The sequence below is a fragment of the Heptranchias perlo genome, unplaced genomic scaffold (assembly GCF_035084215.1).
Source record: "Heptranchias perlo isolate sHepPer1 unplaced genomic scaffold, sHepPer1.hap1 HAP1_SCAFFOLD_275, whole genome shotgun sequence".
In the NCBI taxonomy this organism is placed as follows: Eukaryota; Metazoa; Chordata; class Chondrichthyes; order Hexanchiformes; family Hexanchidae; genus Heptranchias; species Heptranchias perlo.
Window position 1 is genome coordinate 288,670 of NW_027139287.1, and position 64,549 is coordinate 353,218.

General features: G+C 45.1%; 1 long non-coding RNA gene, 7 other non-coding genes and 1 pseudogene across 8 annotated transcripts; 8 read left to right on the forward strand and 1 right to left on the reverse strand.

Moving 5' to 3' along the window:
• Nucleotides 1-1,554: 1,554 nt before the first annotated feature.
• On the forward strand, nucleotides 1,555-7,897 carry LOC137310788 (zinc finger protein 551-like; annotated as a pseudogene).
• Nucleotides 7,898-7,999: 102 nt separating this feature from the next.
• On the forward strand, nucleotides 8,000-12,518 carry LOC137310793 (uncharacterized). The gene is made up of 2 exons (XR_010960208.1): nucleotides 8,000-8,055; nucleotides 11,938-12,518. It is a non-coding gene; the product is annotated as an uncharacterized lncRNA (long non-coding RNA).
• A 2,853-nt stretch (nucleotides 12,519-15,371) lies between these two features.
• On the forward strand, nucleotides 15,372-15,443 carry trnaw-cca (transfer RNA tryptophan (anticodon CCA)). The gene has a single exon. It is a non-coding gene; the product is annotated as a tRNA-Trp (tRNA).
• Nucleotides 15,444-23,596: 8,153 nt separating this feature from the next.
• Nucleotides 23,597-23,669, forward strand: trnaf-gaa (transfer RNA phenylalanine (anticodon GAA)). The gene has a single exon. It is a non-coding gene; the product is annotated as a tRNA-Phe (tRNA).
• Nucleotides 23,670-27,999: 4,330 nt separating this feature from the next.
• Nucleotides 28,000-28,072, forward strand: trnaf-gaa (transfer RNA phenylalanine (anticodon GAA)). Its single transcript has one exon. It is a non-coding gene; the product is annotated as a tRNA-Phe (tRNA).
• Nucleotides 28,073-32,352: 4,280 nt separating this feature from the next.
• trnak-cuu (transfer RNA lysine (anticodon CUU)) lies at nucleotides 32,353-32,425 on the forward strand. The gene has a single exon. It is a non-coding gene; the product is annotated as a tRNA-Lys (tRNA).
• Nucleotides 32,426-43,328: 10,903 nt separating this feature from the next.
• trnaw-cca (transfer RNA tryptophan (anticodon CCA)) lies at nucleotides 43,329-43,400 on the reverse strand. The gene has a single exon. It is a non-coding gene; the product is annotated as a tRNA-Trp (tRNA).
• A 5,614-nt stretch (nucleotides 43,401-49,014) lies between these two features.
• On the forward strand, nucleotides 49,015-49,099 carry trnak-uuu (transfer RNA lysine (anticodon UUU)). The gene is given in 2 exon segments: nucleotides 49,015-49,051; nucleotides 49,064-49,099. It is a non-coding gene; the product is annotated as a tRNA-Lys (tRNA).
• A 10,933-nt stretch (nucleotides 49,100-60,032) lies between these two features.
• trnaa-ugc (transfer RNA alanine (anticodon UGC)) lies at nucleotides 60,033-60,104 on the forward strand. The gene has a single exon. It is a non-coding gene; the product is annotated as a tRNA-Ala (tRNA).
• The last annotated feature ends 4,445 nt before the right edge of the window (nucleotides 60,105-64,549 follow it).

A 64,549-nucleotide genomic window follows, 5' to 3' on the forward strand; every position in this document is an offset into this window, starting at 1 on the left:
TTGCTTTCCCCCTTTTCCCAGGTCTATCGGACCCCTCTCCCCCTACCCCGGCCCAGCATTGGTCCCTGAACCTGAGACAGTAACGACTTGAACACTATGAAATGGTCTGTATCAGGGACGATAGGATTGTTGGGACTGCTGGTTGAAAGACATACTTGCTCTCGAGGCAGTACAAAGAAGGTTCACTCGGTTAATCCCGGGGATGAGGGGGTGGACATATGAGGAGAGGTTGAGTAGATTGGGACTCTACTCATTGGAGTTCAGAAGAATGAGAGGCGATCTTATTGAAACATATAAGATTGTGAAGGGGCTTGATCGGGTGGATGCGGTAAGGATGTTCCCAAGGATGGGTGAAACTAGAACTCGGGGGCATAATCTTAGAATAAGGGGCTGCTCTTTCAAAACTGAGATGAGGAGAAACTTCTTCACTCAGAGGGTGGTAGGTCTGTGGAATTTGCTGCCCCAGGAAGCTGTGGAAGCTACATCATTAAATAAATTTAAAACAGAAATAGACAGTTTCCTCGAAGTAAAGGGAATTAGGGGTTACGGGGAGCGGACAGGAAATTGGACATGAATTTAAATTTGAGGTTAGGATCAGATCAGCCATGATCTTATTGAATGGCGGAGCAGGCTCGAGGGGCCGATTGGCCTACTCCTGCTCCTATTTCTTATGTTCTTAAAGCTGCTGACTCGGAGTTGGGATGGTGTAGGGATGGGTTTGGTACACACACAGGCTATATGGATGATAACCGAGGCGGGGTGGGTATGCGTTAGTTGTGATACCGGGGAGCGGAGGGCCATGTGCTGCCAAAACAATCAAGGGTTTTGGCATCCCTCCTGTACCCCCACCAGGGTTGAGTGTTAAGAATACGGAAAAATAGAGGAGCTTAACGGTCCTACCCCACCCAAGTGGAGTGCAAACCGGATGGGGGAGGGCTTCTGGGTCTGGTTCTGGTCATCCCAGTCCTGACCCCGGAGACTCGGGGGCGAGAGGTGTATCGGGTGCAGAATATTGGTGTAATAAAAGACGGCATGCATGGATCTCATCACAATGTGTTACCTTTTGCAGTGATAATAAACGAAAATTTGGTCGGAACCAAATTGGAAGGATGTGTCACTCGACATGCCATCATAGTCTGTCCACAGACGATCAGCCGAAGCCCACAAGCCCAATGCGGATTTAACAACACTGACCTGGAAATTAACTGCACCATGGAGGCACTGGACGCCGACACAAAACCCACTCAAGTGGCTTACACCGGAAAAGGCAAATATTGTGTGATGACTCATTTAAGCTCGTTCGAGTCGGCCTACTTAATGTGTGCCAGCCCCAGTCCGGAGTTTAGCTTCACCCCGGAAATTCCCGTACGAATTGGACACGAGGAGCTGGTGGACATACACCAGGACAACACGACCTTTCTTCAAGTGTCCGAAGACATTAGGAACGACGTATGGAACTACATCAACACGATTGGATATCCAATACCTCCATTGCCCGAACACCTGAGACAGTTACGAGAGAAGGTTGAACATTCCCAGCAGGTGTATTATACCATGGAACAGGGGAGCAAGGAGTTGAGGAAAGACATAGACGCGATCAAGGTGACCATGTGGTGGGATCACTTATGGGACTGGGAACTAAATGGATCCGACTAATTTCCCATGTTTTGGTCATGGTGCAGTTTATACTGGTCTTTATTCTGCTATGTGTTGCATGTAAGAAATGTAAACGGGCTGCGGCAAAACATCTGGCTGGACAGGTGGTTAAAACAGCTGGTGTATGCGCCCCTCCCCCACCCGTGATTCAGATGATTTCAGCCGCTTGTGGGAAAAATCAAGTGTGTGGGTGAGGAGAGCAGCAGGAGATTGAATCGGGAATGGTTTTAATGTCAATGACTAATTACCCTCTTTTGATGCAGACCCGGTGCCTCGACAGTCGGCCGCCTCGACAGGACTCATGTCGGATCACATGGGACCAATAAAGGATCCCCCTGGAATAGCCAGTGGGCTGGGGAGGGGAGAGGGGGAGTAAATTCGGTTGATTATTAGACAAAACCTCAGTCACTTGCGCTCTAGCTTTTCCCTGAATAATCCAATAATCCAATGTCCAACCCCACTGTAAAGGTGTTTTTCGGAGGTTGGAGGGGGGACTGTTGGACTGGAAAATAGGCTTGTGAACAGAAATCCAAAACCTCCAGCCCCTCCTCACCTAACCTGATATATATATATATATATATTAAAGAATGATTAGCCACTCCTATCCTCACACACACAAGTAGTTAAATCGCACATGTAGCATTTAGGTAGCAGCAAAGCATGATGGGATACTTGACCATTATGGGAGCAGCTTGTAACCCACACTGTAAAAGCTGACAAAGGCAGGTTTGTTGGATTTGTGTCCACCACCTCGCTTATCTCCAGAACACACCAGGGAATGTTTATTCAAGGCCGAAGCCGACATTGTTTATCCTAACCAGCTCACTTCGGATGATTAAGGGAGGAGCGGTGGATATCTCCGAGGTTACCCCAGCTCAAGAGGGAGTCAGATAGGAAGCAGCTGCTCAGGACTTTGTGAAGACCCTTTGTGTAGTTTCAATGTCTGGGACTTGTGTTTATTGATAAGGGTCCTCCTCAGAAATGTGAGATGTTTAATGTCATGGGACGACCCAAGGTAGCCCCTGACAAGGGAGTGGCAGGCTGTACCACCCAATGAAACCCTCTGTAGTTACGGAGACCTGTACCACATTCTACGGCAGGTGGGTGTTGCTTATTGAAAGGTATAAACATGCTTGTAGTGCTGACGTTCCTTTGAGAGTTAGTCACGAGCTTGAGGAAGCTGCCACTCTCCCTTTGTGCACAAGGTTTTCTAATAAACTTTAACTTGGTCAGCAGTTCCGTCTCCGTCTGGTTTTGCTCCAAAAATTCGAGTCTAATAAGGCTGAGGATTGATTTAATTGAGGTGTACAAAATTATGTGTGGCCGAGATAGGCTGGAAAGGAAGGACCGATTTCCCTGAGCAGAGAGGTCAATACACAAGGGGCAGGGCATAGATTTAAAGTGATTGGTAGAAGGATTATTGAGGAGCTGAGGAAAACATTTTTCATCCAGAGGGTGGTAGGTGTCTGGAACTCACTGCCTGAAAGGGTGGGAGAGGCAGAAACCCTCAACTCATTTAAAAGGTACCCGGATATGCACCTGAAGTGCCGTGACCTACAAGGCTATGGACCAAGTGCTGGAAAGTGGGATTAGGCTGGGTGGCTCATTTTCGGCTGGCGCGGACACGATGGGATGAATGGCCTCCTTCTGTGCTGTAAATTTTCTATGATTCTATGATTCCAATTAACAGCAAGCAGGGTAGTTCAGGGATCATGAGAACATTACTGAAGAAAAGTAACTGCTGGGAACCAAGCAATGTGTCCTTGTAAACCACAGATGAGGGAAGTTCCAGCTCCAGTGACAGAGATGGATCACAACAGGGTATAAAAGTGTGGGGATACTGAAGGAAGGGGCAGTTGGGACTGGAGACACCGGAGATCAAGCTCAGGGAGTCCGTGGTTCCATCCAGAGGGCTGATCTCGTCTGCACGGGGGATTTGCATGTTTAGTCTGGTATGGGAGAGGAAAGAGAATTTGCTCATATATTTCTTCATGAGGTATTAAAGTTGCTGACTCTCAGACTTGTTAATTAATAAGACAATGCATTATTTAGAACCTTCCATCCCTAAGTCTCTCTGCTGCTCTACTTTTAAACTTTCACCATTTAGTTTACATTTCATCTCATTTTTCTTCCTCTCAAAATGCATCACGTCACATTTCTCTGCATTAAATTTCACCTGGCCCATTTACTAACCCGTGGACGTCACAGTGAAGTCTCTGACACTCCTCTTCACAGTTGCCCCGGTGCCAATTTTGGCGTCATCTAGAAATTTTCACCTTGTGTCCCACATAACCAAGCTCAGATCATTCTCTATATTGAGGTTAGCAATGGTCCCAACACTGACCCTGGAGGACACCACTGTTTACATCCCTCCAGTCTGGAGAACATCCATTAACCACTACTTTCTGTTTTCTGCCCCTTGCACAACTACCTGTACACACTGCCTCATTCCTTTTAATACGGTAAGTATTAACGTTTATCAACAAGCCTCCTGTCCGGCATCTTACCAAACACCCTTTCACAATCAATGCAAACAACAACCACGACATTCCCTTTATCAGTGGACTTGAGTTATCTCAAATGATCCATGTTGGCTGTTCTTAGTTAATGTGTTTTTCTTACAAATGTTGAAATGTTTGCTCCACCTCATCTGGTGTGATCTGTTTCAAGACGCAACAGAAAGGTCATTTTTCATACAATGAGGGACATCTGGGCTTAGACCCGCCCATTCGGTGCCACAACTCCCACCCCTGACACACTCCGATTGGTTGGAGGACCAACTCACCCATCAGCCGCCCACCCCTCAAGTCAATTTCCGCTCCTCCTCTTGTTCCGGAACTCTCCTTAATCACCAGGACGGGATTAGTGTTGAGACTGACATCCTGAGGTGCAGTTCGAAAATAAACATTAATTGAACCCGTCCGTTGCAACATTTAATAAAACGAAATTAATAAAAGTTACCGTAAAAATATTTTCTGGAGGTCACCAAAGTGGGGGAGTGCCTGCGCTGTGTGTTTGTGCCGATTTAAATGACACGAAGAGCTGGTGTTTCAGTTTATTTTATTATCTTTGTTCCAAACGCGCTCTTCCTGCTTCCAATGTCTTTGTTTTTCGGCCTGATATTAAGAGCATCAATGGCGGCTGCATCACCCAGCATGCAGCGCGGTACAGATTGTGCCCTATCTGAATCAGTGGAGCCCAGTGCGCAGGCGCAGTAGTGACTCATGATCGGGCAGTGTGTCCTGAGCATGCGCGGCCAGTCGAGGCTGCGGGAGGAGCGCGTTCGGTGCAGGTCAGAGGATCGGAGCAAGAGGCTCAATAAACCCCGGGGCCCGGGTCCGGGCTCAGGCCCAGGCTCAGGCTTTACAAACCCCGAGTGCGGCCCCAGACCCGAATATAAAACAGTGAACATTATCCCCCCCTCACTACCCGCCGGGAAATGAAGGGGAAATGGGGATCGGTCAGGGAGCGTCTGTAAATGAAGGAGAAATGGTGATCGGTCAGGGAGCGTCTGTAAATGAAGGGGAAATGGTGATCGTTCGGGGGGCGTCTGTAAATGAAGGAGAAATGGTGATCGGTCAGGGAGCATCTGTCAATGAAGGAGAAATGGTGATCAGTCAGGGAGCGTCAGTAAATGAAGGTGAAATGGTGATCGGTCGGGGGGCGTCTGTAAATGAAGGAGAAATGGTGATCGGTCGGGGGGCGTCTGTAAATGAAGGAGAAATGGTGATCGTTCGGGGGGCGTCTGCAAATGAAGGAGAAATGGTGATCGGTCAGGGAGCATCTGTAAATGAAAGACAAATGGTAATCAGTCAGGGAGCGTCTGTAAATGAAGGGGAAATGGTGATCAGTCGGGGGGCGTCTGTCAATGAAGCAGAAATGGTGATCGGTCGGGGGGCGTCGGTAAATGATGGAGAAATGGTGATCGGTCAGGGAGTGTCTGTAAATGATGGAGAAATGGTGATGGGTCAGGGAGCGTCTGTAAATGAAGGAGATATGGTGATCGGTCAGGGAGCGTCTGTAAATGAAGGAGCAATGGTGATCTCTATATCTTCAGTCATCCAGGGAGCTCTAGCTTTGGATGCTGTTCCTTTCCTCCTCGTGGGAATCTGTCCACTCTGCACCCAAACCAACTCCTCCTTGAAGGCCTCCCACTGTTCAATTACTGTTCTGCCTGACAATTTTTGATACCAATCCACCTGGACAAGATCCCTTTTTAACTCACTGGAATTAGCCCTCCTCCAGTTAAGAATTTTCACATTTGACTGTCCCCTGTCCTTTTCCATAACTGTTCTAAACCTAATGAGATTATGATCACTGCTGCCCCACTGAAAGATGCTCCACCTGCCCCACTTCATTCTCCACACCGAGCCCACTGCTGTACTCACACTCTCACACTCACTCACACTCTCTCACACCCTTTCACTTATGGTTTAGGGCCACTGAAAGATGATGCGATGGATTTGGATTTCAGCACAGTGAGGTGGGAGAGTGTGTGGGACGGGGATTTACAGCTTTGAGTAATGAGAGAGGAAATAGTGTTCCATAGAAAGTAGAGTTATCTGATCTGAATTTCTATCCTGTAATTACAGTGATAACTTTTATAAACTCCTTTTACAGGGGAGGATTTACAGAGGGAAACTCAAACCAAAGATCACGTCAAGATCTGACAGAGTCACTGGATTCATCAGGACCTGAATATCATCGGCCTTTGAATGTGGAAGGAGAAATGTTTGTCTGTTCTGTCTGTGGGAGAAGATTTCAAACATCAGTGTGAGTGGAAAAGCACCGAGACACACACACCCGAGTGAGAGTGTTCCAGTGCACTGACTGTGGAAAGAGCTTTCCCCAATAACACAGCCAGAAAAAACATCGCACCATTCACAGCGGGGAGAAACCGTACACGTGTTCTGTGTGTGGACGAGGCTTCAACTGATCGTCCAACCTGGAGAGACACAAGGTCACCCGGACCATGGAGAAACCGTGGAAATGTGGGGATTGAGGGAAGGGATTCATTTCCCCTTCAGAGCTGGAAACTCATCGACGCCGTCACACGGGGGAGAGGCCGTTCTCCTGCTCCGTGTGTGGGAAGGGATTCACTCGGTCATCCAACCTCCTGACACACCAGCGAGCTCACTCTGATGAGAGACCTTTTAAATGTTCTGACTGTGAGAAGAGGTTTAAAAGCAAAAGTAATCTGATGTCACACCAACGCACTCACACTGCGGAGAGGTCGTTCACCTGCTCCGTGTGTGGGAAGGGATTCACTCAATCATCCATCCTGTTGACACACCAGCGAGTTCACACTGGGGAGAGACCTTTTAAATGTTCTGACTGTGAGAAAAGGTTTAAATGCAAAAGGAATCTGCAGACACACCAATGTACCCACACTGGGGAGAGACCGTTCACCTGCTCCGAGTGTGGAAAGGGATTCACTCAGTCATCCACCCTGTTGACACACCAGCGAGTTCACACTGGGGAGAGGCCTTTTAAATGTTCTGACTGTGAGAAGACGTTTAAAAGCAAAATTGAACTGCTGACACACCAACGCACTCACACTGGGGAGAGACCATTCATCTGCTCTGTGTGTGGGAAGGGATTCACTCGGTCATCTCACCTCCTGACACACCAGCGAGTTCACACTAATGAGAGACCTTTTAAATGTTCTGACTGTGAGAAGAGGTTTAACAGCAAAATTGAACTGCTGAGACACCAACGCACCCACACTGGGGAGAGGCCGTTCATCTGCACCGTGTGTGGGAAGAGATTCACTCAGTCATCCATCCTGCTGAGACACCAGCGAGTTCACACTGGGGAGAGGCCGTTCACCTGCTCCGTGTGTGGGAAGAGATTCACTCGGTCATCACACGTGCTGAGACACCAACGAGTTCACTCCAATGAGAGACCTTTTAAATGTTCTGACTGAGAAGAGGTTTAAAAGCAAAAGTAATCTGCTGTCACACCAACGCACTCACACTGCGGAGAGGCCGTTCACCTGCTCAGTGTGTGGGAAGGGATTCACTCAGTCATCACACGTGCTGAGACACCAGCGAGTTCACGAAATGAGCAGGTCCAACGAGCCGGTCTGTAACACAGGCCAATGACTCAGTGCAGCTCGTGACCCAGTCACTGGGCTCCGTTATAGCCTCTCCTGTCAGTAACACACAAAGAGAAATTGTAAATCTGAAACAGAAAGAGATAATGTATCACACTTCATATCAACCACCAGTTTTTCCCTCTTTCCGGCTTTTAAAATAATCTGTTTCACAGTTTGTCAAATCCGAAACAGCCTCTGGGATTTGCTGATTGAGAATTTCAGTGGAAATTGGGACCGTCACGAAGTATCGGAACAAATATCCCCGCTGAGGTTTCGGGATTGTTACTGGTTTATTTATATCAGTGAGTGACCAATTTTAAACAAGGTGAGGGTCTAAACCTAAGGTAAGAGCCTGGGATAGACAAGAGATTCTTCAATGTATCAAGTTAAATTACACTGATTCCACCAACACTGGACATCACATCCCTCAAACATTGTTACCTGTTACTGTATAAAACTGGTGAGGGTGGAAATGGGAAATAACTGAAGAAACCTTCATTGTATCAAAGTTAATTCTGATCATTATTATTATACAAACATTCTACAGCCGGTCCCTTAAAAAGGACCCAATATCAAACCAGTCCCCAGTCCTTGGGCCTGTGCCTATGTTGTGATTTGCACCCGCTTCTGACTGACTTGTTATCAGACGCACTCCCGTCAACAGTAAACGGATGGAGCCGGATCCATAAGAGAAAAATGAGGACCGAGCTCCGCGGTTCTCCCAGAGTGCGGGAGGCGGAGTAACAGCAGCAGACAGAGAGATCTCTCTAAACCAGCCGCTGCCGCCGGAGAGAAGCGAGTCCCGTTCCGAGCCGTGTCTGTCAGGCGCCCGCTGACCCTCTCTTCACTGAAGGGGACCGATTCAGCACCAACTCACACACCCACCATTGGATCATTGAATCACCTTCAACACCTGAATTACATCACCACTTAATCCTCTATACACGAGGAAATACAAACCTTGTCCACGCAACGTGCCCTCATAATGTAACCATTTTAGCCCCGGTATCATTCTGGTCTTTCTGCGCTGCACCTCCTGCAAGGCCAATATATCCTTCCTGAGGTCTGGTGCCCAGGACTGAATGCCGTACTCTGAATGTGGCCTTAGCAGAGTTTATAGAATTCTAACATAACTTCCACCCTTTTGAATTCCAGTTCCCTTGAGATAAAGGCCGATATTCCATTAGCCATTTTAATTATTTTTTGCACCTCTCTGCCAACTCTTCGTGATTTCCCGAAGTATCTCTGCTCACCCACAGTTCCTGGCTTCTCACCATTTTGAAAATACTCTGATTTATCTTGCTTCGGGCCAAAGTGGATGGCCTCACATTTCCCCAGATTGAAACTTTGAACAGTCTGGGGCTCTTTTGTATCGAAAAGAGAAAGCTGAGGCTGACCTGATACAGGACTTTAAGATTATGCAAGGGTTTGATAGGTCAGATGTAGATAAGGTGTTTGTACTGTTGGGAGTGGGGATGCGAGAACTTTGGGCCATGAATGTAATAGTCATCAATAAATCCAATCTGGCATTCAAGAGAAACATATTTATCCAGAGAGTCGTTAGAATGTGCAGCTCTCTCCCACACGGAGTAGTTAAGGCGAATCGCATGGATGCATTTACAGGGAAGCGAGATAAACACATGGAGGAGAATGGAATATTCGGGTTTGCTCATAGGGTTAGATGAAGAGGGGTTGGAGGAGGCTCGTCTGCAGCATAAACACCGGTATGGTCTAGTTGGGCCGAATTGCCTGTTTCTGTGATGTACATTCGATGTAATTCTATGTAAGCTCCATCTGACACAGTTTTACCAACTCACTGAATCTATCAATTTCCCTTTGTAACTTTACGCTCCCATCTACACTACTCACTGTGCACCCAAACTTGGTGTCGTCGACAAACCTGGATATACCGCTCTCTATTCCTTTATCTGCCTCATTTATACAGATCCCTGGGGGACACCACTAATCAAATCCTGTCAATTTGAGTACATACCCATTAACCCTACTCTCTGTCTCCTACCTCCAAACCAACTCCCTCCCCATGTCAATGGGTTGCTTTGAATTCCACATGTTCTCATTTCTGTTAACAGTCTCTGATGCTAAACCTTAACGAATGCCTCTGGAAGTCAATATACACATAACCCCCATAGACACTCCATTATTTACCACGTTAGTTACATCTTCAAAAAGTTTCGTTGGACTTGACTTACACTTTACAAATCCATGCTGACTCTCTCTGATCAATTCATGTTTATCCAAGTGCTCAGTCATTCTTTCCCTAATAACAGATTCTGGCAACTTCCCCACAACAGACGTCAGACTAATAGGTCTATAATTTCCTGTTTTATCTCTCCTACCCTTCCTAATTAATGGAATGACATTTGAAATTTTTCAATCCATGGAATTATTCCTGAATCAAGAGAGTTTTGAACGATCATGACAAAAGCATGTACAATTTCCTCACCTGTTCCCCTTCGTCCCCTGGGATGGTAAACATCAGGTCCTGGAGATTTGTTTGTCTTTAGTCTAATTGTTTTCTCCAATACCATTATTTTACTTACACTGAATCCCCTTGATTTATTTTCAGTTTTCCTCGTGTCTCTGGTACATTATCCTCATGCTTTTCTGTGAGTGTCAAAAAAGGCTGCTATTTCCTGATTTTTGAATTACAATATCACCTCCATTTGTCTTTAAGGGGCCCACATTACTCTTAGTCACCCTTCTTTCTCTTAATGTACGTTTAAAAACCTTGAAAGTTGTCCTTAATTTCACTCACTAGTTTTTCTCGTTTTCCCTCTTTGCACCTTTTACGATTTTTTTTTCGTTTCAGCACCACAATAAACAACTCTTCACTGTGAAATTTGCTCAATTAGTTCTTCAGTGTCAGAGCGAGAATTGTCCATCCCGAATTGATTTAAAGTAACAAACACAAGCACAAATATTCATTCGTCTATCAAAGCACTGATGGACACAGAAAGATAAACACAGCTTGAAACGCAGTCAGTATCGGGATTCACAGGGAAACTGGCAAGTGAAATAGACAAAGATAAAACAGTCTGAATCCCCAACAGAATGTGACGTGTAGCTGATAGATATTAATGAGAGGAGGTGGGAAACCGGACCATGAATTGGCTCCGTGGCTTAGTTGGTTAAGCGCTTGTTCAGTAAACAAGAGATCTTGGGTCCAACTCCCAGCGGTGCCTTTGTTTAATTCGTGGTGTTTCGTGAATTTTAGACGGAAAAACGCACAGTATGGTGTTTGTGTTTTGTTCAGGAGCCAACACAGAACTGATCAGGAAGTCTCTTCAAAAATGCCTTTTCATGAAACAGTCAGCCCTCTCATAGAATGTGTCCGTGACACGTTCTTGTTTCTGGGCTCATTGAGGTCGGGGGATAATTCTCGATTCGAGGGTCATACCCTGGAGACGCCCTAATTTCACCCTAGTCTTTTGATCTTGACGTGCGGTTCAAACTTTGCAAAGAGGAAAAATAAATCCCCAATTCACTCCACCTGAATCTCAAGCGCTTTCGGAAGAAGTTCAGTTCAAACAATCAGGACTTCAAAGGCACCTCAATGACCTGCACTTTCATTGAACGAGCTTTGCTTACAATTACATTCGACCTTGAAACCGCTCTGGGTTTTCATCTCACTGAAGCAGAGTGTGGCCGCTCTGTATCTGTGAGCATGTCGGTGACGAAGTTCGCTCTGATATTGGTCGCTTTCAATTTTTAAGATCTCGTCAAGTTCAGGGAAAAGAAACCGAGAATCGAATTGTCCCTGTAAGTGATGAATTGAAGGGATTGGTGCTCCAAGCAGATCTGGAAAATGCGCAGTGCGGTCGCTCAGGAATTCCAAATCCACCCTCTCGCCACTCGGCGATCATATTAACTGAGCTTTACTCTGGCCCAGTGACACCGCGCTGAAATCGAGTATTTCTCTGGCACGTTTCTCTTAACTTCACAGTTGCTGGTTTAAGAGTGAAGACCGGCTCGTTGGATTTTCACTCCTGCAAGTTTCAACCATTCATTTTGGAAAAGTAAACTGACAGTCGACAGCTGTTTATTGGTCGCTGCAGCCTCAAGGTTTAGCTCAGTGAATTACTGGTTTCGCAGGTGACCTCTTCACTTGTCTCGGTGGTGCTATTGGTTAGATTGATTCGAGCCCTTATTTTATTTTTCCTCAGGATTCATTGCCTCAATGTTCCAGGGTTTCAATGTGTGTTTTGTCTGCAAGAAAATGTACCGTGATCATTGCCGGCTGAGCAGGGCTGATATTCCACCATTTACCCTGTGGACTAAAAAAAACCTTGTGATCGGAGAGCAGGCACATGAAACTTATAAAGGAATGGAACATTGGCTTCACGGAAATCACAATTCATCTTGACAGACAAGATCCTGAAAGGCGAATTCGCTGTGACATGGAGATTTCTGTAGTGAGCGAGACCAGACTGTTTCTATGTTCAGAGAATAAATGGCGCACGCTTTATGTTGGAAAAGCAAAACGGTGGGGATTTTTGTCATAGCCCGATGCCTTTCGTGTTGTATCAATTGTCCCTCGTTGCGTTACTTTCATCTTGATCGCATAACCAGTTCGGGCGTTCTTGTGATAAATGGCGACAATTGCCTGCTTTGATAAATTTAACAACGGCTGCACCAGATTCCTGGCGTCAAAAACACTGAACTTTTAACCCCACTCTTAAGATACAGTCTGTAAAATAATGAAATTTCATCACATGCAAAGCACAAAAATCAAAGATTCCAACCACTCGCTGTGTAAAGAAGTTTTTACTCATGTCACCTTTGGTTCTTTTACCAATCACCTTAAATCTATGCCCTTTGGTTCATGTCCCTTCCGCCAATGGGAACAGTTTCACTCTATCGACTCTGTCTGGGCCCTTCATGATTTTGAATATCTCCATCAAATCTCCTCTCAGCCTTCTCAGTTCCAAGGTGAACAATCCCAGCGTCTTCAGTCTATCCATGTAATTTAAGTCCCTCACCCCTGGAATCATTCCAGTAAATCTTCTCTGCACCCTCTCAAGGCCTTCACATCCTTCCAAAAGTGCACTGCCCAGAACTGGACACAATACTTCATTTGTGGCCGAAATAGTGTTTTATGAAGGTTCATCATGACTTCCATGCTTTTCTACTCTATGCCCCTCTTTATAAAGCCAGGACCCCGTCTGCTTTATAAACCGCTTTCTCAACCTGCCCTGCCACTTTCAACGATTTGTGCACATATACCCCAAGATCCCTCTGTTCCTCTAACCCTTTTAGAATTCTGCCCTCTAGTTTATATTGCCTCTCCTCGTTTTTCCCACCGAAATGCATCACCTCGCATTTTTCCGTGTTGAACTTCATCTGCCAAGTGTCCGTCCATGCCACCAGCGTGTCCATATCCTCTTCAAGTCTATCCACCTCACTGTTCTCTACCCTTCCAAGTTTTGTGTCATCTGCAAATTTTGATATTGTACCCTTTACTCCCAAGTCCAAGTCATTAATATATATCAAGAAAAGTAGTGGTCCCAGCACCGACCCCTATGGAACACCATTGCCCACCTCCCTCCTGTTCGAAAAACAACCATTCACCACAACTCTCTGTTTCCTGTCATTTAGCTAGTGTTGCATCCATATTGCTATTGCCCCCATTATTCCATGGGCTGCAATCTTGACAGCAAGCCTACCACGTGGCACATTATCAAACGCTTTTTGAAAATCCATATACACCACGTCAACTGCATTGACCTCATCTACCCTCTCTGTTACCTCATTAACCAACTCTATCAAGTTGGTTAAACACGATTTGCCTTTAACAAATCCGTGCTGGCTTTCCCTAATCAATCCACACTCGTCCAAGTGACTGTTAATTCTGTCCCGGATTATCATTTCCAAAACTTTCCCCATCACCGAGGTTAAACTGACTGGCCTATAGTTGCTGGGTTTATCTTTACACCCTTTTTTTGAACAAGGTTGTAACCTTTGCAATTCTCCAGTCCTCTGGCACCATCCCCATATCTTAGGATGTCTGGAAGATTATTGCCAGTACCTCTCCAATTTCCCGCTTTACTTCCCTCAGCATCCTCGTTTGCATCCCATCCAGACTAGTTGACTTATCTATATTAAGTACAGCAAGCCTTTCTAGTACCTCTTCTTTCTCATTTTTTAGCCCATCCAGTATCTTAACTATATCTTCCTATATCGAGAATCTGGCAGCATCTTCTTCCTTGGTAAAGAACAATGCAAAGTACTCATTTAGTACCTCAGGCCATGTCCACTGCCTCCATGAGTAGATCTCCTTTATGGTCCCAAATCGGCCCCACCCCTCCTCTTACTACCCGTTTACTGTTAACATGTCTGTAGAAGACTTTTTGATTCCCTTTTATGTTTTCCGCTATTCTTATACTCTCTCTTTGCCCCTCTGATTTCCTTTTTCACTTCCCCTCTGAACTTTCTATAGTCTCTCTGGTTGGCACTCGTGTTATCAACCTGACACCTGTCATACGCCACTTTTTCCCGCTTCATCTTACTCTCTATTTCTCTTATTATCCAGGGAGCTCTGGCTTTAGTTGCCCCACCTTTCTACCTCGTTGGAATGTACCTTCTCTGTACCCGAATCATCTTTTTAAACGCCGCCCACTGTCCAATTATAGTTTTGCCTGACAATCTTTAATTCCAATTTACCGGGGTCAGATCTGTTCTCATCCCACTGAAATTGACCCTCCTCCAATTGAGTACTTTTACTTTAGAATGGACAGATTCCATTTCCATAGCTATTCTAATCCTTCTGATACTGATCGCTGCTCCCTAAATGCTCCCCCACTGACACTTGCTCCACTTGGCCCGCCTCATTCCCTTGCACCAAATCCAGCAATGCCTCCTTCCTCAGTGGGCCAGAAACGTACTGGTCGAGAAAGTTATCCTGAACACATTTCAAAAATTCTTCCCCTTCTTTGCGCCTTATATTATTGTTATCCCAGTCTATATGAGGATAGTTGAAATCCCCTGTTATCACTACTCTATGGCTTATGCACCTCTCTGTAATTTCCCTGCAAATTTGCTCCTCCACATCCGTCCCACTGGCTGGTGGCCGAGAGAATACACCAAGTAGTGTAATCGCACGTTTATTGTTCCTCAACTTGAACTCAGTACCCAGGAGAAATTCCCTCGTTCCTGGGAACTTTGTATTAAGCAGAAGTTAGCAGCAAAAAGTGTTCGTGATGGGACTGAGAAATGCTGAAACAGCCGGCACCCTGTGAAACAGAGCTCCAAGTGTCGGTTTAAATAAAGTCCTGAACTGACAGAGCAGCGGACAGATGAGGATTGAATTGAATCCCAATTCACTGAATCTAAACAAGGTTTAAATCAATGAATCTGTCAGGAGTGGGATTCCTGAGCTTGTGTGTGAGCTGAAACTGGATCGGTCCCGTTCTGTAAAGACTGAATGGCAGGCGGCTCCCAGACAGGGCTCAGGCCGGGACTGGCAGCTCTCCGCTGGGAACGGCTGGATTGGAGAGCGGGGCTCCTGCGGTGTTGCTGCTGCTGCTTCCGCCTCTTCGAGTCCCTGTGGCGGTCGGAACCGATCTCCCTCCTATGGATCCGGCTCCAGGTGTTCGCTGTGGACCTCGTGGCGCAACGGTAGCGCGTCTGACTCCAGATCAGAAGGATGCGTGTTCGAATCACGTCGGGGTCATTGCATTTTCACAATGTTTCAGTATCACTCTGTTTTATCGCGGGGCAGTCTTTCAGGGATGGTCTGTTCACTGTGTGTAAAATAATATTTATCACAGAATGAACACACCACAGAAGGAGGCCATTCAACCCATCAATCCCTTACCTGCCTTTTGTAAGACCAATCCCATTGGTCCCATTCCCCGTCCCTTTCCCCGTGGCCCTGCATTTTCCCCTTCAAGTATTTATCAAATTCCTTTTTAAAAGCCACGATTGAATCTGCTTCCACCGCCCTTTCAGGCAGCGCATTCCAGATCATAACCATTCGCTGCGTAAAAAAGATTTTCCTCATGTCGCCTTTGGTTCTTTTGCAATCACCTCAAATCTGTGTCCTCTGGTTCTCGACACTTCCGCCAATGGGAACAGCTTCTCTTTATTAACTTTATCTGAACCCTTCATGACTTTGAACACTTCGATCAAATCTCCTCTGAACCTTCTCTGCTCGAAGGAGAACAACCCCAGCACAGGGTAAATGCGGTCAATTAGCTCCAATTTATTTAACTGGGCATTAAACAAAGTGTGAAAGACTGGCGAGGCGTTGTGTGAACGGAGCTTTCAGACAATAAATCCAATCACTGCGTGGGCGCTGGGTTCAAATCTCACGATTGAGAGAATTTCTGGCAATGTTCATTTTGACCTGTTCGCAGAAAACCCGATTGTCGTGCGATGGAGAAGAGGATGTGAAAGAAGCTGAAAGTGGAAGTGCAGATATTAGTTTCATCACAGTGACTGGACACGTTTCCACAGGTTCGGGCCTCTCACCTTAAGATTCTTTCCAGCAGAGTGGGACAGGTGATCAGAGTGACCGGGCTCCAGCGGCGCAATCGGTCAGTGCGCGGTCCTTATCTGACAGGACAGGGTCGGGAAATACCGAGGTTGTTAATTCGAGTCTCACCGAGATCAAACCATCCTTTTTCTTGTGAACATTTTGACCGCAGTTGAAGGTACAATTAGTTTGTTCCAAAATGCATCTACTTATTTGTATTGCCATGTGGTTCCTCCGGATTACGCTGTTGCAATAGCAGATGAGATGTTTAGTATTACTTGTTTACAGGAGGGAGGCTGCGGTTTTGGAGACACAAACTATGATTTTGATCCATCTACAAATCGTGGGATTTAACTGGAGCTTTAAACCAGCGCCTCAGACCGCTCAGCCAGGATACTTTCCAACCTGCACTTCAGGAGCTAGTTTTACAGGAATAGAATTACTACAAGCAAGAATTCTACCCCTCCAGCACCAATGCTCACACGGCAGCAGGATGCATGTGTCCAGTTAGAAACCTGTCTGAAGGAACATGCAGTCTGACAGAGCCGGAAGTCCAGCAGATTGACTTTCGGTCTGAGCAGATGATGAGTCTCCTCCTTGAGAGAGTTTCGCCAATCCAGCTCAGAGTGGATTTAGAATCATAAATCCGGGTGTGACTGGAGCCACTTGTGTAAGATGAAGTGTCGGGGGCAGTTTCCCGTCCTTGACGGACATTAATGATCCTGTTGCGGATTTGCTGCAAAATTTCACTTCCCAGCTCCCTGAACTAAAATCCAACTGTGGTGGGACTCGAACCCACAACCTTTGAATATCTGCTCCCACCATGAAGTTGAAGTCTAACATTGCGTCACAGAGTCAGTTATACAACGTGAAGGAGAGCGGGGATCCTGTGCTGTGGTTGAGGCGGTCAGGCTGCTCCTGTTTCCGCCTCTCACATTTCGAGAGCCGCGGCGGCAGTCTGCACCGATCGCCCTCCAATGGATCCGGCTCCAGCCGCTTGTTGTGGGCCTGGTGCAAGAACAGTCGCGTCTGACTCCACATCAGAAGGCTGCGTGTTTTGAACCAGGTTGAAATCACAGCATTTTCACTGTGGCTCAGGGTCCTGCCGACTGATTTTAGATCGGGACAGTGTTTTAGCGATGGGATGTTCAGTGTTTGTGCAACAATATCAAAATTAAATTTGATACATTAATGAGCTTTTTTTTCTGTTACTTTCTATTTACAACCTCTCCAGTTTTATGTAGAAACAGTTAACAATGTTTAAGGGATGTGGTGTGCAGTGTTTGTGGAATCAGTGTAATTAAATTTGATACTTTCATCTGTTCCTTCTCCAACCCAGACCCTTATCATTAGATTTGTACCTTCATCCTGTTTAAAATAGGTTACTCAGTGACAGAAATAAATCAGTAACAACCCCGAAACCTCAGCGGGTATATTTGTTCCAATACCTTGTGATGGTCTCGATTTCCATTCAAATTTTCAATCAGCAAATCCCAACGGGTGTTTTGGGTTTGACAAACTAATTTAAGTACTTGACTGATTCCTGGAAATGATCCAGTGGGGATTTCCTTACCGGTACAGATATAGAAATAAATACATTCCATCATTTCACAAATGACAGTTGCATAAATAAATATATCGCGATATCCAACATGGAAAAGCAGCTCTTCATGTTCATAAAAAAACTTCCACATTTTATTTTATTAATCCACTTACGTTTCAATGCAGAACATATATTCAGAGCATCCCTCTAAACTTAAAGAATGGTAAAACAATTGTAGATTTTACAAACACATAACACGCTATCGTATAAGTAAGATTAAGGCCTACTTTGTGAAAGTTGTATTCTAATTGTCTTTATGATGGCACAAAAAATATTTCTAGATGTTCGTCCCCAACTTAACGGAGAAACTAAGATGTAAACCAAAAGCATTTTTCAAAAACTATTTGGGGCGATATGATCAGTTCCCCTTCTCCTTTCTTTAATTGTTACCTTTTGCTAATTGTTCATCTTGATCCGTTTGCTTCATTTTTTCTCCGTCATTTCTGGTGAATGTTCTATCTGTTTACGTTCTTAAATATTTGATTTGTTTGTTCCTTTCCTCTTGACTTGTGATTTGTTGACCTCCAGGTTAAAGTCTGAAACAGAAATGTGTTTATATTCAGGCGTGACTCTGAAGTGTGAGACCGAGAGGTGATGCCGGATGTGTGACCGAGAGAACAACTGCTGGAGGCGGAACTGTCCGTAACCTGACATACCCGCTGTGGCATTGCTCATGGTGGGTCGGATGACAATGTTTTATATTGACTGAACGGCTATGTATATAACACACAACGGATTTACTGCTGCTTTAACTCCACAAAGTATAATCACCATAAATGACCAAAGTCTCAGATCAGTTGGAATTGAATTACTGTTGGTGAGGGGAGTTTGTACATTGGAAGGAGTTTATATATTTACAGCTCCAGGTAAACCTGCAAACCTCCCTCGCCTGTAGGTTACGTCACCATGAGGTGTCGACCTTGCTTTGCGCTTCTGGACTTCTGAAGTGTGATTGAACCTGACCAAAAGTTTCCTATAATTAGTGAGGAAGGAAGGTATCAGTGTAAATGGGAGATAGAAACGTGGATATTTCACTGGGTACCATGGGAACCAGATACACTGCTCATTCCAGTTATTTGTCCAGCAGGAAACAGAAATCATTCTCTTCAACTGTACTCGCGCGAAGTAAAAGGAAACAAACAAAACTGCTCAGTTCTTTGTTTTCGCTTCTTCTGCTGGTTTACGTTCACTCACCGAGAAAGTGACAGAGAGACTGAGAGATTGGATTGGCTGTTTCACTTTGTAATTTATTACACTTTGTAATTATTATAAGAGACGGTTCCATCCCAACTATCCTGTGCCTGACATTCTCATTGATTCTAAGATGTGCTCTGAATGAGTTTCTACAAATTGCACATTGTGGAGAAAAGCTGAACGCCGAAAACTGCTCTGAAACCAGCTTCACTTCACAACCTTTAATGGAGATTGGCTGCTGGTTGTAGGTAAAGAAGTTTGTAAAATACGCCCTGTGGAGCAGTATCCTCAAAACGTGTTTTGGACACATTCGCAGGTCAAACATCTTACATTAAATGTAACGAATATACAAATATGTCACAAGTGTTAATATTCACACATAATGATACGAGGAAGGAGGCATTGGAGGATCTGGTTCTGGGGAATGAGGTGGATCAAGTGGAGCAAGTGTCACTGGGGGAATATTTAGGGAACGGTGATCATAGTATCATAAGATTTAGATTAGTTATGGAAAAGGAGAAGGAGCTATTTTGAGTAAAATACTTGATAGGAGGAGGGCCAATTCAAGTGGGTTGAGAACGTACCTGGCCCGTGTAAATTGAAATCAAAGATTAGCAGGCTAAAATGTAATCGAACAATGGGTGGCCTTTAAAGAGGACATGTTTCGGGTACAGTCTAGGTAGATTCCTAGGAGGGGGGAAGGCAGGGCAACTAAAGCCAGAGCTCTCTGGATGAATCAAGAGATAGGGGGTTAAATGAAGCAGATAAAGGGGGTTTATGACAGATGTCAGTTTGACAATACAAGTGAGAACCAGGCTGAATTTGGAAGTAACGTGGAAAAGTAAATAAGGGGGGTAAAGAGAGAATATGCACATAGATTGGCGGTTAACAGAAGAGGTAATCCAAAAGTCTTCTGTAGGCATTTAAATAGAGAAATGGGAATAAGAGGAGGGGTGGGGCCGATTAGGGACCAAAAAGGAGATCTACGCATGGCGGCAGAGGGCATGACTGAGGCAGTAAATGAGTACTTGGCATCTGTCTCTACCAAGGAAGAAGATGCTGCCAAAGTCACAGTAAAAAGGGAGGTAGTTCAGATATTGGATGGGGTGAAAATTGAAAAGAGGGTGCAGAAATGGTTCCAGGGATGAGGGACTTCAGTTCTGCGAATAGACTGGAGAAGCTGGGGTTTTGTCCTTAGAACAGAGAAGGTTGAGAGGAGATTTGATGGAAGTGTTCAAAATCATGACGGGTTGAGATAAAGTAAATACGGAGAAACTGCTCCCATTGGCGGAAGGCTCGAGAACCAGGGGACACAGATTTCAGGTGATTGGCAAAAGAACGAAAGGCGACATGAGAAAAAAAATAGGCAGCGAGAAGTTCTGATCTGGAATGCGCTGCCTGAAAGGGCGGTGGAAACAGATTCAATCGTGGCTTTCAAAAGGGAATTGGATAAATAGGAGAAGGGAAAAAAAATTGGAGGGCTGTGGGAAAAGAGCGAAGGAATGGGACTAACTGGAATATTCTTACAAAGAGCCGGTACAGACTCGACGGGCCGAATGACCTCCTTCTCTGCTCCAACGATTCAATGATTTGTCAAGCTCGAAGTGCTTGCGACTTCAGTGGGAGGTCCGTCTGTACAAAGAACAAGCACTTCCGCATTGCAGTTCTGCAGCACTTTCCTTGTTGGCTCCGGAATTAATACAAATACCGCCCTGTGTTATTTTGTCGTTTAATTCACAAATGAGGTAAATATCACAGAAAATAAAAAGGCACCGCTGGGAATCGAACCGATGAACTCTTGTTACGGAAAAGGCAATTTGCCCAGCTTCGCCAAGGAGACAAATTAAGTTGCAAAGGCCCCAGCTCCTCTGACTGATACCGAGCATCGACCTGTCATTGTCTGATAGCGTTTGAGACAGTTTGTATTTTCCCATTTCTCTTGTCTATTTCGCTGTGTTTACCGATACTCTGTATCTCTCGCTGTGTTTACCGATACTCTGTATCTCTCGCTGTGTTTACCGATACTCTGCATCTCTCTGTGTGTTTGCCGATACTCTGTATCTCTCTGTGTGTTTGCCGATACTCTGTATCTCCCGCTGTGTTTACCAATACTCTGCATCTCTTGCTGTGTTTACCGATACTCTGTATCTCTCGCTGTGTTTACCGATACTCTGTATCTCTCGCTGTGTTTACCGATACTCTGTATCTCTCGCTGTGTTTACCGATACTCTGTATCTCTCTGTGTGTTTACCGATACTCTGTATCTCTCTGTGTGTTTACCGATACTCTGTATCTCTCTGTGTGTTTACCGATACTCTGTATCTCTTGCTGTGTTTACCGATACTCTGTATCTCCCGCTGTGTTTACCGATACTCTGTATCTCTCGCTGTGTTTACCGATACTCTGTATCTCTCGATGTGTTTACCGATACTCTGTATCTCTCGCTGTGTTTACCTATACTTTGTATCTCTCGCTGTGTTTACCGATACTCTGTATCTCTCGCTGTGTTTACCTATACTTTGTATCTCTCGCTGTGTTTACCGATACTCTGTATCTCTAGCTGTGTTTACCTATACTTTGTATCTCTCGCTGTGTTTACCTATACTTTGTATCTCTCGCTGTGTTTACCGATACTCTGTATCTCTCGCTGTGTTTACCTATACTTTGTATCTCTCGTTGTGTTTACCGATACTCTGTATCTCTCTGTGTGTTTACCGATAGTCTGTATCTCTCGCTGTGTTTATCGATACTCTGTATCTCTCTGTGTGTTTACCGATACTCTGTATCTCTCGCTGTGTTTACCGATACTCTGTATCTCTCTGTGTGTTTACCGATACTCTGTATCTCTCGCTGTGTTTACCGATACTCTGTATCTCCCGCTGTGTTTACCGATACTCTGTATCTCTCGTTGTGTTTACCGATACTCTGTATCTCTCGTTGTGTTTACCGATACTCTGTATCTCTCGATGTGTTTACCGATACTCTGTATCTCTCGCTGTGTTTACCGATACTCTGTATCTCTCGCTGTGTTTACCGATACTCTGTATCTCTCGTTGTGTTTACCGATACTCTGTATCTCTCGCTGTGTTTACCGATACTCTGTATCTCTCGCTGTGTTGACCGATACTCTGCATATCTCGCTGTGTTTACCGATACTCTGTATCTCTCGCCGTGATTACCGATACTCTGTATCTCTCGCTGTGATTACCGATACTCTGTATCTCCCGCTGTGTTTACCGATACTCTGTATCTCTCGCTGTGATTACCGATACTCTGTATCTCCCGCTGTGTTTACCGATACTCTGTATCTCTCGCTGTGTTTACCGATACTCTGTATCTCTCGCTGTGTTTACCGATACTCTGTATCTCTCGCTGTGTTTATGTCTGTGTCAATCCGTGGTCTGATTCTGAATGAACAATGAAATAAATGAGGAGTTTTAGACAATTCTCCCTCTGACTCTGAGGAACCAATGAGCGAAACTTTATAATAAGATATTGTTTATTGTGAAGCAGCAAAGAAAACATTGTATTTTGAATGTTTTAGGTTCTGTTATGTACAAAAAGAAACTGTGACCACAACGTGTTTACAACAAGCCGCCTTTTAAGTTGATGTCCGGCTCGCCAACATTACAGCACGAGGTGTGGGCACCGCACTGATAACCTTCATGTGTATCCGGGCCTTTCAGACACTTCGTGTGACACAAGAGCTTTCCAATCCCCGCCAGCTCCTGGACACCGAGACTTCCGTTGAAGCAGCATTCACCGGCAGGACCGATATCGCGCCCCCTTTGCCGGACTTCAGCAAATTGAACTTTGAAAATACAAAGCAGGGCGGAAAGTATCTGGAAAACAGTTAAACTTTCAGTGTTCAGACTTTAGTGAGACCAATAAACAGGACTTTGGGTCGATATCAAGTGGGTGTGCAGTTGGAGTGCGCTGTTGTTTTATAAAGTGTGGGAGTGTAGATATGAGTGTGATGTTCACATGTGAACTGTGGGTGTGTATATATGTGTGATGTTTATATATGAACTGTGGGTGTCTATACATGAGTTTTAAGTTTATATATGAACTGTGGGAGTGTATATATGAGTGTGATATTTATATATGAACTGAGGGTGTGTATATATGAGTGTGATGTTTATATATGAACTGTGGGTGTGTATATATGAGTGCGATGTTTATATATGAACTGTGGGTGTGTATATATGAGTGTGATGTTTATATATGAACTGTGGGTGTGTATATATGAGTGCGATGTTTATATATGAACTGTGGCTCTGTATATATGAGTGCGATATTTATATATGAACTGTGGGTGTGTATATATGAGTGTGATGTTTATATATGAACTGTGGGTGTGTATATATGAGTGTGATATTCATATATGAACTGTGGGTGTGTATATATGAGTGTGATGTTTATATATGAACTGTGGGTGTGTATGCATGAGTGTGATGTTTTTATTTGAATTGCGGAATGAACAGGAGAGGCAATGCCTCCTGGGGTTATATTTTTTTGAAGACAATGACATAAAGGGAAACGTTGACGTGGGGCCGAAATAGCTCAGTTGGGACAGCGTTGGACTGAAGTTCTAAAGGTCCTTGGTTCAATCCCGAGTTTCGGCAGTTTTTGGTTGTTTCGTTTCTTCTTCCTCGCTTCGATTCCCGCATTTATTTACAGTGAAATTTGATCCCCGCCACTGAAGGATTGGGGATTGAATAGAGAGACATCAAGGATGGGAAATATTTCTATCGTCTGTATTTGGTTTTTATTTCTCTGTTACCTTCTGCCTTTTTCTCTTGGTTTTGTCTCTCTCGGTGCCGGGTGACTATTTGATTTGATGCACTTTATTCGAAAGTGATGCCTTTTCCCCATCTCGGGGCGGTCAGACCCGCTCTGTCTGTCTGTTGCTGCTGATGATCATTAATGGGAACAGGCCGCGAGTTAAACGTTTATCTGCAAACCGGAGAAAGACAAATAAAAAGAAAGACGTGTTTCTCCGGCCCAGGGGTAAAGTTACAATGGATGTTATTCAATAAACTGTCCCCGTGAATTTGTCTGTGGTTTTTTTCTGTAAAGCTTCGATTTTAAAAGTTACAAAAACCCGAATTAAATAAAGTAAATTACAAGAATCGAATCCGTGATCATGACATTACGATACACTCTGTGCAAATAAGCTAACCGGCCGTACTAACCGCACATTCGGCTGTTCACTTATTTTTTGTACCTGTACGCTGGTTGGTAGCGGTTTCTGCACTTGGACCCCTAAATCTCTCTGCTCCTCCACAGTTCCGAGCTTCTCACCATTTAGAAAATACACTGATTGATCTTAGATTTAAAGTGGATGACCTCGCTCTCCCCCACATTGAACTCTATTTGCCGCAGTTTTACCCACTCACTGAATCGATCAATTCCCACTTTTCAACTTCCTGCTTCTATCTACATTATTTATTCCGCCACCAGAAGGCTGCGTGTTCAAATCACGGGGTAACAGTTGCTTTTCGAGCTGATCGGATTCTGGATCGTTCCGGAATGAATGTTTTATTTGCTTTTTCTCAATAAACAGAACCTTGCTCTAAAGTCTGCTTCCCGAGTTCTCAAATTTCACGAAGGCGCCTCATTCTGCCCTCGACTTTTGATCTTGAACTGCGGTTGGAACTTTTGCAAAGCGGGAAAAGATGTCCCCAAATCGCTCCACCTGAATCTGAAACGCTTTGGGAAGAAGTTCAGTTCAAACAATCAGGACTTTAAAGGCACCTCAATGACCTGCACTTTCATTGATTGAGTTTTGTTCGCCATTGTATTCGACCGTGAAATCGCTCTCCGCTTTCATCTCACTGGTGAAGAGTGTGACGGCCTTGTATCTGTCAGCGTGTAAGTGACGAGTTTGGGGTGAGCACGGGTCGCCTTTATTTTTGAAATCTCACCAAGCACCAGAGAAAAGAAACTTAGAATCAAACTGTCCCTGTAAGTGATGAATTGAAGTGAATATCGCTCCAAGCAGATCTGGACAATGCGCAGCGCAGCCGCACAGGAGTTCCAAATCCACCCTCTCCCCACTCGGCAATCACATTAACTGAACTTTACTCTGGCCCAGTGTCACCGCGCTGAAATCGTGTATTTCTCGGCCACAATTTTTTTAACATCATAGTTCCTGGTTTAAGAGTGAAAACTGCCGTCCGCTTCACTGTAAGTACAAGAGACAACTTTGTAGACACCGTGTAGTGTCACAGACCTGCTCGTTGGACCTGCTCATTTCATCTCATCTCATTTTCAGCAAACCTGAATATTACTGGAATATAGAATGGGGAATCACAGCTCAAAAAATCAATCCTCTCGACCACGAGGGGACCGAGTCTTCCAACATACAGGTGTTTAATGGCAAGGTGAGCTTCATGTTCAGAAATAATACAGCACTGATTTTCACTGGTGCAAGCTGCACACCCTTTATTTTGGAAAAGTAAACTGATAGTAGAGCGATGTTATATTGATCGCTGCAACCTGAAGCTTTAGCTCGGTGAATTAGTCCTTCAGCAAGAGCAAAATCGTATCTCTGTCGTGCAATTCATTAGCGCGTTCGGCTATGAACTGAAAGGTTGATGATTCGAGCTGACCCGGGGACGCCAGCGGACCTTTTACCTTAACCTTCATTGTCTCGCATTCCCAGGGTTCGAATGTGGGTCTTGTCTGCAACAAAATGTAACGTCAACATTGCCAGCTGAGTGCGTCTGATTTTCCACCATTTAATCTGCTGTCGGATAGCAGGCGTTTGAAAAATATCCAAACAAACTGAGATTGGCTTGAAGAAATCGGAATACTTCTTGACAGATAAGGTTGCAGGCGAGCTCATTCACTCTGACATGGATATTTCTGCAGTGAGTGACTCCAGACTGTTTACACAATGAATGTCACTCCCTTTATTTTGGAAAAGTAAAATGGTATTCACATTCCGACTGGTTTCAGTTGATTTGTGAGAGATCGTTAAAGGATCAATCTCCGGTTAAGGCGGCCTTTTTCTCTCTCTCTGTTGGCCGAATCCAAAATTAAATTGGAGCTGGACCAATCAGGCAAGAAATCAGGAAACACTTTAGCAAACAAAATACGGCCGAAAGCTGGAACTCTCTCATCCCAAAGGATGTGGATTGTGGCTCAATTCAAATTTTCAAATCTGATATTGATAGATCTTTTTCCGGTTCGGTTACCAAGGGATATGAGTCCAAGGCGGGGAAACAAAGATGAATTACTTATCACCTCATGATCTAATTGAATGGGGCAGCAGGTTCGAAGGGCTGAATGGTCTTCTCCTGTCCCGATGTTCCTCTCCTGCTCAGTGCGGGGCTGGACGTCTGGTAAAAGGCATCAAACTAACTCCAGAATGAAAAGCGGGTGTTCAGATTCAGCCACCCTGAGGTAGTCGAACAAACTGAACCCCGACAGCAACGTCACCACCAGCCTCTCTGCAATAATCGGATGAGAAGGAGCCCTGCCGCTGGCCCGGCTAGCTCAGTCGGTAAAGCACGAAATTCCTAATCTCAGGGTCGTGGGTTTAAACCACACATTGGGCGTTTTGTGTTCTATTTTTCACAGTGGGTGATGAAAGGTTCAAAGTGCAACCTCTTATCTCCAGTGAATGAAATCCAGTTATATAAACAGACACAACCCTGAGCTGTGTGAAAGGAAACCGTGAGCGTTGCCAAATATCCACTCCCTCCCGATTCTACCTTCTCATTCCCTCCACATGAGACACGGCAGATACCGTTTCAATAGGATTCATTTTTGCTGTTATTAAAAATGTTGATGGTTAGAAAGTGTAATATTTAGAAGACGCCAACTCTGGATCCATTCGCCTCTCTGATACCTCCTGAGCCCACCTTACCCTCTTTGATTCTCCCTGAGCTCCTCATCTTCTCTGATACCCTCAGAGAGTCCATTATCCTCTTTGAACCTTGTCAGCGCCCTTTACACTCTCTGATACCCGCTGAGTGCCCCTCACCCACTGATACGCCCTGAGCGCCCTTACACTCTCTGATACCCTCTGGCAGTCCTTCCCCTGTGCGAGATCTCAATATACTCTCTGATACCCTCTGACTGCCCCTTCCCCTCTCTGAGCCCCGTTACACTCTCTGATGCCCTCTGACTGCCCCTTCCCCTCTCTGAGCCCCGTTGCACTCTCTGATACCCTCTGACTGTCCCTTCCCCTCTCTGAGCCCCGTTACACTCTCTGATGCCCTCTGACTGTCCCTTCCCCTCTCTGAGCCCCGTTACACTCTCTGATACCCTCTGACTGCCCCTTCCCCTCTCTGAGCCCCGTTACACTCTCTGATGCCCTCTGACTGTCCCTTCCCCTCTCTGAGCCCCGTTACACTCTCTGATACCCTCTGACTGCCCCTTCCCTTCTCTGAGCCCCGTTACACTCTCTGATGCCCTCTGACTGCCCCTTCCCCTCTCTGAGATGCCCTTGTCCCAAAGCATCGCCACTAAGAAGCCATTAGACGCACTGTTGCGTTCTCAGAACCCGTTACCGTCCCTGCGAACAAAGTGCGGTGTAACTTCACAGGTGAATCTACCGGTCTGTGTTAAGGATGAGATCCAGAGTTTGTTCGGTCGCTGTTGCTTCCGCCTCTCCCACTCCGAGAGCTCCATTGGCGGTCGGTACCTTTCTCCCTCCTACAAACTGGGTGTGGATCTATGAGTGCGCTGCTGTTTTATAAACTTTGTGAGTTTATGTATGACAGCGATTTTTATATATCAACTGTGGGTTTGTATATATGTGTGCGATATTTATAGATGACCTGTGGGAGTGTATCGATGAGTGTGATATTTATATATGAACCGTGGGTGTATCTCCATGAGTGCGATGTTTTTATATGAATTGAGGAATGAACAGGAGGGGCAATTCCACCTGGGGTTATATTTTGTTCCAAGACAATGAAATAAAGGAACCTTTTGATGTGAGCCGAAATAGCTCAGTTGGGAGAGCGTTCGACTGAAGATCTAAAGGTCCTTGGTTCAATCCCGAGTTTCGGCAGTTTTTGATTGTTTCGTTTTTTCTTCCTCGCTTCGATTCTCGCATTTATTCACAGTGAAATTTGATCCCCGCCACTGAAGGATTGGGGATGGATTAGAGAGACATCAAGGATGGGAAATATTTATATAGTCTGTATTTGGTTTTTATTTCCCTGTTACCTTCTGCCTTTTTCTCTTGGTTTTGTCTCTCTCGGTGCCGGGTGACTATTTGATTTGATGCATTTTGTTCGAAACTGATGCCTTTTCCCCATCTCGGGGCGGTCAGACCCGCTCTGTCTGTCTGTTGCTGCTGATGATCATTAATGGGAACAGGCCGCGAGTTAAACGTTTATCTGCAAACCGGAGAAAGACAAATGAAAAGAAAGACGTGTTTCTCCGGCCCAGGGGTAAAGTTACAATGGATGTTATTCAATAAACTGTCCCCGTCAATTTGTCTGTGGATTTTTTTGTAAAGCTTGGATTTAAAAGTTTAAAAACCAGAAATAAGTAAAGTAAATTACAAGAATCGAGTCCGTGATCATGATATTACGGTAAACTCGATGCAAATGAACTAACCGGCTGTCCGAACAGCACATTCGGCTGTTTAATTAATTTTTGTTCCTGTGCGCCGGTTGGTAGCGGTTTCTGTACATGGACCAAAAATCTCTCTGCTCCTCCACAGTTCCTAGTTTCTCACCATTTAGAAAATACTCTGATTTATCTTAGATTTAAAGTGGATGACCTCGCTCTCCCCCACATTGAACTCTATTTGCCGCAGTTTTACCCACTCACTGAATCTATAACTTCCCACTTTTCAACTTCCTGCTTCTATCTACATTATTTATTCCGCCACCAGAAGGCTGAGTGTCCAAATCACGGGGTAACAGTTGCTTTTCGAGCTGATCGGATTCTGGATCGTTCCGGGATGAATGTTTTATCTGCTTTTTCTCAATAAACAGAACCTTGCACTCAAATCTGCTTCTCTGGTTCCCAATTTTCAGGAAGGCGTCTCATTCTGCCCTCGACTTTTGATCTTGAACTGTGGTTGAAGATTTTGCAAAGAGGGAAAAGAAGTCCCCAAATCACTCCACGTGACTCTCAAACGCTTTGGGAAGAAGTTCAGTTCAAACAATCAGGACTTTAAAGGCACCTCAATGACCTGCACTTTCATTGATTGAGTTTTGTTCGCCATTGTATTCGACCGTGAAATCGCTCTCGGCTTTCATCTCACTGGTGAAGAGTGTGACGGCCTTGTATCTGTCAGCGTGTAAGTGACGAGTTTGGGGTGAGCACGGGTCGCTTTCAATTTTGAAATCTCACCAAGCACCAGAGAAAAGAAACTTAGAATCAAACTGTCCCTGTCAGTGATGAATTGAAGTGAATATCGCTCCAAGCAGATCTGGACAATGCGCAGCGCAGCCGCACAGGAGTTCCAAATCCACCCTCTCCCCACTCGGCAATCGCATTAACTGAACTTTACTCTGGCCCAGTGTCACCGCGCTGAAATCAAGTCTTTCTCGGCCACATACTTTCTTAACATCATAGTTACTGGTTTAACAGTGAAAACTGCCGTCCGCTTTACTGTAAGTGCAAGAGACAACTTTGTAGACACCGTGTAGTGTCACAGACCTGCTCGTTGGACCTGCTCATTTCATCTCATCTCATTTTCTGCAATACTGGAATAGAGAATGGTGAATCACAGCTCGAAAAATCAATCCTCTCTCCGACTGGGGGACCGAGTCTTCCAACATACAGGCATTTAGGGGCAAGGGGAGTTTGATGTTCAGAAATAATACAGCACCGATTTTCACTCGTGCAAACTGCACACCCTTTATTTTGGAAAAGTAAACTGATGGTAAGACAGTTGTTGCATTGGTCGCTGCAAGCTGAAACGGTAGCTCGGTGAGTTAGTGGTTTACGAAAGCCACTGCTGTGTGCACTGTGGTGCAATTGGTTAGCGCGTCCGGTTATTAACTGTAAAGGTTGGTGGTTCGAGCCCACCCGGGGACAATAGGGAGGTTTTACCTTAAAATTCGTTGTTTCGCATTTCCAGGTTTCAAATGTGTGTTCTGTTTACAGAAAAATGTACCGGAAACATTGCCAGCTGAGCGCGGCTGATATTCCACCTGCCGCTGGATAACAGGTATCTGAACAATATCCAAAAAACCGAGAATGGCTTGATGGTGATCGAAATACTTCTTGACAGACAAGGTTCAAAAGGAGGGCTCACGATTAAAGTGAAATATTATTCACCCTCCGACAGGTTTCAGTTTATTTGTGAGAGATCGTTAAAGGATCCTGCAGCGCTGCCTCAGTTAACAAAAGCAGTTCGAAGCCGCATTTTTGACGCAGCATCAAACCCATCAGTTTTTCGCTGCTTCCCCAGCTCCCCGAGTGAGTGAGGCCGTGACAGCAGCGACATTGTCCGGCCCCGCTTTCTCCAATCACCCGCTGCCGGCGGAAAGCAGCGAATGCAGCCTCAGACAGCGCATTACTGTCCATCCCTGGGAAACAATTTCCAACTGAAACAGATTGGAGTTGTGCTGAGCTTTGAGTCTGTAGCGTGTCCGTGACGAGGTTCAGGTTGATATCACCCATTCATTTTTTTATATCTCAGAAGCGCACCAGGAGAAAACCGGAACTGAGAATCAAATTGTCCCTGTAGGTGATGAATTCAAGGGAATATCGCTCCAAGCAGATCCGTGAAAGTCACAGTGCAACCGCACAGAAGTTCCAAATTCTCCCTCTCGCCACTCGGCAAACATTAACTGACCTTTGCTCTGGCCTGGTGTCGCCTCGATCAAACCGTCTCTTTCGCGTATGATTTTTTTACGAGTGCAAAGCGTCCCCCGCTTCAGTGAAGCTGCAATCGACATTTTCTTCTAGATGCCATGTCATGGGCCAGATAAAGGATGTGAACAGTTACTGCTGAGAACAAATTAAAAAGTAGCAGAAGTTCATCAAAGTTGCACCATTGAAAGTCCTGGGTGGAGGTTTAGAGGCTGCGATTGTGGGAAGAGTTTTGTTGCGATTCTAACAGACCTTCGAGTGAATTTCCGGGATGTCCAGAGCACCGAAATAACTCAGTCAGACTGAAGATCTAAAGGGTTCAGTCTCGGGTTTCAGGAGCGTTTTCTCTCCCTCTCTGTTATCTTGATACCTCCTCCGTGCCCTTTCCATTCTCTGATACGCTCGGAGTGCCCCTTACCCACTGACACACCCTGACTCTCCCTGATAACATCTGGCAGTCCCTTGCCCTCTCTGATAACATCTGGCAGTCCCTTGCCCTCTCTGATAACATCTGGCAATCCCTTGCCCTCTCTGATAACATCTGGCAGTCCCTTGCCCTCTCTGATAACATCTGGCAGTCCCTTGCCCTCTCTGATAACTTCTGAGAGTGCCGTAAACTCTTTGATACCTCATAGCCTCACACCCCTTGATAACCCCTGAGAAGCCCTTTGATTCCCTTACAGCCTCTGGGATCCCGTTGCCCCACCGGATCCACACTAATAAACCCTTAGACTCCCTGATTTATTATCAGGAGCCATTAACCTCTCTGCTACCCAAGTGCGATTTAATTCCACATGTGGATCTACCAGTCTGTGTTAAGGATCAGATCCACGGTTTGTTCGCTCTCATTACTCCGAAGCACTCTGTTCACCGAGAGGGAAATCGCACCTACGTTTATGTGATTTTCAAAGAAAAATTAAACATTGCATGTACAGAATACAGAAATAGCTCAGATGGGGTAGCGTCAGAATTAAAATCCACAGATCCTTTGTTCAATCTCCGCTTAAGGCGGCCTTTTTTCCTCTCTCTCTGTTGGCGGAATGCATAATAAGGGGGCTTAATCTTGAAATTAGTGCTCGATTAATGAGGCGAGCAATCAGGAATCACTTTCGCAAACAAAATACGGCCGAAAGCTGGAACTCTCTCGGCCAAAAGGATGTGGATTGAGGCTCAATTCAAATTTACAAGACTGATATTGACAGATCTTTTTTCGGTTCGGGTCCCAAGGGATATGTTTCCAATGCGGGGAAATCGAGTTGAGTTACAGACCACCTCATGATCTAATTGAATGGGACAGCAGAAAGAGGGGCTGAGTGGCCCTCTCCTGTCTCGATGTTCCTCTCCTGCTCAGCGCGGTGCTGGAGGACGGGTAAAAGGCATCAGACTGACTCCAGAATGAAAAGCGAGTGCACAGAAGGAACGACGCTGGGATTGTCAGACAAACTGAACCCCTGCAGCAAAATCAACAGCTGGCTCTCTACAATAATAGGATGGGAAAGGGCAATGCAGGCGGCCTGGCTAGCTCAGTCGGTAGAGCATGAGACTCTTAATCTCAGGGTCGTGGGTTCGAGCCCCACGCTGGGCGTTTCGTGTTTCATTTCTCAAACTGGGTGATAAAAGGTCCAAAGTGCGACCTCTGATCTCCAGTTCATGAAATCCAGTCACATTAACAGATACAACACTGAGCTGTGTGAAAGGAAACCGTGAGCGTTGCCAAATATCCAGCCCCTCCCGATTCTATCTTCTCATTCCCTCCACATGGGACACGGACAGATTATCGGATCAACCGGTTTCATTTTTTGCTGTTATTAAATGTGTTGATGCCTTCAAAATGTCAGATTGAGAAGATGACAACTCTGGATCCATTCGCCTCTCTGATACCTCCGGAGACCCCCTTACCCTCTTTGATTCTCCCTGAGCTCCTTATCTTCTCCGATATGGTCCGAGAGTCCATTATCCTTTTTGAACCTTGTCAGCGCTCTTTACACTCTCTGATACCCGCAAAATGCTCCTTACCCACTGTTACTCCCTGAGTCCTCTTACGCTCTCTGATACCCTCTGACACTCCCTTCCCCTCTCTGAGATCCCCTTACACTCTCTGATATCCTCCGACAGTCCTTTCCCCTCTCTGAGATCCCCTTATACTCTGTGATACTCTCTGACAGTTCCATCCCCTCTCTGAGATCCTCTTGCGCTCTCTGATACCCTCTGACAATCCCTTCCCTTCTCTGAGATCCTCTTACGCTCTCTGATACCCTCTGACACTCACTTCCCTTCTCTGAGATCCCCTTACACTCTCTGATACTCTCTGACAATCCCTTCCCTTCTCTGAGAACCCCTTACACTCTGTGATATTCTCTGACAATCCCTTCCCTTCTCTGAGCCCTCTTACGCTCTCTGATACCCTCTGACACTCCCTTCCCCTCTCTGAGCCCTCTTACGCTCTCTGATACCCTCTGACAATCCCGTCGCCTCTCTAAGATCCCCTTACACTGTCGGATACCCCCTGACACTCCCTTCCCCTCTCTGAGATCCTCTTATGCTCTCTGATACCCTCCGACACTCCCTTCCCCTCTCTGAGCCCTCTTACGCTCTCTGATACCCTCTGACACTCCCTTCCCCTCTCTGAGCCCTCTTACGCTCTCTGATACCCTCTGACACTCCCTTCCCCTCTCTGAGATCCTCTTACGCTCTCTGATACCCTCTGACACTCCCTTCCCCTCTCTGAGATCCTCTTACGCTCTCTGATACCCTCTGACACTCCCTTCCCCTCTCTGAGCCTTCTTACGCTCTCTGATACCCTCTGACACTCCCTTCCCCTCTCTGAGATCCTCTTACGCTCTCTGATTCCCTCTGACAGTCCCTTCGCCTCTCTAAGATCCCCTTACACTCTCTGATACGCTCTAATAGTCTCTTCCCCTCTCTGGGATCCCCTTGCCCCACCGGATCGCCACTAAAAAGCCATTAGACTCTCACAGTTCAGAGCACATTACCCTTCCTCATACCCAAGTACGATGTATTTTCACAGGATGATCGATCGGCTTGTGTTCAGAATGAGATCCACAGTTTGTACGGCCCATGCTGCTTCCGCCTCTCCCACTCCGAGAGCCCAAGAGGCGGTCGGAACCAATCTCGCTCCTATAAACTCGGAGAGTAAGTATGAGTGCGCTGTTGTTTCATATACTGTGGGTGTGTATATATGAGTGCGATGTTTATATATGAACTGTGAGAGTGTATATATGTGTGCGATGTTTATATATGAACTGTGGGTGTGTATATATGAGTGCGATGTTTATATATGAACTGTGAGAGTGCATATATGTGTGCGATGTTTATATATGAACTGTGGGTGTGTATATATGAGTGTGATGTTTATATATGAACTGTGAGAGTGTATATATGTGCGCGATGTTTATATATGAACTGTGGGTGTGTATATATGTGTGCGATGTTTATATATGAACTGTGGGTGTGTATATATGAGTGCGATGTTTATATATGAACTGTGGGTGTGTATATATGTGTGCGATGTTTATATATGAACTGTGAGAGTGTATAAATGTGTGCGATGTTTATATATGAACTGTGGGTGTGTATATATGAGTGTGATGTTTATATATGAACTGTGGGTGTGTATATATGAGTGCGATGTTTATATATGAACTGTGGGTGTGTATATATGTGTGCGATGTTTATATATGAACTGTGAGAGTGTATACATGTGTGCGATGTTTATATATGAACTGTGGGTGTGTATATATGAGTGCGATGTTTATATATGAACTGTGGGTGTGTATATATGTGTGCGATGTTTATATATGAACTGTGGGTGTGTATATATGAGTGTGATGTTTATATATGAACTGTGGGTGTGTATATATGTGTGCGATGTTTATATATGAACTGTGGGTGTGTATATATGAGTGCGATGTTTATATATGAACTGTGGGTGTGTATATATGAGTGCGATGTTTATATATGAACTGTGGGTGTGTATATATGAGTGCGATGTTTATCTATGAAGTGCGGTAATGAACAGGAGGAGCAGGGCTTCGGAGGGGTTATATTTTCTTGGAAGACAATGGCGCAAAGTTGCATTTGCTCTGGGGTCCAAATACTCAGTTGGAATTGCATTGGACTGAAGATCTAAAGGTCCTTGGTTTAATCCCGGGTTCGGCAGTTTTTGGTTATTTAGTTTCTTCTTCTTTAGGTCCATTCTCGCATTTATTAACAGAGAAATTTTATTCCCACCACTGAAGGATTGGGGATTGAATAGAGAGACATCAAGGATGGGACATATTTCTATCGTCTGTATTTGGTTTTTATTTCTCTGTTACCTTCTGCCTTTTTCTCTTGGTTTTGTCTCTCTCGGTGCCGGGTGACTATTTGATTTGATGCATTTGTCCTGAACTGATGCCTTTTCCACATCTCGGGGCGGTCAGACCCGCTCTGTCTGTCTGTTGCTGCTGATGATCATTGATGGGAACAGGCCGCGAGTTAAACATTTCTCTGCAAACCGGAGAAAGACAAATCAAAAGAAAGACGTGTTTCTCCGGCCCAGGGGTAAAGTTACAATGTATGTTATTCAAAAAACTGTCCCCATGAATTTGTCTGTGAATCTGTTTGTAAAGCTTGGGTTTTAAAAGTTCCGAAAACCCAAAATACAGCCCCTTAACAGCCCATACAGGAATCAAACCCACGATTACAACATTATGGTGTGTTTTAAGCAAGTCAGCTGACCAGCCGTTACGAACATCCCAATCATCGTTTTTTTTAACCTATACTAGTTTGAAGTGATTTCTGCACACGGACCCCTAAATCTCTCTGGCCCTCCACAGTTCCTAACTTCTCACCATTTAGAACGTACCCTGTTCTATCCTTTTTTGATCCAAAGTGGATGACCTCCAGAAAAAGTGACTAAAGTAGTGGACAGGGGAATGTCAATGGATGTTATTTATATGGACTTCCAGAAGGCATTTGATAAGGTCCCACATAAGCGACTGTTAGCTAAGATAGAAGCCCATGGAATCGAGGGAAAAGTACGGACTTGGTTAGGTAGTTGGCTGAGCGAAAGGCGACAGAGAGTAGGGAGAATGGGTAGGTACTCACATTGGCAGGATGTGACGAGTGGAGTCCCGCAGGGATTTGTCTTGGGACCTCAATTATTCACAATATTTTTAATGACTCAGATGAAGGCATAGAAAGTCTCATATCCAAGTTTGCCGATGACACAAAGATTGGTGGCATTGTAAGTAACACTACTTACAATGCCACCATGAAAACATAAAATTACAAAGTGATATTGACAGATAAGGTGAATGGGCAAAACTGTGGCAACTCATGGACCAGCATATTCCTCACTCTACCATTACCAACAAGCCAGGGGATCAACCCTGGTTAAATGAGGAGTGTAGAAGAGCAGGCCAGGAGCAGCACCAGGCGAACCTAAAAATGAGGTGCCAACCTGGTGAAGCTACAACTCAAGAATACATGCGTGCTAAACAGCGGAAGCAACATGCTATAGACAGAGTTAAGCGATTCCACAACCAACGGATCAGATCAAAGCTCTGCAGTCCTGCCACATCCAGTCGTGAATGGTGGTGGACAATTAAACAACCAACGGGAGGAGGGAGCTCTGCAAAAATCCCCATCCTCAATGATGGCAGAGTCCAGCACGTGAGTGCAAAAGACAAGGCTGAAGCGTTTGCAACCATCTTCAGCCAGAAGTGCCGAGTGGATGATCCATCTCGGCCTCCTCCCGATATCCCCACCATCACAGAAGCCAGTCTTCAGCCAATTCGATTCACTCCACGTGATATCAAGAAACGGCTGAGTGCACTGGATACAGCAAAGGCTATCCCAGCTGCAGTGCTGAAGACTTGTGCTCCAGAACTAGCTGCGCCTCTAGCCAAGCTGTTCCAGTACAGCTACAACACTGGCATCTACCCGACAATGTGGAAAATTGCCCAGGTATGTCCAGTCCACAAAAAGCAGGACAAATCCAATCCAGCCAATTAACGCCCCATCAGTCTGCTCTCAATCATCAGCAAAGTGATGGAAGGTGCCGTCGACAGTGCTATCAAGCGGCACTTACTCACCAATAACCTGCTCACCGATGCTCAGTTTGGGTTCCGCCAGGACCACTCGGCTCCAGACATCATTACAGCCTTGGTCCAAACATGGACAAAAGAGCTGAATTCCAGAGGTGAGGTGAGAGTGACTGCTCTTGACATCAAGGCAGCATTTGACCGAGTGTGGCACCAAGGAGCCCGAGTAAAATTGAAGTCAATGGGAGTCAGGGGGAAAACTCTCCAGTGGCTGGAGTCATACCTAGCGCAAAGGAAGATGGTAGTGGTTGTTGGAGGCCAATCATCTCAGCCCCAGGACATTGCTGCAGGAGTTCCTCAGGGCAGTGTCCTAGGCCCAATCATCTTCAGCTGCTTCATCAATGACCTTCCCTCCATCATAAGGTCAGAAATGGGGATGTTCACTGATGACTGCACAGTGTTCAGTTCCATTCGCAACCCCTCAGATAATGAAGCAGTCCGAGCCTGCATGCAGCAAGACCTGGACAACATCCGGGCTCATAAGTGGCAAGTAACATTCGCGCCAGATAAGTGCCAGGCAGTGACCATCTCCAACAAGAGAGAGTCTAACCACCTCCCTTGACATTCAACGGCATTACCATCGCCGAATGCCCCACCATCAACATACTGGGGGTCACCATTGACCAGAAACGTAACTGGACCAGCCATATAAATACTGTGGCGACAAGAGCAGGTCAGAGGCTGGGTATTCTGCGGCGAGTGACTCACCTCCTGACTCCCCAAAGCCTTTCTGACATCTACAAGGCACAAGTCAGGAGTGTGATGGAATACTCTCCACTTGCCTGGATGAGTGCAGTTCCAACAACACTCAAGAAGCTCGACACCTTCAGGGAAAAAGCAGCCCGCTTTATTGGCATCCCGTCCACCACCCTAAAGATGCACTCCCTTCACCTCCGGTGCACAGTGTGTGTACCATCCACAGGATGCACTGCAGCAACTCGCCAAGGCTTCTTCGACAGCACCTCCCAAACCCGCGACTTCTACCACCTAGAAGGACAAGAGCAGCAGACACATGGGAACAACACCACCTGCACGTTCCCCTCCAAGTCACACACCATCCCGACTTGGAAATATATCGCCGTTCCTTCATCGTCGCTGGGTCAAAATCCTGGAACTCCCTTCCGAACAGCACTGTGGGAGAACCTTCACCACATGGACTGCAGCGGTTCAAGAAGGCGGCTCACCACCACCTTCTCAAGTGCAATTAAGGATGGGCAATAAATGCCGGCCTCGCCAGCGACGACCACATTCCACGAACGAATATAAAAAAAGGTTTTGGAGTCCTCACTGCCAAAATTGCAAACACCTTATCTACATCTGACCGAGCAAACCCTTGCATAATCTTAAAGTCCCACATCAGGTCACCCCTCAGTCTTCTCTTTCCTATGGAAAAGAGCCCCAGTCTGTTCAAACTTTCAATATGGGGAAGTGTGAACTTTGGACCTAAGCAAGATAGATCAGAATATGTTCTAACTGGTGAGAAGCTAGGAACTGTGGGGGAGGAAAGATGTTTACGGGTCCAAGTACAAAATCACTAAATGTCAGTGGACAGTTACAAAAAATAATTCAAAAGGCCAATGGAACTTTAGCCTTTATCTTAAGGGAGCTGGAATCACAGGGGTGGAAGTTATGTTCCAGTTATATAAACTCTGCTGAGACCACATTTCGAGTCCTGCATTCAGTTCTGGGCCCCACAACACAGGGAGGATATATTGGCCTTGGAGGGGGTGCAGTGCAGATTCACCAGAATGATACCGGGGCTAAAATGGTTAAATTATGCAGACAAGTTGCAGAGAAAAGGTTTGTATTTCCTTGTGTATAGAAGATTAAGTGTTGATGTATTCGAGTTGTTGAAGGTGATTAAATGAGCCAATGGTGTGTGTGTGAGCTGACAGACAGCTTGAAATCCCAATCCTCTCCCCCACTGGGGACTGAGTCTTCCAACATACAGGGATTTTCACTCGTCCAAGTTTCATCCACATTTTCTGCTCTTCATTTCTCCGACCTGCTTGTTGCGCCTTTCCCTTCAATTCAGGACTTACAGGAAAAACTCGATTCTGCCGTCAATCTCCGGGTCACATGGAGAGATTTCAAATAATTGAAATCGACCCTGATCACCCCCAATATCGTCACCGACACGTTTGACGAATGCAAAGCGGCTTCTATCACGGTTTTACTGCACAACTCGTTCAAAGATACTGTCGGGAATTGGAGGGTCTTTCAAGTCATGACACGAACAGAACAGTTCGCACTGCCGTTTTCCCCAAGACGCTTCAGATTCATGGGGAATGATTTCGGTCTGGCGGTTAAATCAGTTCCCTCTTCACAAATCCGCCTTTGAACCCGGGACTTTTAGTATTTTTGATAACCGATACCAAACTGGTTTGCCCTGTACTGTACATTACTTTCTAAATATTACAGATAAGCAGAGCACTTGAGCTGTCACAGCTGTGACTTTGACTTTTCTCCCTCTCCTCTCGATCTCCCCGGCAACTGCCACTAACCACAATCTTCTCTCACACTTCTCCATCAGGAAGTTCCGAGCCTCGGTTTTGAAATGAAATAACGCCCATCTCTCCAATCACCGACAGCCCAGAGAGAGTTTCATAATTTCAGCTCCCAATTTGCCCAAATCCTCCTTAAAGTACCATGAAAAAATTGGCCTTTCGTCAATAATAATATAATTAAATGTTATTATCTTCAGGGGCATTGTTTAAGTTTCCACGGCTTTTAAAGGTCACTGCGGATGTTTAACGAATCGCCTCTTGGTTGGAGGTTTCTGTGTGGGAAAGATCAGGAAGTGATAATTGAGAGACCGAGGATGAAGCTGTTTGATGGGAGCACTGGGGACACAGACCGTGCGCGGCTCCAGTGGAGCAATCGGTCAGCGCGCGTTATTTCTACAATAATTATACGCTCGAGAACATAAGAACATAAGAAATAGGAGCAGGAGTAGGCCAATCGGCCCCTCGAGCCTGCTCCGCCATTCAATAAGATCATGGCTGATCTGATCCTAACCTCAAATCTAAATTCATGTCCAATTTCCTGCCCGCTCCCCGTTACCCCTAATTCCCTTTACTTCTAAGAAACTGTCTATTTCTGTTTTAAATTTATCTAATGATGTAGCTTCCACAGCTTCCTGGGGCAGCAAATTTCACAGACCTACCGCCCTCTGAATGAAGAAGTTTCTCCTCATCTCAGTTTTGAAAGAGCAGCCCCTTATTCTAAGATTATGCCCCCGAGTTCTAGTTTCACCCATCCTTGGGAACATCCTTACTGCATCCACCCGATCAAGCCCCTTCACAATCTTATATGTTTCAATAAGATCGCCTCTCATTCTTCTGAACTCCAATGAGTAGAGTCCCAATCTACGCAACCTCTCCTCATATGTCCACCCTCTCATCCCCGGGATTAACCGAGTGAACCTTCTTTGTACTGCCTCGAGAGCAAGTATGTCTTTTCTTAAGTATGGAGAACAAAACTGTATGAAATGCTGGGGTTGTGAGTTTCAGCGCCATCTAAAGTAGTTGAACCTTCTAAACATTTTGACTGGAGTTCAAGGTACAACCGGTTCCACAACACGTCGACTTCTTCATGTCCCCATGTGGGCACTGAGGCTCCTCTGGCCTCCCGTCTTGCAATAGCAGGTGAGAGTTTATTTGTTTATAGGAGGGAGAGGGGGCGATTGGCGAGAGCTGAAATGGTAAAGCGGCCGGCACGAGATCTTTAAATCTGAAGAACCAAACACACAATTCTTCTTTCCGTGAAGCAGGGATTCATCGGTTTGAAGTGTCGTGTAGGGAAAATTCAGGAGGCAAATCTGCTGCCTGGTGTCACGGTGTAACGGGTGAAATTATTCAGCTTTCAATTGTTGATCGGCGGAAAGATCGAGAGGCCTTTCCCAGCTCCCGTATGGAACAAGTTTACCTTTTGAGCCATTGGGTAAAGTGTATTTTTTATTGCTGCGAACGAATGACAAAACATTTTGGACAAACAAGAAGAATTGCACAATCATAAGTTCGCTGTCCATTTTTCTTACATCATGTTCAACAGAAACAAGGATTCTCCTCAACACGTTGCTAAAAATTGTATAAAAGAGATACTCCCCTTCATTCGACATTGACAGGGATAATTCAGAGTCCCACCATGAATCTGTATGATGGAAGCTAATTTCACTGAGTAACCTATTTTAAACAGGGTGAATGTACAAATCTAATGATAAGGGTCTGGGTTGGAGAAGGAACAGATGAAAGTATCAAATTTAATTACACTGATTCCACAAACACTGCACACCACATCCCTTAAACATTGTTAACTGTTTCTACATAAAACTGGAGAGGGTGTAAATAGAAAGTAACAGAACAGAAGCTCATTAATGTATCAAATTTAATTTTGATATTGTTGCACAAACACTGAACATCCCATCCCCAAAACACTGTCCCGATCTAAAATCAGTTGGCAGGACCCTGAGCCACAGTGAAAATGCTGTGATTTCAACCTGGTTCAAAACACGCAACCTTCTGATGTGGAGTCAGACGCGACTGTTCTTGCACCAGGCCCACAACAAGCGGCTGGAGCCGGATCCATTGGAGGGCGATCGGTGCAGACTGCCGCCCCGGCTCTCGGAATGTGAGAGGCGGAAGCAGGAGCAGCCTGACCGCCTCAACCACAGCACAGGATCCCCGCTCTCCTTCAAATTCCATCACTGACTCTGTGGCGCAATGGCTAGCGTGTTGGACTTCTACTTCGTGGTTGGCGGAGACATTCAAAGGTTGTGGGTTCGAGTCCCACCACAGTTGGATTTTAGTTCAGGGAGCTGGGAAGTGAAATTTTGCAGCAAAACCGCAACCGGATCATTAATGTCCGTCAAGGACGGGAAACTGCCCCCGACACTTCATCTTACACAAGTGGCTCCAGTCACACCCGGATTTATGATTCTAAATCCACTCTGAGCTGGATTGGCGAAACTCTCTCAAGGAGGAGACTCATCATCTGCTCAGACCGAAAGTCAATCTGCTGGACTTCCGGCTCTGTCAGACTGAATGTTCCTTCAGACAGGTTTCTAACTGGACACATGCATCCTGCTGCCGTGTGAGCATTGGTGCTTGAGGGGGAGAATTCTTGCTTGCAGTAATTCTATTCCTGTAAAACTAGCTCCTGAAGTGCAGGTTGGAAAGTATCCTGGCTGAGCGGTCTAAGGTGCTGGTTTAAAGCTCCAGTTAATTCCCACGATTTGTAGATGGATCAAAATCATAGTTTGTGTCTCCAAAACCACAGCCTCCCTCCTGTAAACAAGTAATACTGAACATCTCATCTGCTATTGCAACAGCGGAGTCCGGAGGAACCACATGGCAATTCAAATAAGATGCATTTTGGAACAAACTAATTATACCTTCAACTCCGGTCGAAATGTTTACAAGCAAAAGGATTGTTTGATCTCGGTGAGACTCGAATTAACAACCTCGGTATTTCCCGACCCTGTCCTGTCAGATAAGGACCGCGCACTGACCGATTGCGCCGCTGGAGCCCGGTCACTCTGATCACCTGTCCCGCTCTGCTGGAAAGAATATTAAGGTGAGAGACCCGAACCTGTGGAAACGTGTCCAGTCACTGTGATGAAACTAATATCTGCACTTCCACTTTCAGCTCCTTTCACATCCTCTGCTCCATCGCACGACAATCGGGTTTTCTGCGAACAGGTCAAAATGAACATTGCCAGAAATTCTATCAGTGGTGAGATTTGAACCCAGTGCCCACGCAGTGATTGGATTTATTGTCTTAAAGCAGTGATCTCCGTTCACACAACGCCTTGCCAGTCTTTCACATTTTGTTTAATGCCCAAATAAATAAATTGGAGCTAATTGACCGCATTTACCCCGTGCTGGGGTTGTTCTCCTCAGAGCAGAGAATGTTCAGAGGAGATTTGATAGAAGTGTTCAAAGTCATGAAGGGTTCAGATAAAGTTAATAAAGAGGAGCTGTTCCCATTGGCGGAAGTGTCGAGAACCAGAGGACACAGATTTGAGGTGATTGCAAAAGAACCAAAGGCGACATGAGGAAAATCTTTTTTACGCAGCGAATAGTTATGATCTGGAATGCGCTGCCTGAAAGGGTGGTGGAAGCAGATTCAATCGTGGCTTTCAAAAAGGAATTTGATAAATACTTGAAGGGGAAAATGCAGGGCCCCGGGGAAAGGGACGGGGAATGGGACCAATGGGATTGGTCTTACAAAAGGCAGGTAAGGGATTGATGGGTTGAATGGCCTCCTTCTGTGGTGTGTTCATTCTGTGATAAATATTATTTTACACACAGTGAACAGACCATCCCTGAAAGAATGCCCCGCGATAAAACAGAGTGATACTGAAACGTTGTGAAAATGCAATGACCCCGACGTGATTCGAACACGCGTCCTTCTGATCTGGAGTCAGACGCGCTACCGTTGCGCCACGAGGTCCACAGCGCCCACCTGGAGCCGGATCCACAGGAGGGAGATCGGTACCGACCGCCACAGGGTCTCGAAGAGGCGGAAGCAGCAGCAGCAACACCGCAGGAGCCCCGCTCTCCAATCCAGCCGTTCCCAGCGGAGAGCTGCCAGTCCCGGCCTGAGCCCTGTCTGGGAGCCGCCTGCCATTCAGTCTTTACAGAACGGGACCGATCCAGTTTCAGCTCACACACAAGCTCAGGAATCCCACTCCTGACAGGTTCACTTATTTAAACCTTGTTTAGATTCAGTGAATTGGGATTTAATTCAATCCTCATCTGCCCACCGCTCTGTCAGTTCAGGACTTTATTTAAACCGATACTTGGAGCTCTGTTTTCAGGGCGCCGGCTGTTTCAGCATTTCTCAGTCCCACCACGAACACTTTTTGCTGCTAACTTCTGCTTAATACAAAGTTCCCAGGAACGAGGGGATTTCTACTGGGTACTGAGTTCGAGTTAAGGAACAATAGAGGTCCGATTACACTACTTGGTGTATTCTATAGGCCACCAGCTGGTGGGACCGATATGGAGGAGCAAATTTGTAGGGAAATTGCAGAGAGTTGCAAAAGCCATAGAGTAGTGATAACAGGGGATTTCAACTATCCTAATATAGACTGGGATAACAATAATATAAGGCGCAAAGAAGGGGAAGAATTTTTGAAATGTGTTCAGGATAACTTTCTCGACCAGTACGTTTCTGGCCCACTGAGGAAGGAGGCATTGCTGGACTTGGTGCAAGGGAATGAGGCGGGCCAAGTGGAGCAAGTGTCAGTGGGGGAGCATTTAGGGAGCAGCGATCAGTATCATAAGGATTAGACTATCTATGGAAATGGACTCTGTCCACTCTAAAGTAAAAGTACTCAATTGGAGGAGGGTCAATTTCAGTGGGATGAGATCAGATCTGGCCCCGGTAAATTGGAATTAAAGATTGTCAGGCAAAACTATAATTGGACAGTGGGCGGCTTTTAAAAAGATGATTCGGGGATAGAGAAGGTACATTCCAACGAGGTAGAAAGGTAGGGCAACTAAAGCCAGAGCTCCCTGGATAATAAGAGAAATAGAGAGTAAGATGAAGCGGGAAAAAGTATCGTATGACAGGTGTCAGGTTGATAACACAAGTGCCAACCAGAGATAATATAGAAAGTTCAGAGGGGAAGTGAAAAAGGAAATAAGAGGGGCAAAGAGAGAGCATAAGAATAGCGGAAAACATAAAAGGGAATCAAAAAGTCTTCTACAGACATGTTAACAGTAAACGGGTAGTAAGAGGAGGGGTGGGGACGATTAGGGACCATAAAGGAGATCTACGCATGGAGGCAGTGGGCATGGCCTGAGGTACGAAATGAGTACTTTGCATTGTTCTTTACCAAGGAAGAAGATGCTGCCAGATTCTCGATAAAGGAATATATAGTTAAGATACTGGATGGGCTAAAAAATGAGAAAGAAGAGGTACTAGAAAGGCTTGCTGTACTTAAAATAGATAAGTCACCTGGTCCGGATGGGATATACCCGAGGATGCTGAGGGAAGTAAAGGGGGAAATTGCAGAGATACTGTCCATAATCTTCCAGACATCCTTCGACATGGGAATGGTGCCAGAGGACTGGAGAATTGCAAAGGTTACAACCTTGTTCAAAAAAAGGGTGTAAAGATAAACCCAGCAACTATAGGCCAGTCAGTTTAAGCTCGGTGATGGGGAAAGATTTGGAAATGATAATCGGGGATAGAATTAACAGTCACTTGGACGAGTGTGGATTGATTAGGGAATTCCAGCACGGATTTGTTAAAGGCCAATCGTGTTTAACCAACTTGATAGAGTTGTTTGATGAGGTAACAGAGAGGGTAGATGAGGTCAATGCAGTTGACGTGGTGTATATGGACTTTCAAAAAGCGTTTGATAAAGTGCTACGTGGCAGACGTGCTATCAAGATTACGGCCCATTGAATACAGGGGGCAATAGCAACATGGATGCAGCACTGGCTAAATGACAAGAAACAGAGAGTTGTGATGAACGGTTGATTTTCGGGCTGGAGGGAGGTGGGCAATGGTGTTCCATAGGGGTCGGTGCTGGGACCACTACTTTTCTTGATAGATATTAATGACTTGGACTTGGGAGTAAAGGGTACAATATCAAAATTTGCAGATGACACAAAACTTGGAAGGGTAGAGAACAGTGAGGAGGATAGACTTGAAGAGGATATGGACACGCTGGTGGCATGGACAGACACGTGGCAGATGAAGTTTAACACGGAACAATGCGAGGTGATGCATTTCGGTAGGAAAAACGAGGAGAGGCAATATAAACTAGAGGGCACAATTCTAAAAGGGTTGGAGGAACAGAGGGACCTGGGGTTATACGTGCACAAATCGTTATATCAACTCTGCTGAGACCACATTTGGAGCACTGCATTCAGTACTAAGCACCACACCTCAGGGAGGATATATTGGTCTTGGAGGGGGTGCAGCGCAGATTCACCAGAATGATACCAGGGCTAAAATGGTTAAATTATACGGAAAAATTGCATAGGAAAGGTGTGTATTTCCTTGTGTATAGAAGATTAAGTGTTGATGTATTCCAGTTGTTGATGGTGATTAAATGAGCCAATGGTGTGTGTGTGAGCTGTGAGACAGCTTGAAATCCCAATCCTCTCCACCACTGGGGACTGAGTCTTCCAACATACAGGGATTTTCAGTCGTGCAAGTTTCATCCACAGTTTCTGCTTTTCATTTTTCCAACATGCTTGTTGCGCCTTTCCCTTCAATTCAGGACTTACAGGAAAAACTCGATTTTGCCATCAATTTTCGGGTCACGTGGAGAGATTTCAAATAATTGAAATCGACCCTAATCAACCCCAATTGATTTTTTTGAAGAGGTGACTAAAGTAGTGGTAAGGGGCATGTCAACGGATGTTATTTATATGGACTTCCAAAAGGCATTTGATAAAGTCCCACGTAAGAGACTGTTAGATAAGATAGAAGCCCATGGAATCGAGAGAAAAGTACGGACTTGGTTCGGAAGTTGGCTGAGCGAAAGGCGACAGAGAGTAGGGATAATGGGTAGGTGCTCACATTGGCAGGATGTGACTAGTGGAGTCCCGCAGGGATCTGTCTTGGGGCCTCAATTATTCACAATATTTATTAACGACTTGGATGAAGGCATAGAAAGTCTCATATCTAAGTTTGCCGATGACATAAAGATTGCTGGCATTGTAAGCAGTGTAGATGAAAATATAAAATTACAAAGGGATTTTGATAGATTAGGTGAATGGGCAAAACTGTGACAAATGGAATTCAATGTAGGCAAATGTGAGGTCATCCACTTTGGATCAAAAAAGGATAGAACAGGGTACTTTCTAAATGGTAAAAAGGTAAAAACAGTGGATGTCCAAAGGGACTTTGGGGTACAGGTACATAGACCGTTGAAGTGTCATGAACAGGTGCAGAAAATAATCAAGAAGGCTAATGAAATGCTGGCCTTTATATCGAGAGGACTAGAGTACAAGGGGGCAGAAGTTATGCTGCAGCTATACAAAACCCTGGTTAGACCGCACCTGGAGTACTGTGAGCAGTTCTGGGCACCGCACCTTCGGAAGGACATAATGGCCTTGGAGGGAGTGCAGCATAGGTTTACTAGAATGATACCCGGACTTCAAGGGTTAAGTTACGAGGAGAGATTACACAAATTGGGGTTGTATTCTCTGGAGTTTAGAAGGTTAAGGGGTGATCTAATCGAAGTTTATAAGATATTAAGGGGAACAGATAGGGTGGATAGAGAGAAACTATTTCCGCTGGTTGGGGATTCTAGGAGTAGGGGGCACAGTCTAAATATTAGAGCCAGACCTTTCAGGAGTGAGATTAGAAAACATTTCTACACACGAAGGGTTGTAGAAGTTTGGAACTCTCTTCCGCAAACGGCAATTGATACTAGCTCAATTGCTAAATTTAAATGTGAGACAGATAGCTTTTTGGCAACCAAAGGTATTAAGGGATATGGGCCAAAGGCAGGTATATGGAGTTAGATCACAGATCAGCCATGATCTTATTTAATGGCGGAGCAGACACGAGGGGCTGAATGGCCTACTCCTGTTCCTATGTTTCAATATCGTCACCAACACGTTTGACGAATGCAAAGCGGCTTCTATCGCGGTTTTGCTGCACAACTCGTTCAAAGATACTGTCGGTAATTGGAGGGTCTTTCAAGTCATGACATGAACATTACAGTTCGCACTGCCATTTTCCCCAAGATGCTTCAGATTCATGTGGAATGATTTTGGTCTGGCGGTTAAATCAGTTCCCTCTTCACAAATTCGCCTTTAAACCCGTGTCTTTTAATATTTTTGCTAACTGATACCAAATCGGTTTGCCCTGTACTGTACATTACTTTCTAAATACTACAGATAAGCAGAGCACTTGAGCTGTCACAGCTGTGACTTTGACTTTTCTCCCTCTCCTCTCGATCTCCCCGGCAACTGCCACTAACCACAATCTTCTGTCACACTTCTCCATCAGGAAGTTCCGAGCCTCGGTTTTCAAATGAAATAACGCCCATCTCTCCAATCAACGACAGCCCAGAGAGAGTTTCATAATTTCAGCTCCCAATTTACCCAAATCTTCCTTAAAGTACCATGAAAATAATTGTCCTTAAGTTAATAATAATATAATTAAAAGTTCTTATCGTCTGGAGTTTTGTTTCAGATTCCACGGCTTTTAAAGGCCACTGCGGATGTTTAACGAATCGCCTCTTGGTTGGAGGCTTCTGTGTGGGAAAGATCAGGAAGCGATAATTGAGAGACCGAGGATGAAGCTGTTTGATGGGAGCACTGGGGACACAGACCGTGCGCGGCTCCAGTGGAGCAATCGGTCAGCGCGCGTTATTTCTACAATAATTATACACTCGAGAAATGCTGGGGTTGTGAGCTCCAGCGCCATCTAAAGTAGTTGAACCTTCTAAACATTTTGACTGGAGTTCAAGGTACAACCGGTTCCATAACACATCGACTTCTTCATGTCCCCATGTGGGCACTGAGACTCCTCTGACCTCCCCTCTTGCAATAGCAGGTGAGAGTTTATTTGTTTATAGGAGGGAGAGGGGGCGATTGGCGAGAGCTGAAATGGTAAAGCGGCCGGCACGACATCTTTAAATCTAAAGAACCAAACACACAATTCTTCTTTCCGTGAAGCAGGGATTCATCGGTTTGAAGTGTCGTGTAGGGAAAATTCGGGAGGCAAATCTGCTGCCTGGTGTCACGGTGTAACGGGTGAAATTATTCAGCTTTCAATTGTTGATCGGCTGAAATGTCGAGAGGCCTTTCCCAGCTCCCGTGTGGAACAAGTTTAGCTTTTGAGCCATTGGGTAAAGTGTTTTTTTTAATTGCTGCGAACGAATGACAAGACATTTTGTACAAACAAGAAGAATTGTAAAATCACAAGTTCGCTGTCCATGTTTCTTACATCATGTTCAACAGAAACAAGGATTCTCCTCAACACATTGCTGAGAATTGTATAAAAGAGATACTCCCCCGAATTCGACAGCGACAGGGATAATTCAGAGTCCCACCATGAATCTGTATGATGGAAACCAATCATATAGCGAGCCTGGATAGCTCAGTCGGTAGAGCATCAGACTTTTAAAACAGGTAGTGATCTGAGGGTCCAGGGTTCAAGTCCCTGTTCAGGCTAAAAGTTTTAAAACAGCTGGCAAGTTCTGCTTTTCCAGCGGACCAACATCAGCGAAAGGAGCAAGAGTTGGCCATTCAGTCCCTCGAGCCTGCTCCGCCAATCCATAAATTAATGGCACCCAAAAATCCATCGATCTCAGTTTTGAAAATACTCAATGGTTCAGCATCCACAGCCCTCTGGGGTACAGAATTCCAATGATTCACAACCCTCTCAATGAAGAAATTATTCCTCATATCTGTCCTAAATGTCCGACTCCTTATCTTGACATTATAACCCTTAGTTCTAGACTCTCCAGCTAGGGGAAACAGCCTCCCAGCATCTACACTGTCAAGTCCTTTTAGAATTTTATATGTTTCAATGAGATCACCTCATTATTCTAAACTCCAGAGAATATCGGCCCATTCTACTCAATCTCTCCTCACAGGACAACCCTCTCACCCCAGGAGTTAACCTAGCCAAACTTTTTAGCACCCACTCTAAGGCAAGTGTATCGTTCCACAAGTAAGGAGATCAAAACTGTACACAGCACTCCAGATGTGGTCTCACCAAAGCCCGATATTGCAGCAAGACTTCCTTATCCTTGTTCTCCAACCATCTCGCAATAAAGGCCAAGATACTATTTACTTTCCTAATTGCTTGCTGCACCTGCATGTTAAATTTCTGTGATCCGTGTACAAGGACACACAAATCCCTCTGAATACCAACACTTCGTAGTCTCTTACATTTTAAAAGATATTCTGCTTTTCGATTCTGCCAACCAAAGTGAATAATCTCACATTTCCCCACTTTATGCTTCATTTGGCAACTTCTAGCCCACTCACTTAACCTGTCTGTATCACTTTGCATCCTCTTTGCGTCCTCCTCACAGCTTACTTTCCCACCTAGTTTTGTATCGTCAGCAAACTTGGATACATTACACTCGGTCCCCTCATCTAAGTCATTAATATAGATTGTAAATATCTGAGGCCCAAGCACTGATCTTCACGGCACCCCACTAGTTACAACCTGCCAACCCCAAAATGACCTCTTTATTCCCACTTCCTGTTTTCTGTCCGTCATCAAATCCCCAAACCATGCTAATATATTACCCACAATCCCATGAACCCTAATCTTGTGTCACAACCTTGTGTGGCACCTTATCGAATGCCTTTTGAAAATCCAAGTATTCTGCATCCACTGGTTCTCCCTTATCTACCCTGCTATCTAAACCCTCAAAACCTCTAATAGAGTTGTCAAACACAATTTTCCCTTTCATAAAACCGTGTTTCATGTGCCTAATCGTATTATCATTTTCTGAGTGCCCTTTTACCACGTCCCTAGTAATAGATTCTAGCATTTTCCCTGCTACAGGCGAAATGGCCTGTAGTTCCCTGTTTTCTCTCACCCTCCTTTCTCGAATTATTAAGTGCCCGTTCAAAGGACACTATTATGGGTACAGTAGTGTAGTGATTGTGTGATTGGACTAGCAGCCGGGAATAATGAGCTCAAATTACACCATGACAAGTTGTGAAATTGACTTCAATAAATCTGGTGCTTCATTAGACAGCACCAGAAAACAAACCGTGGGTTGTCATACGAACCCAACTAGTTCAGGGAAGGGCAACTTGCCACATCTACTCTCTGGCCGACTTATGACTCCTGTTCTGTGCTATGTGGTTGACCCTTATGTCTGCAGGGGAGACCAGAACTAGGGACCATAAATATAAGACAGTCACTAATAAATCCAATAAGGGAATTCAGGAGAAACTTCTTTACCCAGAGAGCGGTGAGAATGTGGAACTCGCAACCACAAGGAGTAGTTGAGGCGAATAGCAGATGCATTTAAGGGGAAGCTGGATAAACACATGAGGGAGAAAGGAATAGAAGGATATGCTGATAGGGTGAGATGAAGTAGGGAGGGAGGAGGCTCATGTGGAGCATAAACACTGGCATAGGCCTGTTGGGCCGAATGGCCTGTTTCTGTGCTGTAATTCTATCTATGTAATTCTATGAATAGAGGGGTTACATTTCTTACCTTCCAATCCACGGGGACCTTTCTAGAATCATGGGAACTCTGGAAGATAAAACCAATGCATCCACTTTCTCTGCAGCCACCTCTTTTAAAACCCTAGGATGTAGGCCATCAGGGCCAATGAATTTGTCAGCTTTTAGTCCCATTAATTTCTCCAGTACTTTTTCATTACTAATCTTAATTGCTTCAGGTTCCTCACTCTCATTAGAACCTTGGTTCCCTAATACTTCTGGTATGATTTTTGTGTCCTCTACTGTGAAGACAGATACAAAATACTTGTTTAACATCTCTTTCATTTCCTTATTCTCCATTATAAATTCTCCTGTCTCTGTCTCCAAGGGACCCATGTTTACTTTCGCTAATCTCTTCCTTTATACATATTTATCTATTTCTTGGTCATCCTTCGCTGATTTCTAAAACTCTCCTAATCCTCAGGCTTACTATTCTTTTTGGCAACATTATAAGCCTCTTTTAACCTAAAATATCATTAATTTCTCCAATTAACCAAGGTTGGACCACTTTTCCGGTGGAGTTTTTAACCCTCAAGGGAATGTAATTTTGTTGAGGAATTATAAATTATTTCTTTAAATGTTCACTATTGCTTGTCTATCATCATATTTTTAATCTAATTTCCCAAACTACCTTAGCCAACTCAATCCTCATAACTACGTTATTGGTTTTGTTTAAATTTAAGACCCTAGTTTCCGACTTAATGACATCACTCTCAAACTTTCGAACTCAATGTGAAATTCTATCATATTATGATGGTTGTTCCCCAGAGGATCATTTAATATAAGATTACTAATTAACCCTGTCTCATTACAAAATACTAGATCTAAAATAGCCTGTTCCCTTGTTGATTCCTCGACATATTGATCTAGAAAACTGACTCAAATGCATTCCATCAACATAAAACAGCTTATCTTGAGTTGCTAACATGATGGGATGACTTATAAGTAGAAGACACGGCCAGATCTGCGAGGTGAATGAGATGTTTGCTGAAAACACAGAGAATTAATGAAACCAATCCTTCCCTGCAGAGAGCAGGGAGTTGGAAAGAAAGATGCTGGGCATTGAGAGGATTTTGTCGATAGCAGGATGAATAGACAAAAGGATTTCAACTCCCTTCTTTTCTATACTGATAAATATAGACAAAAATCTCATCTCCGGGCTTCTTTCAGATAATGAATGTCTTAATGCTCAAGGGATCACTGATCCAAGCCCATTATCTCCACTCGCACTCTCCTTCCAATCTTGCACATGATGCTTCGCTTTGAAATTGTGCATTTTTTCACATTGGGATTCCATTTGAAGAAAACATTGCTGTGATCAGCTTGTGCTGTTAAGGAGGTGGAGTACAAGGAGATACATAAAAGGATAATGATAACAGTGACTGTTCAGACACTGTGAGCTACAGTTAAAGGTCGGCAATATTTAAAGTATCAGGCAGCAGATCTTTTCCAAATCTTGACACAAATGGCAAGAAAACTTAACATGGACTTTGATCAATGTCACGACTTTCAAATAGCAGACATTTTATACAAGGCAAGAAAGATTTACAAGGATGTTGCCTGGACTGTAGAATTTTAGCTATGAGGAAAGATTGGATAGGCTGGGGTTGTTTTCTTTGGAACAGAGGAGACTGAAGGCAGATTTAATTGAGGTGAACAAAATTATGAGGGTCCCAGATAGCGTGGATTGGAAGGACCCACTTCTCTTAGCAGAGAGGTTAATAACCAGGGGCATAGATTTAAAGTGATTGGTAGAAGGTTTAGTGGGGAACTGAGGAGAAATTCTTTCACCCAAGGGTTGTGGGGGTCTGGAACTGACTGCCTGAAAGGGTGGTTGAGGCGGACACTCTCATCGCATTTTAAGAATACTTGAACTGCCGGAAGCTACAAGGCTATGGGCCAAGAGCTGGAAAGTGGGATTAAGCTGGATAGCGCTTTTTCGGCCGGCACAGATATGATGGGCCGAATGGCCTCTTTCTGTACCATGAATTTCTTTGATTCTATGAGTCTAATTAACAGTAAGCAGGGTAGTTCAGTGATCATGAGAACGCTACTGAAGATAAATAACTGCTGGGAACCAAGCAATGTGTCCTTGTAAACCACAGACTGGGAAAGTTCCAGCTCCAGTGACAGAGATGGATCACAACACAGTATAAAAGTGAGGGGATACTGATGTAAGGGACAGTCAGGACTGGAGACACCGGAGATCAAGCTCAGGGTGCCTGAGGTTCCATCCAGCGGGATCATCTCGTGTACACGGGGATTTGCATGTTTACTCTGGTACAGTACAGGAAAGAGAATTTGCTCATATATTTCTCAATAATGTATTAAAGTTGCTGACTCTCAGACTTGTTAATTAATAAGACAATGCATTATTTAGAACCTTCCATCCCTAAGTCTCTCTGCTCCTCTAATTTTAAACTTTGACCATTTAGTGTACATTTCATCTCATTTTTCTTCCTCTCAAAATGTATCACGTCACTTTTCTCTGCATTAAATTTCACCTGCCTGTTTACGAACCTGTGCACATTACAATGAAGTCACAGTTCCCCACGCTGCCAACGTTGAAGTCATCTCGAAATTTTCACCTTGTGTCCCACATACCCAAGCTGAGATCATTCTCTATATTGAGAAGAGCAATGGTCCCAACACTGACCCTGGGAGACACCACTGTTTACATCCCTCCAGTCTGAAGAACATCCATTAACCACTACTCTCTGTTTTCTGCCCTTTACACAACTTCCTATCCACACTGCCGCATTCATTTTAATATCGTGGGTATTAATTTTATCAACAAGCCTCCTGTCCGTCATCTTATCAAACACCTTTTCACAATCCATCAACACAACATCCACTACATTCCCTTTATCAGTAGAATTGAGATATCTCAAATTATGCATGTTGGCTGTTCTTAATTAATGTGTTTTTCTAATAAATGTTGAAATATTTGCTCCACTTCATCTGGTTTCATCTGTTTCAAGCCACAACAGAAAGGTCGAGTTTTCTCCTGGAGCTTAAGATAAATTACTTTTAAAAAATGATGCTTCAGACAATGACGGATATCTGGACTTAGAAACGCCCATTCAGTGGCGCAACTCCCGCCCCTCACACACTCCGATTGGTTGGAGGACCAACTGTCCGCACAGCCGTCCAGTCAATTTACCATAACAACATAAGAGATAGGAGCAGGAGTAGGCTATTCGGCCCCTCGAGCCTGCTCCGCCATTTAATGAGATCATGGCTGATTTGATTTTTACCTCAGCTCCACTTTCCCGCCCTTTCCCCATATCCTTTGACTCCCTTGCTGATCAAAAATTTGTCTAACTCAGACTTCAATGTATTCAATGACTCAGCCTCCACAGCTTTTTGGGGTAAAGAATTCCAAAGACTCACGACGCTCTGGGAGAAGAAATTCCTCCTCATTTCCGTCTTAAACGGGTGACCCCTTATTCTGAGACTGTACCCCCTAGTTTTAGATTCCCCCATGAGGGGTAACATCCTCTCAGCATCTACGCTATCGAGTCCCCTCAGAATCTTGTCTGTTTCAATTGGATCTCCTCTCATTCTTCTAAACTCCATTGAGTATAGACCCAGCCTCTTCAAACTTTCATCATAAGACAACCCTTTCATACCCGGAATCAACCTAGTGAACCTTCTCTGAACTGCCTCAAATGCAAGTATGTCCTTCCTTAGAACTGTACGCAGTACTCCAGTTGTGGTCTCACCAGCACCCTGTACATTTGTAGCATGACTTCACTGCTTTTATACTCCATCCCCCGAGACATAAAAGCCAATATTCCGTTTGCCTTCCGGATTACCTGCTGCACCTGTATGTTGAATTGTGTCTTTCTTGCACGAGGAAACCCAGATCCCTCTGTACTGCAGCATTTTGTAGTATTTCTCCATTCAAATAAAAAAGCAAAATATTTTTTTCCTCCCAAAGTGGATGACTTCACATTTTCCCACATTATATTCCATCTGCCAATTTTTGCCCATTCGCTTAACCAGGCAACATCCCTTCGCAGACACGTTGTGTCCTCATTGCAACTTGCTATTCCACCTATCTTTGCATCATCAGCAAATCTGGCCACAAGACACTCTGTTCCTCCATCCAAGTCATTGATATACATTGTAAATAATTGAGGCCACAGGACTGATCCCTGCAACACCCCACGAGTTATATGAAATGCCTATAAATTTCCGCTCCTCCTATTGGTCCGGATCTCTCCTTAATCGCCAGGCGGGATGAATGGTGAGACTGGCGGTCCCGAGGTGCATTTGGAAAATAAACATAAATTGAACCCTTCAGTTAATAAAACGAAATTAATAAAAGTCACTGAAATTTTTTTTTCTGGAGTTCACCAAATTCGGGGTGGAGGGGGGAGGGCTTCTATGCTGTGTGTTTGTGCCGGTTTTAATGGCTCGAAGCGCTGGGGTTTCAGTTTATTTTATTTTCCTTGGTCCAAACGCGCTCTCCCTGCTTCCAATGTCTTTGTTTTTCGGCCTGATATTAAGATCATTAATGGCGGCTGCATCACCCAGCATGCAGCGCGGTTCAGATTGTGCCCTATCTGAATCAGTGGAGTCCACAGCGCAGGCGCAATAGTGACTCATTATCGGTCAGTGTGTCCTGAGCATGCGCGGCCAGTCGAGGCTGCGGGAGGAGCGCGTTCGGTGCAGGTCAGAGGATCGGAGCAAGAGGCTCAATAAACCCCGGGGCCCGGGTCCGGGCTCAGGCCCAGGCTCAGGCTTTACAAACCCCGAGTGCGGCCCCAGACCCGAATATAAAACAGTGAACATTATCCCCCCCTCACTACCCGCCGGGAAATGAAGGGGAAATGGTGATCGGTCAGGGAGCGTCTGTAAATGAAGGAGAAATGGGGATCGGTCAGGGAGCGTCTGTAAATGAAGGAAAATGGTGATCGATCAGGGAGCGTCTGCAATTGAAGAAGAAATGGTGATCGGTCAGGGAGCGTCTGTAAATGAAGGAGAAATGGGGATCGGTCAGGGAGCGTCTGTAAATGAAGGAAAATGGTGATCGATCAGGGAGCGTCTGCAATTGAAGAAGAAATGGTGATCGGTCAGGGAGCGTCTGTAAATGAAGGGGAAATGGGGATCAGTCAGGGAGCGTCTGTAAATGAAGGAGAAATGGGGATCGGTCAGGGAGCGTCTGTAAATGAAGGAAAATGGTGATCGATCAGGGAGCGTCTGCAATTGAAGAAGAAATGGTGATCGGTCAGGGAGCTTCTGCCAATGAAGGAGAAGTGGTGATTGGTCAGGGAGCATCTGTAATTGAAGAACTGGTGATCGGTCAGGGAGCGTCTGTAATTGAAGAACTGGTGATCAGTCAGGGAGCGTCTGTAAATGAAGGAGATATGTGATTGGTCAGGGAGCATCTGTAAATGAAGGAGATATGTGATTTGTCAGGGAGCGTCTACAAATGAAGCAGAAATGGTGATCGGTCAGTGATCGTCTGTAAATGAAGGAGCAATGGTGATCTCTATATCTTTATTCATCCGAGCTCGAGCTTTGGATGCGGTTCCTTTCCTCCTCGTGGGAATCTGTCTACTCTGTACCCAAACCAACTCCTCCTTGAAGGCCTCCCATTGTTCAATTACTGTTCTACCTGCCAATTTTTGATTCCAATCCACACGGACAAGATCCCTTTTTAACTCACTGGAATTTGCCCTCCTCCAGTTAAGAATTTTCACATTTGACTGTCCCCTGTCCTTTTCCATAACTGTTCCAAACCGAATGAGATTATGATCACTGCTGCCCCACTGAAACATGCTCCACCTGCCCCACTTCATTCTCCACACCGAGCCCACTGCTGTGCTCACACTCACTCTCTCACATTCACTCTTTCACACTCTCTCTCACACTCACTCTCACATTCACTTTCTCACATACACTCTCACGCTCACTCTCTCACACTCACTCCCTCACACTCACTCTCACACTCACTCTCTCTCACATTCACACTCTCACATTCACTCTCACGCTCACTCACATTCACTCTCTCACACTCACTCTCACACTCACATTCACTCTCTCACATTCAATGTCTCGCATTCACTCTCTCACACTCACTCTCTCACACTCACTCACATTCACTCTCTCACACTCACACACTCACTCTCTCTCACTCACTCACATTCACTCTCTCACACTCACTCTCTCTCACACTCACTCACATTCACTCTCTCACACTCACTCTCTCTCACACTCACTCTCTCACACTCACTCTCTCACACACTCTCACACTCACTCTCTCACATTCACTCTCTCACATTCACTCTCTCACCCTTTCACTCTCTCACCCTTTCACTCTCACACATTCACTCTCTCAACCTTTCACTCATGGTTGAGGGCCACTGAAAGATGATGCGATGGGTTTGGATTGCAGCAGAGGGAGGAGGGAGAGTGTGTGGGACGGGGATTTACAGCTTTGAGGCACAATAGAGGAAAGAATGTTTTGTAGACACTAGAAGTGTCTGTTCTGAATTTCTATCCTGTACTTACAGTGATGACTTTTATAAACTCCTTTTGCAGGGTATTAGAAGGGGAGGATTTGCAGAGGGAAACTCAAACCAAACAGCACGCCAAGATCTGACAGAGTCACTCGATTCATCAGAACCTGAATATCATCAGCCTTTGAATGTGGAAGGAGAAATGTTTGTCTGTTCTATCTGTGGGAGAAGATTTCAAACATCAGTGTGAGTGGAAAAGCACCGAGACACACACACTCAAGTGAGAGTGTTCCAGTGCACTGACTGTGGAAAGAGCTTTAACCAGTTACACAGCCTGAAAAAACATCACACCGTTCACAGCGGGGAGAAACCGTACACGTGTTCTGTGTGTGGACGAGGCTTCAACTGATCGTCCAACCTGGAGAGACACAAGGACACCCGGACCATGGAGAAACCGTGGAAATGTGGGGACTGTGGGAAGGGATTCAATTACCCTTCAGAGCTGGAAACTCATCGACGCACTCACACTGGGGAGAGGCCGTTCACCTGCTCCGTGTGCGGGAAGAGATTCACACTGTCATCACAACTTTTGTCACACCAGCGAGTTCACACTGGGGAGAGGCCGTTCACCTGCTCCGTGTGTAAGAAGAGATTCACTCATTCATCCTCCCTGCTGAAACATCAACTTGTTCAGACTGGGGAGAGACCTTTTGAATGTTCTGACTGCACGAAGAGCTCTAAATGCAGATACAAATTGTGAAGACATCGACACACTCACGTTAGGGAGAGGCCGTTCACCTGCTCCCTGTGTAAGAAGAGATTTACTCGGTCATCACACCTGCTGAGACACCAGCGAGTTCACTCTGATAAGAGACCTCTGAAATGTTCTGACTGTGAGAAGGGCTTTAAAACAAATGATCTGAAACACCAACACACTGACACTGGGGAGAGACTGTTCACCTGCTCCATGTGTGGGAAGGGATTCACAAATTCATCTGACCTTCTGAGACATCAACTTGTTCACACTATTGAGTGATCTTTTAATGCAGTAACTTTGAGAAGAGCTTTAAAAGCAGAAATGAACTGCTGACACATCAACTCACGCACATTGTGGAGAGACTGTTCACCTGCTCCGTGTGTGGGAAGGGATTCACTCAGTCATCACATGTGCTGAGACACCAGCGAGTTCACAAGTGACTGCAGGGGTTGGATTCTGCAGTTAATCACATCCAGGATTGAACTACGGTGTTTCGAGTCAGGAAGAACAACGTGTAAGGATTAACCCATTAACAGATAGAATTTAGTATAATTATAATCAATAGTAGAAGTAGAACAAAATGTACTGTGAATCTATGTATCTATAAATGTAAACTGTACTGTGTATTAATATAGAATGAACCATGTAACGTGTGTTCAATAAGAAAGTGCTGGTGGGCCGAGAAGGATGCATGATGGTTATTATAGTCAAGTTTGCAGATAAAACTAAAAGGATGCTGACAACAGTAAAGTGGGAATGAACAGACCTAAGGGAGGAATGTGCTGTGATAGCATAATGTCTAAAAGACATGGAGATAAAGGGACTGAAGGTTCATTAAATCAAGGTGTCTCTCAGGCATAAAATGCAGTGAGTGGGGGATAGTTACATAATATAAATTGATTATTTCTCCAGTAAAATGCAGTGAGTGGGGGATAGTTACATAATATAAATTGATTATTTCTCCAGTAAAATGCAGTGAGTGGGGGATAGTTACATAATATAAATTGATTATTTCTCCAGTAAAATGCAGTGAGTGGAGTGCACACCCACCACGGGTGGCCTCATAAAATGAGGACAATCAGTTCTTCTTTCCTTGGTTAGAGGGTTTTGTGATCTGGCGATTTAGTTCAGTGATAGAGCGCATGTTTTGCATGTGTTGAGGTCCTGGGTTCAACTCTCAGCATCTTCCTAAATAATTTTTCACCAGAATTACCCACGGAAAGTTGAATGACGCTTTTTGAGCTCAGCGAGTTCCAACTTCTGAGGCTCCACAAGCATTAAATTGTCCCGGAGCGGGACTTCATCTCACGGTCCCCTCAACAGCTCAACTCAAAGCAGCCGCCGACTGAGGGGAATGTGTGACGGTGCAATATCGAGCGAGCAGTCCCAGCTCTTGTTCCTGTTTGACGCTCTGTCATTCTTCCATCTCACTTTATGATTCAGAGGTTCGATTTCAGCCTTGTCACTGACCATTAGCGATTGGGTTTTTTTATTTCCGCAGATTTTTTTTGGAAAGTTCAAAGTAAAGAGGAGCAGAAACCCCGTGAACTGAAGCAGAGGTTGAACATTGTGAACACGCGGGACCGCTGGGCATCTGGATGTCCTGGAGAGACGGAGCAGAAAGCTCACGGCTTCACTTCTAAAGTGTCTGCTTGTTTATTTCTCAGGTACCTTTTGACCCGTGGGGATGTAGCTCATTGGAAGAGCGCATGCTTTGCATGTATGAGGTCCCGGGTTCAATCCCCGGCATCTCCAAACAAGTTACATTTCACATTTTGGATTCAACTGTGAGAATATCATCTGAGACTCGCCTCACATTGACACACAAGGAGAGACAAGAGTTTCTTCACCTCGCGAAAAACCGAACGCTCCGCACAGAATATCATTCAATGGGAGAGCGCCCACGGTGTTTCAATGGCTCCCATCTCATGGTTGAACAGCTTGCCCAGTGATCGATTATTTCCAGTTTCACAGATTGGGGGGAAGCAGCGGACCGGCGTTCCGACCACAAAGAGGGAAGAATCGTCTGGATGTTGGGAGCTTCTTCTTTTCCCAGAGAGGAGTGAGCATCTGGAATGTATTCCTGGCTGGTGCGGTGGGTGCTGACCCTCTCTGGTGCGGTGGGTGCTGACTCTCTCTGGTGCGGTGGGTGCTGACCCTCTCCGGTGCGGTGGGTGCTGACTCTGGTGCGGTGGGTGCTGACTCTCTCTGGTGCGGTGGGTGCTGACTCTCTCTCCGCCTTTTTTCTGTTTTTTTTCTGGTTTGTAACCGCTCCCAGGAGATTCCATGTTCCCGGTGGGTGGGGCTGGTGGTGTGTGTAGGAAGTGTCCAGTCACAATGCTCCAGGCATGTGGGGCAGGATTGATGAACCAACTGGTCTTTTCCTGCCCGTCATGTCCGTCTGTAACCCCAGATCGTCAAGGTGTTTTTAGTGAAGTGATCTTTAAACACAAAACCCTCAACTGGGACAAGTCCTGCGTCCGTCTATAGTGAAATGAGATTCAATGCTGTCTGGGCCTCACCTTGTCCTCCTCCTTTTACATTATTATATTGTCCGCACACAGTGATATGTTTGGTTAAGATGAAAATACAAATTATCCGCTCTGGGCTCCTCCAGTCTCTCTGTGTTTCTCTCTCCTCCTAAACTGACTGACTGTCAGATAATAGTAACTGGTGTCCTCTCCATCCCATTCTCAACACCCAGACACGACTACTTACTGAATAAATTCAACAGTGACAGACGGTTTCTCTCCACCTTTCCTAACAGGACTGGCGAATGATGAATGCCCCGTCAGACCGGTTGATAGACAGTAAAAGGGACAGTGACCGTCTCACCAATAGCACCGGAGGTCTGTTCACAGACACAGAATCAGTCTTTCCCTTTCTATCAGTGTGTCTATATTACGCTCAGTAACAGTATCCCGCCTCCTTGTACAGCACTAGGGAGAGAGAAAGACAGACAGACAGAGAGACAAACAGACACAGTATCAGTCTCACACTTCCCATCAGTATGTTCGTTTCACACTCAGTAACAATATTCCACCTTCATTTACAGCGCTAGAGAGATATAAAAACAGACAGGCACAGTATCAGAATTACACTTCCTATCAGTGTCTCTGTATCACTCTCAGTAACAGTATCTCAACTTCATATGCTGCACAAAAGAGAGAGAGAAACTGACCTGTAATGTCCTGTTTACACAGAGTAACAAATTGGAAAATATTCCATTCCAATTTCTATTCCAAGATGGAGTGACAGAAGATGCAGTCTCATCTCTCACTGATATTATTTCAGAGACAGACACATTATTAATCCCACTCTCAGGGACAGTGTCACACATTTAACCCTCTCTTGCATGTTGTCCCCTCTGCAATCTTGCAGCTCAGGGCCGTTCTGTATTACTCTCAGTGACCGAGAGTTTCACTCCGATTGAAATAAACTGGGACTGTTGCTGCCTGATATTAATCCTACACGGTCCCAGCAAATACACCGACTCCCACTTTCCTCCCCCGTTTCTCCAGGATTGGTTTGAGGAATCCTCCCTCCAGTTTCGGAGTCATAGAATCATAGAATCATAGAAGTTACAACATGGAAACAGGCCCTTCGGCCCAACATGTCCATGTCGCCCAGTTTATACCACTAAGCTAGTCCCAATTGTCAAACGTTACTTTATCAGTAAGGGAGCCAAGAATGAACAGAACCCATTGGTTCATTCCACAGCCGCTCACTTTATCTCTGAAAGACTCTTTCCCATCAAAAGAGCCCGAGAGAAACAGCAGGGATGGAAACCTCGAGTTTAATAGTTGGAGATTGTAAAGTCAGTCTGGATTCCAGCGTTAGGCACTGGTGGAATCCCATCTGTTTCCCATTCTGGTGCCTGTTCCTGCACTGCCTGTGGAGCCCATTCCCTCTGACCTTTCCCCCAGACCCACTTCCTTTGCTCAGACAGGCGGGAATGGAGAGATCACGGCCCCCGGGGGAAGGGAGCAAAGAGCAGCCTCATTACAGCAGCTCATCGCTCCGGGACCGTGTCCGCAGATGGGCTCAGAGATCGGCATTGAGTCCGGGGGAAGGGCAGGGGGAGTCCGGGGGCTGTTTGTAAGAGGCGGAGTGGATCAGGAACTGGTCCCGGAACATGGAGTGAGAGGGGGGAAGGGAGAGGTCATTCTCGGGCTGGGTGTGGACAGGGTGTGTCCAGGGGAAGGGAGAGAGAATGGGAAGAACCTGCTATTAAAACCATTGCTGCTTTCTCTCCCCAAACCAGGAGTGAATGGTCCTGGTTTAGTTCCAGTCTCACCCTGTTTATTGTTATTGGACAGTGAAGAGTGGAAACAGAGCCGGACAGTAAGGATGTGGGGAGTTATACAAAGAGCATCTATTGCAGGCATCAGGTGAGAAGTGTGAAGGACACAATTTAAACAGCGGCTGTTATGTTTGGGTTGAACGGTTAGTCCCATGGGAGAGGGGATTAGAAACCTGACCTGGACAAAGGTCCCTGCCCCATCGGGTAGTCCCATTCATGGATCAGTGCAGGGGTTGGGTTGTGTCTGGATGTCACTAAATTGTTGTAAAATAGCCCAACACACCTGGTGTGCAGAAGCTGAGTGCTGCAGTGGAGTCAGACACTGACACTGTTTGTATCACTGGTTTTCATTTGTGGATATTCAAAATGATCATTAGAGATATTAAACTGATCACTTTTCCATTTTCAACCTCACCATTTCTTGAGTTACAACAGATCATTTTCTTTCCACAGGCGAATCCTTGAATGATCCAGAATGAATGTGATGTTTCCTCCACCCGAGGCACAAGGAGGAGTGCAGCCAGCTCCTTCTCACACACAGGAGGTACATTATCACCCACAGAGCACAGAGACACAGACAGGTCATCAGTTCCACAGTCTCAGACAGCAGAAGTAGTCAGTCCCACACTGATCCCAAGTTCCAGAGACACAATTTCAATCCAACATTCAAACAGAGCGGGTGAGGCAGACACTGTTCCATTTGCCCCTAACTCTGTCCCGCTGACAGGTAGATACAAAAATCCCAGTCCAAAATCACACTCTCAGATTGAAAGGCACTGTGTCAATCTCACAATAGGGCAACATAGCTACGAATTAAATACCAGAGAGAAATCACACATGGTACCCGATTGAAAGGGACAGAATGAATCCCAATAATGTACCCGAGATTCCAATTGAATACTAGCCCAGAACTCTCACACACATGACTTTAATACATGAAATATCCATTCAAAAAGTGTACCATTTGCTACAAATCCAAACCTCACGTACAGTATCGATTGAGAAATACTGAAAGATAGTAAACCTGAGAAGCAAATTAGATACCAGTTCAGAATGCACTCGCAGAATGAAATTTAAAGATAGAGTATCAATTCTATTAGTGCAGACTGAGGTACACATTATATACCAGTCCAAAAATCTCATACAATATTAGACTGAAAGATACAGTATCAATTCCATTTCTACAGACTGATCTACACATTACAAACCAATTCAAAAATGTCACCTTATCAGTTTGAAAGATTCATTATCATCCACAATAGTACTCAGATTTAATAGTAGTCCAAAAAGCACACAAATTATCTGATTAAAACCTCCAACATTAAATCCTAAAGTTCGTCCATATTTACAAATTAAATAAGGAGTAAAACTCTTCAAACATTAAGATATTAAAGCTAAAGTATTGAACGCAATAATGTAATCTGAGAGAATAATTACGTACAGATACAGAATGAAACTCACATTCAGATACAGTACCAGAGACACACAGACACAGAATGAATCCAACACTCACAGATACAGAAGGAATCCCAAACTCACATACAGTACTAGAGACTGACAGACACAGAGTTAATCCCACACTCTCATCAAGTACCAGGGACTGATAGGTACAGTATGAATCCCACACTAACATGCAGTATGAGTAACTGCATATTTAGGATGAATTCAACTCCCACATACAGTCATGGGGACTGTATATAAAGAATGAGTCCCACACTCACACGGAGTACCAGAGACTGACAGATACCGAAAGAATCCCACACTAACACACAGTATGAGAGACTGCATATAAAGAATGAATCACAAACTCTCACACACAATGCTGACAAGATACAGAATCAATCCCAAGTTCACACACTGTACCAGAGACTGACAGATACAGAATGAATCCCACACT